Below are 72089 nucleotides of genomic sequence, written 5' to 3' on the forward strand. Positions count from 1 at the left end.
GTGTGTAGGCAGACGGTTGTTGTGGCTATGACCCGGATAACTGAGAATTTGCACAGGCAACTCCACAGGTGTGACTCCATTTAACTCATAGTTGGCGTTTATGTAAATTACATTTAGAGAAAATTAATGCAAAATCAAAAAAAGATAATCCTCTGTCTCAATATTCTGGTATTTAGCAAATAAGTGTTATTTTTTTTCGTGTTATCTGACACGTATCAGTAAAACCTTAGTCAGATTTAATGCCCCCCCTGAAGAAAAGGTGTCGCTTTATACCGAGTAGGTAAATATCTGCTTTTTATTATTTCACAAAAAGCAACGCTGGTGAAACAGAAACTGGCAAAAACAAATTTACTCTCCTGTCACATCCAATTTGACTTATTTTAATTTCTCTCACATACCACCACACAAAAAGAGCTGCATTTCCAGATTAGAAGGGCTATTACAAGGGAAGTAATATAAAAGGGGGGCATGGGAACTATTTTCAGAACCGAAAGATTTATGTAATTGGGTCAAATTAATTTCACCAGCAGAAGGAGGAGTTACCTTTGTGTCAGTGATTTGTTGAGGAGCATGTTCCTGCTCCAGGAGAGGCTTCAAAATGTTGTTAGGAAATGAGTTCTGAACTGCTCTTTATCTCTTGTGAAAAATAAAAAGAGCTTTCATTTGGGTCGGACTATTGAGTGTTTTTTTTTTTTGGACCGCAGCTGCCGCTGCCAGATGAAGACAGATGGACAAGGGTTTTGTCAGGGGTTTGGGCCCGGCTCCAGGAGGCCGCCCTCGGTGCGAACGTTTTCATCTAGTAGTAGATGTCCGATAGCCAGATTCCAGATTCCAGCAGACGGTGGATTAAAAAACGGCTGGGCAAAGGAAGATTATGGGAGCAAAAGTCCTGTATCTGGACGGCCTTGCTGAAAATGCATTATTCATTATTAATGGCACCAGCAGCTCAGTTTGTCGGTGCGGCTGAGGCCGTTAAACAAACTTTGGCTCACCAGAGCTTTCGGCTGGGGCGGTTTTCTGTAATCTGGTCACTACGGGCTCCTCAGATGATACTGAAGCCAGAAAGCGTTTTTAATAAATGAGCACGAAAAATCTGATTAGGACAGAGAGAAATTCGAACGTATTTATTTCTAGTACAAAACGATCAATAAAAGAAATGCAGTATTTGTTATTAATATGTATATCAAACACCATTTTATGAATTGTTACAGTTATAGATTAATAGATAATGTCTTGAATTTGATATCAATGATAAGCCCAGACAAATACATTTGGGCTCAGCGTGCTCTGACATGCGCTATTGGCTTGATACTGTTTAAAAGAGAGATGTTTCTGTTGGTATCCAAGCAGGAGTTTACTGTTACAATCAAATGAGGTCAATAATATGTCATGGGAACAAGTTTTTAAATAGTTGTTCACATTTTTTTAGGGTTTAGCGCAGCGAGTCCTGCATGACTGCAGGGTTTCTGTGTGTTTTCTGTATTGTAACCCTTCTCTCTTTCTGTCGGGCTGCAAACATTCCAACATTTTTTTCTTCTGCATGTCAGAAATTGAAATGGCTTAAAAAATAAGAGATGTTTCTGGAATCCAGTTAGCCTTCTTGTTTGCCGCTGAAGCTCCTAGCCGCTCTTCAGCTTGGTATTTTCAGCCGTGCACCAGAAAATGTCCCGTCTGCCGCCCTGGGGGAGATACAGAACAGAGCGATAACACTTCTGCTGAAGTAATGCCACAAAGGGCTTTTTTTTTTTTTTTTTTTTTTTAAATGTTGCGTTAAGCTTCTGAGTAAAAGAGATGAGATCAAACATTTCATATCATTTACATGTCATCTAATCAGGATGAGCGGAAAACATTATCAAGGTGAAAAAAATCTGGTTGTCATGAAAGAGCAAAGGAGGATTTACACGAATCCACACTACACCATGTTTGTCGTCGGCTCAAATCATTTCACTGCAGGTTGGCCCCTGCCATACCTCCTGAAGAGAAGACTTATTTATTGTTATTTGGGGTCACCTGGTCGGTGCTTGGGCTGCGGCTCGTTGGAAGCCTACTGCCACTACTTTCACAGATGGAAGCTGGCCGTCTCTTTTCAAAAGTCAAACTACTTTAAAATGACGTCTTAGCTCTTGCCACTTGCGTATCATTTTCCAGAAAACTGTGGCCAGTTATTGTCAGTTTTATCTTTACTGGGCGGCCACATGCTTACAGCAATGTAGGCTGCAGACAGCGTGAGGGTTTTTACAAATAGATGTATGTTGAAGCTGCTGACTCATTTCCTACCCAACTAGAATTAAATCAGTTGTGTGAATCACTGACAACATATTCAAGCAATGTTTAAGTTAACTGGCAAATCTGACTAATGCAATTTATATATATAATATATATATATATATATATATATATATATATATAAAGATATATAGCTATATATATGTATATATATATATATATATATATATATATATATATATATGTATATATATATATATATATATATAGATCTATATATATATATATATATATATATATATATATTATATATATATATATATATATATATATATATATTTATATATATATATACACTGCTCAAATAAATAAAGGGATATTGTGTTAAGTGTTCCTTTTTTTTAGCATTATGTGTATGTTTATATACATTTCATGACAGTTAAATGTGTTACTATTTAAAAATGGAACAAGATTTTGTATAAGCTTAAGTATTTCAGACCTGAAACAAAAATAGCTATCAAGCAATTCTTATTTGTCAAAACTGAATGGCACATTTTTTAAAATGTTTTTGGCTGCTTTTGATTAAACCCCCCAAATATTTCAGAAAAATAAAATACAGCTTTTCTCTGTTTTTGTACCACATATGGTACTTTAGGCTTCTGCAATCGTGCAGTTATTCTAACCAAAGAAATAGACTTCACACTTTCTCGTGATTTTGCATTTTAAGAGAGTATGTGTAAAATAAGTTCAATAAGGTATTTATTGGACGTAGCAGGTGTTTTAAAATTAAGTGCCAACTCCTTTAAAGAGGCAGAGGCCTCAGAACAATACTTGTATCAAAAAATGACACATTTGCCATTAAAGTTTTAAACTTAAACCAAAGCACAATAGTCGATATATGGTCCGCAGCAACACAGGAGCATTTATTCTGGATCTGTGGACGGATCAGTGTCCTCAGTACAAGGATGACGTCGGTATCGGTTCTGATACGGTCATTGGATCGGTCCATCCACTGTACAAGTTCAGAATCATATTTAGTTTAGGAAAACATTTCATGGTTGTTGAGTTTTAAATGTTGATTGATAATCCATTCAACAGTATTCTGAGGAAACATTTATTATTAATTATTAATTATTCTCCTTGAAAATGTAGTTCAGTGCTAAATTTTAATTTAAAATGGACCATGAAGAAAAATCTGCGGTTAAAAAAAAAAAACATGGTTTGGGTGCTCTGAGGTTGTTTGAAGTTTAAAAAACAACAACTGTATGAACATTTCTATTATCTGACTATGTAATAACTGGACAGTCAGAGGACAATGCCGACAAAGATTACAGTGCTAAATCCGCTCTGAAACTGTGAGAAGACTAAACAGGATTAAAAATAAGGGGAGCATGCTCTATCTTGTTTTACTCCAGTGGTTGGTAAAATTATTTTCAGCACTTTTTATTCCCCTCACAGGAGTTGAATTAACAGTCCGACAGGAAACCACAGCAGTCCTCGGTAAAGTTTAAAATGTGACACTTTGAATCAGGGAAATCATGTGATCATAAAAGCTCTGGAGCACAGACGTCAAACCAGTCTTTGGGGGTGTGGCGTCTCTTCTTCAGCGAACCTAAATGAAACAAATAAATCATCAGTAGGACTCCGTAAAAAAACAGCCTGCATGCTGAGGAGGACATTTATTTATTTGATTTGGGTGTGTTTAACTGGGGACACTTTGAAAGGCTTCAGGATTCTGGAGTAAACATAAAACCATGAAGTCCGAGTGTGAGCAGGAAACCATGCTTGACAAGAGTTATCTGTCAGTGATGTGGGGTGAGTTTCATGACTGGTGAGGCACTGATGACTTGGATGTACAAATGTATGAAATCAACGTAGACTTTCATATTCAAATATTGAGTTTAATTTAAACATTTAGTTGTTTAAACATTTTTTTAATAATCCATTTATTCATTTAATGCTGTTCAACAACACAGTAGCAAATGTTAAAATGTACGTTTTTTTTTTTTGCTTATATATGATAATTGGAATGAATTCAAAGTACACAATGTAATATAATGCCACTAAAACTACATTTTGTAACAATGGCTGCAAAATGTAATAAAATTCATGGATTTCAGCAGTAAATACACTGGATGCGTAACGTAAGCGGCGCGGCTTACGTGCATGTTTATTTTTAAAAAAAGTGGAAATATACTTCAGCTTCAGCAAAGTACGCTCCACAGCTACGTCTTTCTGCACAGAGAAGAACTGTCGCCACATAAGAAGAGCACCAAGTAGAAGTTGCACTATTGCCTTCGTTCTGCTAGTTGACGAAGTGTTGCGAGAGGAAAGGCTCTGGGACAATGGGTGCATCCCATCAATCAGCAGCGTCAACCATGTGGGGACTTTTACCACTTTGTGGCAGAAACTGAGACTGGACTATTATTTTGGCCAACCCAGTCTCACTGAAAAACATGTTATATCCACGTTGGTCCACAGGGGGAGATGTAGTATTGCCACAATTTGGCTCTCTGATGTAGGGCTGGACGATAATTCAATAAAAATATATATCGATCGATAGACGTATACTGATGATAGAAACAAAAGGTCAATAAAAAGTTCAATAGAAGAACAGTTTTTCTTCCTTTTGCATTCTAGCCATGTAGGTTAATATTATAGTCATTATATCCTCCCAACCAATCACAACGCAGACCCAGAACCGAGCTCCGCCCCCTTCAAAGGATTCAGAGAGTAAGCGTTTTTTTTCTTTTTTAAAAACTTGCAGCTTTGGTAAAAAGGTGGTTGAATAAAGGGTTGAGTTTGAATTCAGTATTTCTGTGTTTTAATCTGATCTAATATGATCTAAAAATCATAAAATGGTCAGGGCTGCACTTAAAATATATGTTTTGAATTTGTTGATAATTATCAATATCGATCAATATGATTTCTATTTTCTCAATATGCTTTTTTTTCTATATCGTCCAGCCCTACTCCGATGCGTGTCAAGCTTATGTTTTATTTGGCCTTTTCATTTACATTGGCTTGCAACCAGGTCACATGACTATCAAGTTTTCTCCAGCAAAAAAAAAAAAGAACATGGCTGCAGTTTCTCGTGGAAAAGTAAACATTTAAGCAGAACAACTGCGTTTATATGCATTTGATTACATTTCTAGCGAGCAATATGGATATTATTTTCATAATCATACGTCATATGACTGCGCATGTCTTTCTGAGATGCAGTGAAATCTTCGGTGAAATTAATAAAGGAGAGGTTGTCTACCATCCCCGAACGAAGCTTATAATGTATACATACTTTTCGCTAGAGATGTCATCAAAATGCATACAACTGCAGATGTTTTGCTTAAATGTTGTTTTCATATGTACCGGAATCTCGCTGACAGTCGGTGACGTAGGTAGTAAACGTCACTTCCTCACGTCTTTCTGAGAAAGTGTTCGGTGAAAATAATAACAAAGATTATGAAAATAATATCCATACTTGTCACTAGAAATGTAATCAAATGCATATAAACGCAGTTGTTCTGCTTAAATGTTTACTTTTCCACGGCAGCCATATTCAGTTTTTTTTTTTTTTTTTTTGCTGAAGAAAACGTGATAGTCACGTGTCCTGGTTGCAAGCCAATGTAACTGAATAGGCCAAATAAATCGTAAGCCTGGCGTGCATTGGAGAGCCAAATTGTGACAATGCTACGTCTCCCCCTGTGGCCCAACGTGGATATTACACGTTTTTCCGTGAGACTGGGTTGTGTTGGGATATTTTTTGGAAGTGAACTTTGACACAAGATGTTGCTTTCCTTTTAGTTCCTTGCCAAACAGGAACATATACACGTCTGAAATTAGAACATCAACCTAATTCAGGTGTCGCCTCGCGTAAATACGTGCATTGATCGCATGTATTATCCATCTAATGTAAATATCTTGACTGATCAAAACGGAAAGCTAACCTACGTACCTGTAGCGACTCTGGTGTGTTTTCTCCTTTAGCAATAGTTTCTGCTGCATTATGTCATCACATTATTACATTTACAGTGGTTATTTTAACATGTGCAGGTTCCTCTCTTTCAAAGCTTATAATTTAATAATGTGATGCATTACGCAATAAACGATCACAAACCTTTGTGTTCATCCTAAGCCACATACATTTAATGACTGTCATGGAAAACTGTTATGGATCCTACAAACCAGGTGCAAACAGGATCATGACCAGAATAGCAGCACAATACATTTAGTGTTTCCTCCATGACTATTCAAAACATATGCTGATGAACTTGCAAAATACCACACATTTTGTGGTGAACACAGTTTTGATGAGCTTTATTACATTTTGATGTTTGAATTTACAACATAATGCGGTGTTACGTGGCTTCTTTTTTTATTATTAAAATAGAGCATTGTGTGTGAACTTACCTTTTGTTTGTTTATAAATAGTCTATGTGCTTCTGCATGAATAGCTCCCTAACTAGGTTGTAAAAATAGTTTGACTTCATTTTCAGAAGCTGTCTTGCTGGACCGCTCCTCTCCCAACTGGATTAAGTCTCTTCAGTGCGGAGAAAATAGATGTAAATGAAATACGAAAGTAATAGGCATGGAAAGCAGAAAAAGACACCCTCTGGTATCACAGCCAGTCTTTTCGGCAGTAGCACTTTGGTTCTAAACAGTGGGTTGCTTTTCTCTCACTTGTTTGAAGCAGGTGTTTTATCTCCAGAGTTGGCTGTCCTCTCTTTGATACTTTCTATTTCTACTGAGAATCCAGTTTAGAAAAGTCCCTTAGTTTAGAGATGTAATCTTTCTTTTTGTCAGTAAATGAGTGTACTGTTAGACTTTTCCACAGCGACCTGCACCTGTTACCCTTTGTTCCTACGGGCCTTAGCGATGCGGCACGGCACTTTAGTGCCACACGGTACTTTCTGCCTCACTCAGCAAAGTTTTATTGCACATTTATGAAGAATTACACATACACGTCATTATGTTTTTCACAGGCCGTGGAATGTCAACACGTGTAATCTAGCACGCATATTGGCGATAGCAAAGAGAGATAGCAATGAGGATGCGCCAACTGCCTGCAACCGTCAGTGGGCGCGGCACGTCGCCATCGGAGAGGGAGGCACAGCTCCTCACCGCCTCACCTCGCCATTCTCTCATGTATTTGAACAGGCAATGCATAGATGCCATTCTGACCATAAAAATGTTGAAATCAGACTGAAAACAAATAAATAAAATTATAGAACAGTCAGTGGACAAACTGACTTTATTTGAGTATTTTATGCTCAATAGAGCCACAGCACTGGCGGCTGGAGACTGTGCTAAAGCCATACCCAGGATGCATTTCCCTCTTCCAGGCATTTCTAGGTCGGTTAAAGACAACACTTTTTGAGTAAAGCCGAGTGAGGCGCTGCAAAGTAGGGAGGGGCAAATCAAGTTTAGAAGGGGCTGCTGAAAGGAAGATTTGTGGCATCCCCAACAAATAGTTGTCCTGTCGAGAGATTCGCCCACCTGAGCTGTGGTTCTCTGCAGCTCCCCCTGAGTAACCATGAGTCTCTTGGCTGCTTCTCTTTAAACCATGTAATCTTTCCCTTGAAACAAATCATTCTGGACTACTTCGTGTTGGTCGAGCACATTAATTCCCAATACAAGACATTGAAATTCGTGGTTTTCTGTAGTAGTTGTGCAAGCCATCTAAAACGGCTGGTTTCTTCAGCCAGATATTGATATGACACAGTCTAGCATATTCTTACTTTAACATGACTTTCCACAGTCTGAAATTTCCCTATCTCATGATTAAAATATTTTCACATTGGCTTTAGCACACGATTGGTTGTATCTTCAAAATTATGACAGTAAATTACTAGTTTGGGGCTCATACAGTCAGCCAGGACATTAAACTGTTCTTTTCATGTTGCACTGGTACTGTTGTCTTATTTTTGGGGTAGAATTGACGTTGATGTATTCACTGTCATGTTTGTTTATTCAAACTGGTCAGTATGTGGCTGTTTTCTCAGTTGTCCCTGTAGTGTCTTTCTCCATAGCGCTCGGACAAAATAAGGGCAGGTTCAGGTTTCAGGTTTGGCTTTCTGCAATCTTGATATTGAGTTGGAACTAGTAACGTTTGGAGTTGTGTTTACGCCAAAATATTTCTTCTCCTGGTGGGCCTTTTTCTCATGACCCCCAAGGAAACCCTAACCTCCTCCGAGGGCTGGAAACACAAGGCCTGTGCCGCACAAAAAGCCACATGAAGCGCAGCACCATCTTCCAGGAGAATAAATGATACTGGTCAGTCAGAGCACACTTTGTTGCATATCGACTCTCATGTTGTTTGCAACAACAAGCCAATTGATACGTTATCTATGGAATCAGTTGCATAGAATGAGGCAGAAATCAGATACTCTGAACTGAAGATCTCTTTTCAGGGCCTACTTCAGCCAAAGACTGCATCAGATGAGTAAACACATTAAAGCAATGATAATTAAATGAGGTGTAGCTTGGGAGAAAGATATTACTCATTCTTTTTTTGATTTTTCTAAGAAAACTGTTAGAAGAGTTGAAGGTTTTTGTTAAACTCCTTAAACAGTGCCTCCTTTTTACTGGATCCAGTTACCTTCCTATTCACCTGGTGACAGGGGGTAAGTGAAAGTAGATGGACCGCGATGGATACAGAGCACCATCACAGGCCGGAAGGTGATGACAGAAGACTGTCAAAGAACTCTTTCACTTAATTTTCTGGGCTTTCATTTTAACAAAAATAAATATAACTTTTCTTTCAACAATTTATGTGGGAATATTGCATAGAAAACACTGACAGAAGACGATTATTAATTAAATTAGAAGTCTTATTTCTATTATAGAACAAATTCATTATGCATAACAAGATTTAAAAATTGATTAACAAAATCTACTTTGGGTGATTCATGTTAAAAAATAGAAAGAAATAAAGGCTCATGCAGTTGCATATACTACTATAAGTATAAATAATAATGATAAGAACAATTTTAGAATGATAGTATGAGTAAATAATACATTTAAAATGTTAAATAAGTAATTACCAATAAAAAACAGTACTACCGTTACCAGTGAATAGGTTGTCATATCCAGAAATCATGCTGCAAGCTATTTATTATACCTGAATCTGCCATATATTTTTTATTTTATTGGGTTTTGGGGAAAAAAATCATATATAGACACATCTAATAAATGATAAAGTTTATCATGAGTTATAATAAAGTTGCTAAACAATAACCACCAATTAAATATTTTGCTCATTTGTTTAACTGTTTTGTTTAACACCTTTGTCAAATCTTTACTTTTTCACTTTCAGTTCTAGCAGTGCTTTGACATTAAAATGTAATCTTCCTGTGTTTAAATTGTTTTTAAAGTATCCAATAGTTAACTCTGCTTTTTTGTACAAGATTTTAACTTACATCTCATTTAATCTCCTTCTCTCTCTGTATTGTTTCTTGAATATATATACTTTTGTTCTTTAATTGTTTACCTTATTGTAGAGCCTTTTGTGGCTTTATGGGCAACCTAAAGTTGATAAAGAAGTCATTTTCTAAATCAAACAAAGCTTGATGAGAGTATTGAGTTGCTAGTGTATGTGCATAAAGGCTGTTTTAAAGTACTACTGAGTGGTACAAACCCACCACTGAGACTTCAACCACATTTTCTTTTTAATTCAGCTGTGTCTGTGTGTGCAAATGAATGTTACCCACTGCTTTCCTCTGCTTTATTTATTTATTAATTAAGTTAGTGTCTGCTTGGCTTTGTTGTGTGTACAAGTAAGAGGGGAGGCGCAGGCGGCGTCCGCCCCATGGGGATTCTTGTCTGGCCTTCTAATTAATCCGCTTTCTGGCCAGAGGGTCTGGGGCCATTAAAAAGAAGCTGTCTGCATCCCACCAACACAATGCAAAGGGCAGGCCTTATGTTCAGGTACAGAACCCCACTGTTCCTCTGTAAAGCAATACGTTAGTTTCAGAAAGAGCAGAAAAAGCAGCTTTTGGGAGGGCCATTTAAGAAGCTCACTGTAAGGTTCCATTAGCTCTTCGAGAGCAAGTTATGACGTGCATTTAGTCTCGCTGTGTCCAGATGTAAATAGCCTCGGGACTAATGCACTAGTACAGGATGTGTCCAGCTCCAGTCTTCGAGAGCCGGTGTCCTGAAACTTTTAGAGGTTTCCCTGGCCCCACACACCTGAATCAAATAGCACAATTAGCTCCTCAGTATGCAGTCATGTTCTTCAGAGTCCTGCTAATTAACTGATTATTTGACTCAGGTGTGTCAGACCACGGACACATCTAAAGGTTGCAGGACACCGGCTCTCGAGGACTGGAGCTGGGACACCTCTGCACTAGTACCACTGGCAGGCATGACGCTCCCACCTCCATGCTTGACAGTTTGCACTGTGTTTTTGTCACATGGACGTTCTTGTGACTGAGATTCAATAGTTCAGTCTGTACTTCATGTGATCACAAATAATTTCTTGACGACAAATGACGTGTTTTAATGAGTCGCTTTATTTTATGTTTCAGACCGGAACAGCAGTACAGGTGTAATACTCAACAGAGTCTCAGGGTGGCAGTATGGTGACTTCTCCATTAATGACCATAGTACAAATTACTGCTTTTGGAGCAGTGGCCTTTTCTTTGATTGTAACCTCTAGGCCCGTGTCAGTGTCAGTGGTGGGCACAGCTAACCAAACATTTTGCTTCGTAAACTCATATTCCGCAAACGGAAATATAAGCTACACCATCGTTAACCTGATGATAAATCAGGAAATTTGAGGAAGCTAAAGTTACTCGATAACCTGCGGCTTTGCTAATTCTGTGTAACACGTCTTCAGACAAAAGTGCTGCACACACATGGCGCATGACAATCGTGCACAGCACTGCATGCTGGAGAAAATGGCTGTTTTAGTTATATACTGCTTACATTTTAACTTTTATATGGCAGGCGAAGCATTTGAGAATAATTTTCCATCCCTCTGTGCCCAGATAGCTGCATTTCAGAAAAACAGTGCAAGTGTGAGCCCGATGTTGCCAGTTCTTGTGAGAGAAACAAGTAACCAGTTCTATTACGTCTACCTTGTAAACAGTACAAGTCACAGATGATAAGCAGACGTGGCAACACTACTGGAAGCCTGGAACACAGTGCTGAGTGTTTCCAGAGCTCCCTTTTCTCCTCTGTCACAAGACTCTTTAACAAACGTACAATAAAGCATGACTTTGTAGTTAATTCATTTTTGTAGGATCAATAGTATCAATATTGTTGTATTTAATTAAAATTGAACACCATAAATAAAGATTAGTTTCATCATTGCTGTGTAGAAACATGTTTTTCCTATCTTATACATGCTGGTTAAATGTCCCTTGATGCCCCTTGATGCCTAAATGCCTACCTTAGGGTAGGCAGTAAGCCAGCTGGTGTTTTGTGCCGACGTGTTGACAAAATAAAAGACTTCCACTGAGCCATGCAGCGACCTAAAATCCCAGCTCCAAGTTCAGTCGTCTTCTACCTCATGCAGTGCCGGTAAACAAACTCAGAAAACATGGTTACACCACCAACTAATGGTCAGGGTCACACAGCAGCGCAACGCTTACAGAACAAAAACTTGTGGATCCTGGCATCTCTGTTTTTGAGCAATGGTAGCTGACAGTGGGAGCTGCCCGCATAATAACAAGAAGAAGAAAGGGAAGAAGGAAAATACACAGCTATTAACAATGTTTTTAGTGGAGCAGTGACTGAAACTGCTTTGGGGGAGTCTGTGTTGATGTGTATTGTGAGCCAGGAGAGTGACGTAAATGGTGGATGAATATCTTGTTGAGAACATTACCATATTTACAGTGACTGAAACTCAATAAAGCAGAAGGTAACTGCTCCACAAACAGTTTCTAAACTTAGTGTGAACAATAATGCGATGAATGAAAAATTTACTCTGCGATTATCTATTTGTGGTTTAGTGCAACTGTGGCCACCACTGGTCAATGTTTAGCTTTCTTCACTGTGGACAGAGCCTTAGTCATTGCTGTTAAAGGAACTCATTCCTTTTACCTAAATGTGAGCATTCAGGGGCCTTATTTATAAAATATTATGTATAATTCATACTAGAAGTGTACATACACCAAAAAACTTCACAGAGAGGAGTTTATTAAATGTAAAAATCAGGGGTAACAGCTAGGGATGCTCTAATCAGTTTTTATCTGCTGATTACAGTACTGATCACCTGTAAAGGCTGATCACTGCCGATCACGATACCAATCACATAGATTGGCAGTACATTTTTATTTATTACTATTATTTACTACAGGCTATGTAACCTGGAAGAATGAGCCATAAAAATCACATTAATTTAGACAAAAATGTTTTTACTTATTGTTTCAAGAGAAAAATATAAATAATTTGCAGGGATAATAAAGTCAAAAAGACAACTAAAAAAAAAACTGCCACCACAAATGCATTCTTTAACAGATTGAAAGCATTAGGGCTCTTAACAAGCCAAATAATCCGTAAATTAAAATAAATATCACTGCAATTTGCAAATCAAATAACACCAAGTAAAAAAGAACACTCAAAAGCACATGTTTGCATTTAAATAAACTAAGTTATTGAATCAAAACTTATCACCTTGTAAAGTTAAGCAGCAACGTCATTGAACAGGAAATCTTTGATCCCTGAAACCATGTTCCCTCCTAATTCTCCAATCTGCAAGCATCACGCATGAGTGTGTTTGACGGTTTATAGCAATTAAAGTGATTGCATCACACCTTGTTACAATTTATTTGTTAATCTGTGGTACATGCCACCCTAGTGATCATCGGGGAGAGGAATGTGAGGGTTGAAAACCCCGATATAATGTTGTATGGACTTTTATTTAAAATTTAAGTTGGCTTATGGGCAATACATTTTATTTGAGTGCCTTTCAGAGCACTCAAGGACACTACAAATTCAACAATAAATCAAGCAAACAATAAATCAAGCAAAAATCGACACACATTGAAAAGTTACAATACACAGGCAATTACAGTGAATAGGTATTTTGGAACAGATGTGTTTTTTGTTGTTGTTTTTTTGTTTGTTTTTAGAAATAGCAACTTTTATATGGAAAGTAGGCTTTGAAAAATGAGACCCATGTTCTTTTCCAGACACTGGCAACGTAGCGACCAGTGTCCTGCTTTGTGTTGTGACTTTTTCTGAAGCACTATACACTGTTTGAGACTCATCAAGATGTCTTTTGCAGATTTGTGATGCACATTTATTTATTTTTTTTATGTATCTGGTCACTTGTCTGTAGTAAATTCTCCAGAACAACAGTTTTTCTGTTTGCTTTCTGTGTATAATACCAAATGACTTCTAATGCATATCTCAGACTCTGCCGAATTTGAAGAAACAGCGAAAGTTTGAAGAACAAACTTGTCATGTTTACAGGCTGCACCACAGGCTGCAACACATGCAATTCTGACTTTTCCTACCTGACTTTTAAACCCTACCCTAGTTCAAAGGGAAGCTCATCTTTAGTTAGAAATTCAACAGATGTCCCTCACAGTAGTTAAAGTATAATTTAAAGAAAACAAACTACACAGTTCACTAATATGAAGGCACACAAACTCATTCTTAATGCAAGAGAGCACAGAGGGAGCAAAGAGACATATACAAGGGAATATACATGTACACTTTCATAGCAGCAGACAGTGTACACAGATACACAAAGTTGGTTTATGAAAGCAGTCACAACATGCACATAGCCTTATCTGCTCTTACACACATTCCCCGTGTCAAAAACAAATTTAGTAGAAGCAGCGTTTGCCCGACATAAACAGAAGTGTGTTAAATCTGACAATAGCCTCACACCTCACAGTGCTGCTTTCGCCTAAACTGTGGGGTGATTTTCCCTTTCTCCTCTGTGGGACATCATCTCCATCCTTGCTCTTTTAGACTGTATGAAAAAGAGAGCGTGAATTCACTCTCTGTCTGGGGGAAGACTGTGCGTGCTCTGTTGTTTGTGGGAATAAAATCTCTCTGTCACTATCAGGGCGCTCTGATCTGATGTGTGCGAGCTAGCGTGTCTGCTGCTTACACTGTTTCCTTCCTGGCCGCAGACAGACAGCGATCAGAAGTGATTGGTCCTTGGTGCGTTAGCGTGTCTGGCATTAAAGATTGACTGGCGTCAAGTAAAAATGTTTTGGAAAAAAAAAAACAACACGGTGTGATCCTGTTAGGCAAGCTTATCATTACGATGAATTAAAATGTCACCAAAAAAGTTTATTTCAGACGCCATATGTAAAAGCAAAGCTCATAAACTACAGATCCCCCCCCTCCCACACACACACACAAATATGGAAGGCCAACTCTGACATATATAAGAGTCCAGCTGGACTCTTCTGTTGAATGTTGCCTGTGTCTGCGTGCTGCACAAGTCTGCCTGTTTCCTCGTCAGTTCCAGCCGCTCGCTCTGCCCGTTATGGTGGTTTCTCGGTCCACATCGCCTGTTCTGGTCTGTCCCTGCCTTCACCACTAGTTCGGATTGTCACTCCCTGCATCTTCTGGTCCCCTGCTCATCCCTGCCTGCCTGCCTGCATTGTCAGCCGTTAATCATCTGTCAAGTCTGGTTCTGCTTGCTGGCATGCAGAACCAGATATGCCATGCTGGCATATTTCCTTCTTAGGCCCTGTTCACACGACAGTGAGCCGTTAAAAAAAGGACTGGGTGTTTACATTTCTGTGAACACATCTACATGATAGCATTTTGACTGTGACCTCCGTACACAATGCGCTCGTTTTTCCCTGCCAAGCAACTAGTAGGTACATTTTTTGAAACTCAACAACATGCATACAAACACTCCGTTGCTTTGATAGGCACTGCCACTAAATAACATCTGAACTAAATAACACTGGCAGTATGACGAGTTTCAACTGCTGCTTCACGTGACTTTGAATTATTAAATAACCACAGTTGTGGTTGTTAAACTGTTCTGCATCTGTTATGCTGTCATACTCTTCATGTGCCAGGGCTTCTCCCTACATGCAGATTCTGGGACATATTTCGGTCCTTTCACTCTGGAACCTGTTTTAAACTTGTGTCAGAGAAAACACTGTTGTGTACACAAACGGTAAAAATGCCGTTTTAACAAACAAAAATGCTATGTGCACAGGGCCCAAGCTGCATCTTTCATCATTTTATGTCACGGGCCTCTGATCCAAACGCTGCGAGACATTTACATACTAATTACCGCTGGCCACCCGGCCTCTGTCCACCCCGGCAGCGTTTGCAACCAGCCGATGAAAGCCAACAGGCTTTTTAAAGCAAGCTTTTTATACGTCTTTCTACAGCTACAAGAAGCCTTTTAATGCACCTCCTTTCTCTCCTATTGTGACAGCATCAGAGCCTAATTGCAGCATGTCGGCCACTCTTTTTGTTCCCCGGCTCTGCTGCAGACAAGATCGAAGCTTTCCATTCGCATATATTTCTTGGAAAGCTTAGGAGGCTGTCAGGGAAAGAAAGAGGGCTCTGCAAAGTGGTCAGACTACAAAACTTACAAAAAATTGAATGTACGTTTAGATACATATACTTACGTGCATCTTCACTGTTTGGCTGGAAAAGAAACAAGGAGGGGTATTTGCACTTGCAATGTAACAACACCAAAAGCAATGTTATGATTTTAGCTGATTTGAACCACGTGGTCATACATATTGTGACCATCAATGAGCCCTGTTTCGCTTCAACGTTATATAAATAAACAGCTGCGCTCTGAAAGCACTCCATGTTCTCTCTTATTGCAGAGACAGAGGTGTGAACAGATGTTTTTAGCTGCATTTTATTACAAACACATTAAACCCAACTGAGCAGACACGTGAGCATAACCCCTCACCAGATAAAGAACAGCAACCATATAATTTAAGCGGAGTTCGTCGTCTTTTGTCTAAATGTTTTTAGTTTCTGTGATGCTGATTAATAAAATTGTTGTTGCCACTTTAGCGGGCCCGCTTAGCAGATATGCTGCTTGTAGTCTGCCAGTTGTAGTTTTAAAACAGTATTCCCTTAATAAGACAGATGGGTTTCCACACCATATCCATCCATCGTCTTCCGCTTATCCGGGGTCGGGTCGCGGGGGCAGCAGCTTCAGTAGGGAGGCCCAGACGTCCCTCTCCCCGGCCACTTGGGCCAGCTCCTCAGGAGGAATCCCAAGGCGTTCCCAGGCCAGCCGGGAGACATAGTCCCTCCAGCGTGTCCTGGGTCTTCCCCTGGGCCTCCTCCCGGTGGGACGTGACCAGAACACCTCACCAGGGAGGCGTCCAGGAGGCATCCTGACCAGATGCCCGAGCCACCTGAACTGGCTCCTCTCGACGTGGAGGAGCAGCGGCTCTACTCTGAGTCCTCCCCGGATGACTGAGCTCCTCACCCTATCTCTAAGGGAGAGCCCAGACACACTACGGAGAAAACTCATTTCAGCCGCTTGTATCCGGGATCTCGTTCTTTCGGTCACGACCCAAAGCTCGTGACTATAGATGAGGGTAGGAACGTAGATCGACCGGTAAATCGAGAGCTTCACCTTTTGGCTCAGCTCTCTCTTCACCACAACGGATCGGTACAGCACCCGCTTCACAGCAGACGCTGCACCAATCCGCCTGTCGATCTCCAGCTCCATCTTCCCACACTATAAGTGTATTAAAAGTATTTAAATGTGAATTAATTATGTTCATCCATCTACCGTCTATATCCGCTTATCTATGCAGGGTTGTTTCGGGGCTGGTGGCTGTCTCCCGTCATCTGTTTTGGGCGAAGGCTGGGGTACACCCTGGACAGGCCGCCAGTCCATCACTGAGAATTCATTACACTTACAATACTTATTATTGACTTCTTGGTTCCTGTTTCACAGTGCGCCACAAACCAATTAAACTGCCACTATTGCTCTTCAAATACACCCTAACATCCGACCAGTTAATTTGAAGCTTTACGGGGACAAATGCAAAAAAAAAAAGAGGCTATAAAAGTCCACTTTTATAGCCTCTAAATACATTTTGTTGTGTACTCCAGGAGTGTAGAAAAGTTGAATTTAGTCTTTAAAGGTGCTGCATAGACATCTTTATATTGTGTTTGGATCATATTTTTCAAGCCGTTCAGTTTTCTCTATCCTCAAATCGTTTTTTTTTTTTGGGGGGGGGGGGGGGGGGTGGATGGGTGAAAGGTGTGAAGCAGATGCACCTTTATATAGTCCACAACTGATTTAAATGTAAAAAGAAAGGATTTAAAAGCACATTATGTCCCTGTTTTAAGTTAATTTTCATCCAATAACTGTTAACAATATGGCTTTTTTTTATCTGTTTTTTTTTCATGAATTTTGGAATCTGATTTGAAGAACCTAGAACTGTAAACAGTATGGTTTAAGCAGTTTTCAAACTATAACTCTATAGTCTTTGTATAAATTCATGCCATCGTAGTGAGTAGGGAAATCACACGTCAGTCTTCAGATTTTGCTGAGGGCAACGTTGTGCTGCTGATGTTTTTTTTCTCTGTACTGGGATTTGGCTCGGGGATATTTGGGAGAACGATATTTATCATTCAACGCGTTCCTTAAAAGGACTGATGTCAGTCCTGCATGTCTGCTTAGCCTCAGGTCCCTTTCATTATGTGCCCCCCCCCCATGGCTCTTTTCTCCTTCTACGTTCACTTCCTGTCTTCTTGTCCCACCCCAGTCTCTTGTATTACGCTACATAAATCACCCCCCCCCCCCCCCACCCCGCTCTCACCTTCTCTACTTACACTCTCTCGGGGGTCGTGCAGGGTGAGACAAAGCCTGTATCTGTGAGTCTATGGGGAGTCTACTCTGAAGGCAAGTAATGATCCGGACACATTGCCAGACACACTCATGCAAAAACGCACAGGCCCCTAAATAGCTCTGACATGCGTATACTTGCAGTTGAAACCAGATTTCTGCACACGTCTTAAAATGTTTGATTCTTTCTGGAAGTCTAACATGAAATGAGATGTTTGAAGCATCTGGAAATTAACACACAGATGAACCAGACTCTTGAAAGGTCCACACTCCTCTTCCTGGTATCTTGTCTGATTTCTTTTAGTTTTCCCATGATGTCACAGAAGTCAGCCCTGTGTTTCCGGGTTTTGCCTTGAAATACACACATGTCCCTCCAAGTTAATTCATTTGTAGCGAATTAACCTCTCAGCAGCTTATAAAGCTTAAACATCATCATCTGCACTTCCCAGATTATTTAAACCTATTGAATGTAAGCAGCAGCACCAGTGAAGAACTGCAACTCGTTTGGTGAACAAAAGGCCCAAAAGCAAGGCACGGTTTGATGGGCTGGGAGGAAGAGTGATGAAGTGACGTGCTGCCCTGTGGAAAGAGAGAGGGGGCATTGAGTTGCAGATTTATGTAACGATGATGGGAAAGAGGGTTTGAGCAAAAAGAGAAACAGTCTTTAAAGACAGAAGCTGTGATCCCCTCTAAGCCTCTAAATGATAAGAAGTGCCAGATTCAGACTCATGTTGAACCACACTGAGCTCCAGCTTTCACATTCAGAAGATCTCGCAGCTAAACGCTGAGGCATCTGCTCCTTATGATTTTGTAAGGGGTTGCCAACAAAGAGTGGAAAATAAAATACATTTAATTACAGAGTACCGTATTTTTCGGACTATAAGGCGCACTTAAAATCCTTAAATCTTCTCAAAAATGTATGGTTTCGCCTTATAATCTGGTGTGCCTTATATATGATTACCGTTGTGCTTACTGACTGATTTTATGTGGTAAAATGTGTACGACTTTGGTAAGCAACAAAGCTCAATGGATATTTGGAGCATTACGGTAACCCTTATAGGACCCCTGAGCTGTCTACAAGACTGCCTGACTGTAATGTCAAAACTAGAAGTGCATTCATGTAAAGGCCCCCACATTCTCGGGTGTAGTTCACTCCTCGGAGCTCAGACCTCAATTTTTACCACTTCTCGGCAGAAAGAAGTCTTTACATTGAACAGTTTTATATGCGACACCAAGCTTGATACGCTGAGCTGCTCCAAGCAGGAGGCCGTAAGAACGGTGGGAGCCTGCTGGAAAAGAAACGGCTCTAGGTGCTCAGCTAGCTAATCACACATTTTACCATCCGTTCTGCCGCTTCGTCCCACTGGCAGAACGTGTGGGAATTGTAGGAATTTGCCACAAGAAATGTAGGCAACAGTACGCTCGACTATGAACGGTAAAAGTTCCGCAGAGAGTCAACGCGGAGTCCGCCAAGCTCACAGTATGCGCACAGTACGCCCGAATATGTGGGAGCCTTTAGGCAGCTCATGCCCGGAGTACGCGCTAGCAACAAACATCTAGTAAGTTAATTCGATAGAAAAGTTCTGTTTATTTTGGCTTCATGTCAGAAACAGGGTGGTGTAGTCCAACTACTCTGTTCTCCCAATAGAGACGAATAGAGAGCTGTGTACGGGAAGGGGCGGAGTGATATTACACACTAGGGAAGAATATTTTGTGCACCTTATAATCCGGTGCACTTTATATGTGGACAAAGACACACATAGACGCGTTAATTCACTGTGTGCCTTGTAATCCGGTGTGTCTTACGGTCTGAAAAATAAGGTAAGGCCGGCGGGTAGTCACAGCTACCCTAAAAAATAATATCAGACCTCATATCTCAGCTCGATAAAGCCTCACACAGCCTCCCTGGAACAGGAGCTGTTGTTTAAAAAGACATTAAGGCTCTTCGGGAGGGTGAATTGCTCAGTCGCTGGGCATGGCGTGTTTCATATTTTTTATTAAATGTCTTAACGTTTTATGGCTGGGCTGTTGGGGTAATTTTTGGAAAAAGAAATAAACAAATTGAAAGCTCTGTTCTCCAGTAGCTGCGGGTGCGTTTCGGCAGCAGTCTTTGCGAGAACATCTTGACTCAACCGGCAGCTGTGGAGTCTTCGCTCCAACAAGCTCATGCAGGGCGCCAACACATGAGCTTTAAGATGTAGGCTCCTTCCTGGTGGTGGTACAAAGCCAAGACAAATGCAGGCCACGCTTTCGTATAAGATTTTAGTTGGAAAGGACTGTATTATTTCCCCTCCAATTCATAATTATCATATTTGTGTTGGTCTGTGTCATAAAATCCTAATGAAAGCCAATCAGGTTTGTAACGTGAAAAAATATGGTGTTGTATATATATATATATATATATATATATATATATATATATATATATATATATATATAGGAGTGATGTAAAACCATAGTAACTCCTGTTTGTCCTTTATATTGCTTACTTTAGCTGTTATATTCATTATCCTCCTGGTTATTAACTTTTGGGGCAAAGAGACCGTTTCAGGAATGGATTTACATTTAAAGCAGCAAAAGAAAATGTGCATACATTAACATTCACTGTGAAACTACCATGAAATAAAGACGTTTTTGCCTTTACCCGATTGTGTGCGGGCGCATTTGTGAGTAATTCAAAGTAAATTGTTACTTGTTAGACAAGAACAACATGTACATGTCATGGTTAAAAGCTTCCAGCAGCTTGGCAGCAGTTCATCAAACTTTAGCTGTGCTGCCAAGTTTTTTTCTTCTTCTTTCAAATGGAGTACTTTTTCTTTCATCAAGCTCACATATGCAGTCTAAAAGGTTTAGTCTTTTACGTTTCCATAACCTTGACATACAAACAAAGTCCTCTATGGCGTGATGTCCCGCGGCTTTAGTAGTTTTTCTGCACATTGCATTTTCTAACCTGCTGGAGTTAAAAACTTTAGGAATCACCTTGGAAGGTTGTTTTTTTCTTTTTCTTTTAATAATTGAAAAAAAAAAAACATTTGAAAATTGACATACCTGTTTGATTTGTTCTCCTCTTTATCCTGACATTGTTATAACTCATACTTAGATCCTCCAACCTCCTGCTTGTATAGAAACACTCACTCTGGCTGAGGATCAGTTAATCATTGAATCTGAGTCAGGGCCAGAAAAAATAAAGGTGGACGTGAGCGTTGTTTTATTTGTCCACTTGTTCACTTTGCATCCATATTGTTGAAAAGGTGTTGTAGTTTGACTCTGTCAGGTTTGCGGATCTAGAGGCTGGAGTTTTTGCCCATTCTTGTTTGTTAAACAGCTCAGGCTCAGTCAGAGTGGTTGTACAATGTCTCCGAACATCAACTTTCAGGTCTTGCCATTGATTTTCAATAAGATCAAGGTTTGGACTTTAACTAGGCCTTTCTACAAATTTGTATTATCTAATCACCTTCTTACCAACTCTGAGGAGCTCCCCTGTCTTGCTTAGCAAAAGTACCCACACAACATGATGTTGCCACTACCGTGTTTCACTGTAGGAGTGTGTTCAGTATAAACAAGCTTGTATCCCTCACCAGTTGGCATTATTGATCCCTTGCCTTCCTGCCATGGCGTTAACACACCCTGACCAGCAACGACTTAAATGTCCGATTTTATAGAAAATACTCTTTTTGTTAACTTGCAGATGATCAGTTAATTAAAGGGTTTGATCCGTCCCAGCTGGATGGAAACAACGAGGCTAGATTTCAGCTGTGTTCATGTATAACCACCTAGTAGACTAGGAATTCAGGTTGGGAAGATAGCATAGTGTGGAAACATACAACAACAAGAAGAAAAGGCTGATGCACTGTGACCAGTTTCCTCCGTGCATGTTAATGTTAATGTTGTTTTTTTTTGCCACTTCTGTGTGTATTTGGTCGAGGCAACAACTACTTTAACAAATATAGGTGCAGGAGTTTCTCAATTCAGTTCAGAAACGAAGCACTGACCCAAAATAGGGACTAAAAACAGCCTCTTCGTACATTTGTTTCCCGTGTGCACCATTATGAAGAACTGGCGCTCAAAGGGCGAGAGGCCGGGTAACTTCCTTGTAGGTTGGCAGGCTATCGCAGTCCGTTGATTCTTTATTTCTCTTTATGTCTCAATGAGGACAACGCCCTTTTAATGAGAGTTTCAGCATTGCACCCGCATTGATGTAAGACAATTAGAGGTCTACGGGCATTCTCAACCTGTAAATGACAGAGCCAAAAACGTGTCGTGTAAACACATTTTGTTAAGGAGCTATACAAAGCATTGCTGTGTAAGCTCCTCGCAGGTCATCACATGACAGGACAAATGATTAGACTGTAGAGTGAAGTCCCTGTTGGTCCCCCTTCACTGTTTTTTCACCACTTATTAGGATGCAGACAGCTGTTTACGCGTAAGACGCGTTGTGAGTAGTGAATACGTGAGATCATGTTGTCTGTAAATAGTGTTCGGGTCAGATTGTTCTGCATGGGTGTAGCTGAGTTTGTTTATTTACGACTCTTGTGGTTTAATATCCCTCTGTAAGAGAGAATTTGGTACCTACCTGTAAAGCTGCTTAGCATGAGATCCTGACATATTGTCAAAGTTAGGAAGAAGAAGAAGTGAAACAAACGAAACAATTCTCGTCTTAGGTTGTGGTTAAAGGACAGCAGAATGTGGAAAGTTTTAATAATAGACTAAGCTGCAAAAAACTTCAAGAAACAAAAAAAAAAAAAAAGTTTTTGAATTACCTAGGGAAAAAGACACAAACGTGCTCACTAATTAACTCTAATATGATGGGTTATATCAGCAAGCAGCAACAGAGCTGCTCAAGTGCTAAAAGCAGAACTTCACATGACACACGTTAGCATAAATGACTCCTGACTGAGTAACATTCATTCAGCCACGTAGGCTTTATTTGAATCTCGCCCTCGTTCCCAGTGTTGCTCCTCAATCTGCAACTCAAGGAACTTTATTCAAAACGGCTTCCTTGAGGAGACAAGTAGCTTTTGATAGGGATTTTAAATTAGATATCCTCCCGTCTAAATTTAAATGGGAATACAGTTTTGGAGGTTAAAAAAACCCTGCATTATATGTCCTGTTCTTTTTTATTATTATTACTTTTTACTAAACTCAAAAGAAAAAGCATCCACCAACATTGTGTTTGTTCATATGGCCAAATGTGCTACAGAGGATGAACAAATGAAAAAGAGAAGTCCAAGAAAAATGTGTTTTTATCCACAGGCGTTATCGTCCTCACCATATTTACCAATACTTATTATTATATTGTATTTATGTATCACTAGTTTGTAGTTTCGATTGCCTCATGCTAACTTCAGGGCTTCACATGACTATAGTTTAGTTCTTAGTTTTAAGAGACTTTACTTTGCTTGTCATAATAAATATGGCACATTAAAGAAAAAAAAAATCCATGTTAATATTTAGAAAATATTCAGTCTGGAAACATTACACCAAGGACACCCTTATGCAAGCATAACAGATTTAAACATTCGTTCATCCCATTGTCCATAAAACGTGTTAATGAGCGCATAGTGTGGGATGAGAAGATTGAAAGGCGAAGTGCTATGAGACGCAGGTAGCCATATTTCTTATGTTCTATAGCAGCAAACTGGGAGGGCAGTAGATTTTGAAATTATTCTATTTATAGGTTGATTTGCATGGTTTTAGTGATCGTTTTAGTCGAACTGTGATTTATGAAGTGTTGTTACTATTTTATATTTATTTATTATTTAGAGTTCTTTTATCAGTGATTGAATATGTAGTGCAATGCAGCGCATCCTTGTATCCAAGGTAAATTTCTCTCATGGGAGAAAAACAAAGATACTTTGACTTTGCTTTTGATTACCTATTCATATTGTTGATTTGACAGAAATTTTCATGGACGTTGCACTATTGTTGAGGTAATATTTTCTACTCAATATTCCACTCAATGAACAACACGGCACTGTTGTTTATTTTATTTTTGTTAGGAATCAGCTCGGTCTTTAATGATGTCCTTTTAAAAACTCTGCACTCATCAGTTCTAGAAAAGCCCTCATTTAATCATCAGATCAATACAGAGACAACACCCCTCTATTTGTTTGTCTCCTTTAAATCAATTGCCTGCCCGCAGAGGGATCAGGTGTCCTCCTCCTTTGCTTTATCGTGTTTGTTGGTGAAACCTAGTCAGACCGGCTTTAATTAAAGAGTCTGGAGTGCCGGAGCAGGGAGAGGACAGCGGCGAGGTGACGGGAGGAGAAGATGGGAGCAAATGAGGGTGATGAGGGAGAAAAGGTCTGCCCGGTGAAAGCCACTTGAATCCCTTTCCTTATTAACTCTCCGACAGACAATCTACCACTGCCAGTGCACATACACACAGGGTTATGAACCAGATCCTCTGAGGACAAGGAGCAGCCCCTGCCTCTCTTCCTCCTGCCGTAATTTTGCTTCCGAACAGGATCAACTGTAGTACAGAGTCATTACCCAGCGGTTCACCATTAACTTTGTTGCTTTTTCCCTCTGATACTTTTTAAAAAAAAAATCAATTGTATTTTCCCCTACTAAATAGCGAAGAGATAAGGACGTGAATCAATCCCATATCTTTTAAGCCACTTAATCCTTTTCAGGCTTGCAGGCGTGGGTAGAACATATCCCAGCGGTGATAAATTGGATTACACCCTGGACTGATGTCCAGTTCATCAGCAAAAGATGTACAGATATGCAAGTTTTTTGGGGTGTTAAAAACTGGAGTGCCCGGAGAAAACCCGCACAGGGACAAGAGCATCTGCACAGCAGCGCCTCAGCTGAGGTTTTAACCCTGAACCTTAATACTGACAGGCAGTAGTGTGAACCCCTGCCCCACTGTGTAGCCACGTTGTTGAAAATCCATTGGTTTGCATTTATTGTAGTTTGTATCAAAGCTTCACCATTTATTAGGTCATAATTTATCCACATGTCCAGTATTACAAACGTCAAGAGCTGCTCTGATGCAATGTTTGGGTGGATATTATATTACAGGTAGAGTGCATTTAAAATTCGCTGGCAAATAATCTAATTGCAACCACTGCAACCATTTGGTTTGATTTTTATTGTCTTTAATAATCCTTGGTATACAGCAGAAACAAGCTATTTGCAATATCTGTAGAGAAACAAACCTTTTCTCTCAGATTAAATCAGACATAACCTTGCATTTTTCACTAAATGCCTTTAATAATTTTTTATTTTATTTTACTTTTTTTCAAATCCTGGTCCCTCCTTTCAGTGTAAACTTGAGTCATCATTCTGGTTTGTCTAAAAAGACACATTTCTTGTTACATCCATTAAGAAATTCCAGATTCTCTTTCATTCACTGACTACATCCTGGTTTTCTCTTTATTTTGTAAAGAAAATCTTACCTCGGGGCATGGTTTGCAGTTGAAGTGCAACAACAAAGGTTTTAAATGGAGATTTAGTAGTACATCGTTTCCTCAGAATACCAAAAATCACCACCTCAGACCAGAGAAAACACAAGCCTCCATGCCCTGCATACCGCACCATTTAGTTAAGGAGTGGACAGTCTGAAGACTGGGAATAAGTGATGCTTTTTATTCTTTGAAGTTAAAGCCCCTTCTTGATTTATTCAGAAGTTAAACAGTGTTATTCTTAACCAATCTCCATCTCATTTACAGAGAACTGAAGATAAATGCATATTTTGTATCTTTAATGGGGGTAAATATCATATATAATATTCAAATTCCACCTGGAGCTTAACCTGCTCAAGACTATGGTGATGACAGTGGACTTCCGGTGAATAGTCCCCTCTCAACACAGGTGGAAGTGATCAGGGGGAAACCGAGGAACAACTGAGATAAATTAAACAAATAAGCTGAGGAGACTAGAGAACTGAAAGGAAACGCAGGGCATATTATATTGAAGGAATGCACAAATAACATAACCCACCAATGTAAGATCTTAAATAAAAGCAAAAAGCTGTGGATAAATAGCACAAGAAAATAACTAGAAATCATAATCTAGGAAACTTAAAGAGCAAGTCAAAATTACATAATTAAAACACAAACACATGTGACAAATATTGATATTGGCAGTTGTTAAATGTTGATGTGATGGGCCAAAAGTCAACAGTGGATGATTTAAATTCATAACCTACATCATTGCACTCTTATGGGCAAATTACATCCACTTAATGCGAAAACTTAGTCATATTCCAAAAAATTTGAATATGCATTTCTAAAAAGCTTTTTTGTTAGATTAAAAGTACCTCTTGAAATTTTTTTAATACTAGATTAACGTTTTCATCAAGTCTCCGTTTCTATATGAAAAAAATTGCTTTTTTTATTGGTCTGACGCAATATTCTAATTTTAAAGGCTGTGTTTTTATTAGCTGGAGGTGGTAAAAAAAATCTGCTTTAAAACATCATCAGTCTGTGTTAGTCTATATAGTGTGTTTCCCTTATTGCACTGCAATTAACTTTTCAAAAATATTCTAATTTATTGGACATGACTGTATATTTCAGTCACTGGAAACTTGGGACTTGACATAGACCTAGAAGAAAACATCTGGGCGTGGTGCTGCAGCAATAAAATCGTACCCAGCAACTACAGGTTAAGACACATTTTGTCTCCTCTGTTATCTTTTTTGCCTAACATCCAACCATCAACTACAGCGGAGATCTCCGCTGACATCTGCCACCACACGCTCTTGCTATGGCGGTTAGGTTTAAGAAAAGGAGCATGAGCTTGGGAATTTTAGTTGGACTCACTCCAAAAATAATGAATGAGGCTGAGCTATTATCAGCTCCTAGAGAAGGAGGAAGGTGAGGTGAGGTGAGGTGAAGGAGGCAAAAAAGACAATAAAATGTTGGGGAGATAACGTCATATGAAGCCAAGCTGGACGCACATGGGTGTTGTTTTTCGGGTTCACAGGGCCACATGTGGGTTTTTAGATTCCTAGATAATGATTATATATTTTAAAATCTCAGTTTACATTTTTGCAGACAACTTGTATAAAAGAACGTACGTAACCACAACACAGAATGAAAGCGAAAGAAGTATCCTGATGCATCTTAATAATTCAGGTTGAAAAATATAAACATTTAGTTGGTCCCCTGGACGCATTTTTCTTTGTTGAAGCGTTTTGTCTTAAAGAGATGTCTTCAGTCTGAAGTGTTAACAATGAACTCGGCGTTTTAAGCAGTACATTTGCTACAAGGTACAAGGGCTCAAAGACTGCATTGCTATAATCGAAACTTGTGCTCACATGCAAATGAGGAACATCAGGCTGGTAACCGATTGTCAGTGAGCCAGAGATTGTTACCAGTGCAAAGAAAATATGACTTCTGCCAAGAATATGACGGTGTACTTCTTCCTAGATAAATAATTTTTTCCTTTGTTCATATATTAGTAACAACTAATCTTTGTTTAGGCCAAAATGAATACGTTTCATTTAACAAACCATTGAGAGAAGAAAAACATCCTCCACCACACCGTTTGATTGTGTTTTGTCATGACATGAGGCGCTCAGTCCACAGTAACTAACACCAGAAGAAGTTTAAAACCTACTTGTTACTATATATTAACGTAACATCCAGCAAATTTGGCTCTTTTCCTGACTTTTTAATTATCTTCCAACCAACCAATTGCTTTTTTTTTTTCAACTTGCTTTTTTTCTGTTTTTATTTTCCTACATTCTAATCATGTAATGTACTTTACATTGTCCTTGTACTGAAATGTGCTAAACAAATAAACTTGCCCGGCCTTACTCCTGCAAAGTCCGTAACTTCCTGTGTAAGGTCACAAGACAACATGGTAACAGGATTTAAATGGGATTTGGCCATTCAACAACCTTCATTTAGTTTTTTCTGCCGTTAAGAAGGGAGTTTAATGGTGTACTCCAGACTATTGTCTTACTACATAAACTCTGGGGACTTGACATTAAGGTCACAAGCTGATAGCAGGACATTCCCCTACTGAAGTTTTCATGGCTCCATTAGTTACAGCAAGTAGACCCAGTCCCAAAGCAGCAAAGTAACCACAGACCATAACACTACCATCGGCAAGTACATTAAACCATGACTGGTGTTGGTTCAATGTACTTTTTCTGACACTTTTGTCTTGTTACTCCAAAGAAAATTAAGTGAAATATAAGATTTTGTTCATGAAATCTTTACTTTACGATTATTATGAAATGCTTTTATAACACTTAATGGCCATCAAGATTTTTTTTCCTGTCAAATGTAAGACACACCTTTGTGCTATATTTGGTCAGCAGAGGTTTTGGCCTTGGAATTTTCCAAAGGAGGCAATATTTTCCCTGTTTCGCTTTCCCGTTTTCAAATCAGGAACACTAAACTGAGGTTAGCGATGCATGCTGTGCTTTAGATGTTGTCCTATGGTTCTTTTGTGACCTCCTGAATGTGATGTTGATGCACTCTTAAGACTGCTACATACTACAAGAGAACCGAGACTATTTTGCTCCCGCAGCGAATGACAGGATTTTTATCTCTCAGACCTGTCTTGGAGGGTCTCCCTGCTTTGTCTCAACAACATCGGAGCAGAACTTTTTTCTCCGGGGTGTCCGACTACTGTACTGCGATTCGACAGGGTTTAGATGGCTGTGTTTGGTTGGAGAGGAGGAAATGTGTCATGCATCTGTCGAACCGCAGTCCCACAGTTTATCTCTGGTGGTTTAAGCGGTCAAGCGTGCCAATTCCGCTCACTTGCGGCATTTACTCTAGAAATTATCCTAGTGGGACAGTCCCGCCCTTACCTGACTCCGCCAGATAGATTTGCTCCGCATATCCATCTGGAAACCTTCCGTTGAAGTAATTTTGGGAAGGGGCGAAAATACTGGTTAGCTGATTGGCCTATGTTGGTGATAGACGGGCCAAATAAACCAATCAGATTCGTCGTCGCTCTGTTACGAGCGACGACGAAAACACAACCACAAGCCAAGCTACTCTTGCTGCTGCAGGTAAAGGCTCGTTAGCTCAGCAGAGAAATACTCTGTAATTCCGATAAAACTTGCTCGATAGCCACGCTAACGCTAGTTTCATCGGCTGAAGCCGCCATGTTCTTTAGACTGAACTGTTGCGCTTCCCGTTGCGTCACACCTCAACCCGCCTCAAAGCCAACGCTGATTGGACGTTCGTTTGGTGAACGGCTCCAAATTTTCTTTAACGGAGAGTATCCAGACTGATCTGCGAGTGAAACCTTGAAACCTCGCGAGATCAGGATGGTCTCACGAGGCTAGTCCCGCCCCAGTAGCACCACATATCCCCGGTGTTCACAGTCTTTCCAAATAGCGCCAGAGCACGGCGTGAGCTTTGTGTCTGCCAGCTCTCTGCCTGCTCCGTGTTCAGCTCTCTGTACCAACTCCCCCACCCGCCCGCCTGACCGATCGCTCTTCAGTCATGTGGGGTTGACTTCTGCAGTCGAGCATCTCATGCAGTATGAATAGACAGAGCCAAAACACACTTTTTTCGTGCTCTTCCCACCTCGACTGGCATACAACTCTTTGTTCTTATGGAGTATATAACAATGCTTTAACCCTGATTCTCCCTCTTCTGGGAGGGTTCGGAACTTTTTCATGTTTATCCATTTATGGATAAAGACATTCAGTGTGGTCTAAATAACTCACATATGGCAGACTGATAATGTCAGCGACTTTTGTTTCTTATCTCTTGGTGAATTCTTTAGATCGGAGCATGTGTTTCTTTTTGTGATCTTTTGGCATACTCGATGTTGTCAAGCTGGGTCTCTTTAAGATATTTCTTAAAGAGACCTGTCTGGCAGTAAACAGGCATAGGTGTGGCCGTTGAAATTGAACCTAAAATGTGATTAATCCCAGTATTTCATTACTAAACAAGAGGCAGAATTGCATTTTTATAGGTTAGACCAGATGTAGTTGCCCTTTCTAAATTTAATAATTTGAAAAGCTTCTAATGCTATGCCCCAATTCCCACTTGAAGGAACATAGCGCAAGTTCCAGAGTTTTTGCAGAGGTCTGCCACCTCTGGCGACAATTTGAAATGACACCAGAGTTATGCATGTGTATGGGAGAAGAGAAAAAGCATCTGCCGCTGTGACTACACAGGTCTCTGTTTGGAAGGGTAATGTCTTCTTAGGCAAGAAAGCTAGAAATATTGAAGTTAGCCCATGTTCTCTTGCTAATAGATCAATTATGGCAGAGACTCAACAAAATATCCCGGTTAAACAAGAGCGCTCAGCATGTCACACCCACGCGCACGCCCAGAAGATTCGTCCCGAGTCAGTCTCTCATAAACTGACTAATGGAGCCTATAGAAGCAACTGCGGTAACAGGGGAAAACTCATATTACATGTCGGGCTATTGTAACGCCATGTATAAGAAAGAAAAAAAAATATCTTGGACAGTGCTCCTTTAAGTTGTAATTTTAAGTGCAAACATTTTTTGATTCACACCATACTGTTATTTTATAACCCAGGATTTCTCCCCTCATAAACCCTATGATGAAAACTACAAAGATAAAGTGCATTTGCACTTCTGACTGTAACTCAGTAAATGCTTTGAATTTTGTGGAAAATTCTGTGCAATTATGGGGAGTGGAAATAGAATCTAGTGGCAGATGCTGCTTATAAATTTTGCTAAAATGACTAATTGCTATTGCCTCTTTATTTAGCTACTTGCTAAAGTTTTTTTTTTAATTGTTGGCCTCAGTGTAGTACATTTACATTTGCAACCAAAATAAAATCCTAAAAGAAAAACAAAGACTTACTGACGTCATTGATGCCAAAAATCATGTTAACAAAGCCAATTTCTGATGATCACGTTTAAATTAGAGAGTAAGAGTAGGACAGCATGTTCAACAGTTTTTTCCCTGGGCTCAGTGATATGTAAAATGTATGCACCCAAGTGGCAAACAAGAAGTAAGGCGAGCTACTGTTCTTATCAGCTGACGATGGGATAGTAGCAAGACAGGGTAATCAAGAACAGAGATGCTGGTCCTTAATATGCACATGAGACGCCGCGGGGAGTGGTTTGGACTTTGAACCTCATGCATTTGACCAAAAACAGCCCAGAGGTTGAGACATTAAATGTGACAATTAATACTTTGGGATGTAATGATTGTATAATTCAGTATATTAATGCTGAGTGACGAAAGTCTATTCACATAATTTTTCTGCTAATGGATCCTGCTAAACAAATGCTAAATTAAGGGTCTATATCTCTCACCTGTTTTTTTTCTCGTCTCATTTCCTCTTTTCTTTTCAGTCCTGTTTTCTTTCTAAGCCTCACTCCTCATTCTTGCCATGTTGTTAGCCTCATTATCGCCTCTACTTATCTAACGTTCACCTCTCCCCTGCACTCCCTTTGCTTTGTATTGTTGCAGATTGTCTGATTGTGCCTCTCTTTCTTCCACAGTCCAAATGAAGTGGCAGAAGAAGACATTTCTGGTCCTCACAGTCATCTGCACTGTTAGTCTTCTGCTGCACCATGGGGGCCACTTCACCTGGTGAGAACTGAAGCAAGCCCACAATTTGTCAAAAAACAAAAAACAAAGCAATGCACACACACACACACTCACACCAACACACATTCTCGTCCTGCTTTATGTAGTGAAGACCATGTGTTGACTCCCAGTGACTTCCATTGATTTTCAGTCATTTTCAACCCTTTCTATGCCCCAAGCCTGACAATAACCCTAAACCTAACAATTGCCAGTGCATACCTAACCCTAACCTTGACTTAACTCAATTCACACCTTGGACCTAAACCTTACCATTAGCTAACTACAAAGTGAGGACCACCAAAATGTCCTCACTTTGGTACAAACGGTCCTCATTTTGATGGTGAAATCAGAAGAAGGGTCCTCACTCTGATGCTTAAACAGGAGCACACACACACACACACACACACACATTTTTGTATATTTTCTGGTATAGAGAAACAAGTGACTATCCTAATTCTTATATTTGTTCTTTATTGTTTTATATAAGTATTTGGTGAAAAGGTGAATGCTGAGTTCCTCAACCTCTAAGCAGTACTTTCTGGCTGAATAGTTCTGTTTATCTTTTTTATTATTAGGCTAGTGTAATCCAAATTTTTGCTTTGGCTTGTCTATTTTTCTATCCGGTTATTGTGAAATTATACCTCCAACCTCATCAGTTTTTTTGGGGAAACTCCCTGTTTTGCAGCTAGAAAAACTTAAAATTAATTGCATTCTCTTCTTCTTTAGGAACATGGAGGCCTTCCACTCTAGCTACTCTCACCAGTCCACAGGCACAAAGCCTAAACACACCAACATTGTCTTCCTGAAGACCCACAAGACAGCCAGCACCACCATGCAGAACATCCTGTTTCGTTTTGCCGAGCGCAACAACTTGACGGTGGCATTGCCAGTGCAAGCGTGTGGCCATCAGTTCTGCTATCCACGTTCCTTCTCCTCTCACTTCGTCCATCTGCACACGCTGCGACCAAACCTGATCACCAACCACATGCGTTTTAATAAGACCGCATTGCAGCGCCTCATGCCAAATGATACAATATATATTACAATCCTGAGAGAGCCAGCCTCCATGTTTGAATCCTTGTTTACGTACTACAGCCGACACTGTATGAGCTTCAGGAGGGTCCCGAATGGCTCTTTGGAAGCTTTTTTGGCAGAGCCCTTACGTTACTACCGGCCAGAAGAGACAGAGTCCATGTATGCTCGTAACACCTTGACGTTTGACTTGGGTGGAGACAAAGATCATCCACTAAAAGACTTGTCTTATGTAAAAAACTTTGTTGCAGAGGTTGAGAAAGTGTTCTCCCTAGTGATGATTTCTGAGTACTTCGATGAATCGCTTATTCTTCTTCGCCATCTTCTTTCTTGGGATTTGGAGGACATCCTGTATGTCAAGCTAAATATGCGAACGGAAAGTTCCAAGAAGAGACTGTCTCCGGGACTTCCTGAAAAGATCCGTGCCTGGAATTCCATAGACGCTTACCTTTATGACTACTTTAATGCTTCATTTTGGGTCAAACTGTCAGAATTGGGTCTAGACTCTGTGGCGAAAGAGGTCCAACTTCTTCGTCAGGCCCAAGAGAGGCTGATGAGAAGTTGTTTTGGTGGGAAAACGCCACTTCCACGTGCAGCTGCAGAGATCAAAAACAAGGATCTCCGTCCATGGCAGCCCAGCGACAAAGTTGACATCGTCGGCTATGACCTCCCTGTTAATTTAAGCCAAGAGGCGCAGGAGCACTGCCTCAAGTACATAATGCCAGAGATCTCATACACTCGCATCCTTCTTCATTCGCAGTCCCTTCGACACCGTCGAAATTATCAGAATCGACCTCCGCAGAAGTCACACACCCTCCAACAGCACATCCGCACAACCCTGCCTCGGCATTCTCAGGTCCATCGCAACCCGCCAGCACCTTCTGTTGTTCAGAGCGCTGCCTCAGGAACAGAGTCCAGATCCACCCCAAAGCAGAGTGAAGGAACTACAAAGCTAGGGCTTTAATCCTCAAGTGAAACGTGAATATCTTATTAGTGCCCATTAGACTGCACCCTTCTACTCATCCTGATTCTAAACAAGTGACACTCAGACAATAAACCGCTTTGGGAACCAAAATTGTACTTTAGAAAGCAAAGTGAATAGGGTCTCCTCTTCTCTCCTTCTCTCTATCCTTCTTATAATGATTAAAGAAGAAAAGGTTAACATCATCTGGACTTTAACCATATTTCCCTCCTCCCTTTGGTGTAAGGAGCAGCAAAAGTGATGGGAAACGGGAAAAAAAACAGGGCGGACTAACCTGGAGCTAGACTCTCTGCTGACAACAGCCGGCTGCAGCAGGTTTTATGTGAAAGTGGCTGTTTGAAGGAAATCAATTGATGTTAGTCCTGAAACCAGTGACAAGCTAGTGATATAATCTCTGTTGTAAGGCACAGAGTGTGCTTTGTGTAAGTTGGACTGTTTCAGTATCATATTACTTAGCGTTATTTTCCCTTTCTGGAGCTCTGGTTTCCTTGCTTTCTAATTAGCATACACGCTACTTTAAGACGTTCAGACACACAATGACACTCATGGATCAGCTGACTGGCCTCCAAAGACCCACGCTGAGTTCTCCTCCCTAACTTTTCTTCTCCTTTGCACAGTCTGAAACCTAAGACAGCAGAGGGAACAGGTCTGATTGGCGTTGCACGAAGGGAGGGTCTAACAATGTTTGGAGATTCTAAATTTTGGCCACCTATTATTTCTACGACTCCCATAGAGAACGAGCTTATATATGGTGTAAAACCTGTTCCTCCCTAGCCTATGACTTCTCTTGTTACCCCGTGGTATGCTCTTGCTCCATGTCATAGCCATCCACTCTTGCTGTTATACTGTCCATCTACACAGAAGCGCCAACATCTTGGTGTTATGCTGCCCATTTCTGCTTCTGCTCTAACTGCTGTTGGCCGTCTTGTCTTCCTAACACGTCCTGTGGAAGACAAGGTTTCATCAGTGGAGACTAACGTTTAAACATGGCTGTTATCGCGATAACATTCATGGTCTTTAGATAGTAAGGGAATGGATTCAATAATCATGCCAGAACTTCTTTGCTCCACATGAAATCTATATGGCAATGGCACAGGACAAAGACGCAAGGACTCTGGGTCGCAGGGTTTGAATATTTAATCATCTCTTCCCACGGCACCTCCTATGGCAAATGCTCTAAGGTTACATACCTGCACATTTTCATTAGGGGCATGCTTGGTCAATGGAGAACTGCTCGTTCCGAACTGAACTTGAAATTTAGACGTGTAAATCTAGAGCGAAAGTAAGCTCAAAGCCCACTAAGGCAGGCTGAACCTGCTGGGATGAGGAACTGTAAACCCTTGTTCATTAGAACTAATTTCTGCTCTTATTTAAACTGTAATTACATTGTGGTATGGTAATTGAATATGTGTCTTGAAAGCTAAGTTATGATGATTTTGTTTTTGAGAAAATGTAAGCGCTGCACATGTGAGTGAGGGAATGACTCACGATGCCTCATGTTGAAAGAGCAGCAACAGCTGTCTGAATAGGGAGTCTGTGTGTGTATGTTTGTGTGTGTGTGTGTGTGTATGTGTGTGTATGTGCATGTCACAATGGCAAACATGATTGTGAAGAAAATAAGGGGTAATATGTACAACCACAAAACCAGCTTTGAGCCATTTTGGTGTTTTTTAATGTGTCTGTGAGTGTTTTCTTTCTAAACAATGTAAGTCAATGATGCAGTCACCAAATCTAGAATGGAAACTAAAGCCAAGCCCAAAATTATTCATACTCCTATGAAGTATGAAAAGTGTTTTTCTGACAATACAGTAGTCAAACCCTTGCTGACCAGCTTTTTACAAGTTTCTGCTGGTATTTTGGCTATTTCTCTTCTGTGATGTTCTCCAAAGTCTTTGAGGTTGGAAGGCCACCTTGCCATCACCCTAATCTTTAGCTTCATCTAAAGAGTTGAATCAGATTCAAGTTGGGACTCTGGTTAGGCCGCTCCAAAACATTTATTTCACTTTCAGTCACAAAAAACTTGTTGGTATGAATAGTTTTGGGCTCAAATGAAGAATGGCATAAGGAAGGGTCACACATTTAAATATGAAGAAATGCAATGCAGCTGGAAAACAAGCTGAAATACATCCGTCACTCAACAAGTATTTTGGCAAACTACCACACTGGTCGGATCCTATGTAAACGTTGCAAAAACATGTTCTGTGCAAGTTTGTTAAAGCTACAATATGTCTTATTTATTATCTGGGATTTAATATCCCTAGTGCTGTGCTGTATTTTCACCTATCATTTGTGGCAAGGAAAGGTTGCATTTCCATCTCATTATCATCATGTCTACTGCAAACCTCAGGCAGTGCAGGAGGAATAAGACATATGGCAGCAATATGAAATATTCATTTTCTACACATTTGACACGGTGTACAGCAACAAAGGTCACTTCTGAAGCGCCAGTGTGCTCGATCACCCAATATTGCTTTTTGTTTGAGTCTATTGTACCATAGCATACAAAAAGAAAAGCACACACACAGTTACATGGACATGAATGAAGCATTGTAAATTAAATCTCGAAGAGGGTGTGGGTATTTCAAACCGAGCTTCAATATACTAGAAGACCTCAGCTTTAAAGTCTTTAAAATACACTGAAAATATATTTGTTTTCCTGTTTTTATTCAAAGTCATTTTACATTTGAGAAAGAAATGTGTTGTAATTCTTGGAGGTGCATAACACTGTAATAACAGGATGAGGCTGGGTCGGCTTTATTTGAACAAATCCCACCAAAGATGCATTTTAGGATCAGCTCATTTTCACATAGGTACTGAAATGATATTTGTTTGAAAATGCATAAATTATTAATTATCTTTGAAAGCGGCTTGCAGCTAATGGTGATTTCCTGTTCTTGAAACATGTTCAAATCACTCAGTTGTGGGCTATGTAAAGTGGAAGTGCATTGCCTTGGTCTGCATTTGTCGTTATTGTAGCTCCACAGCTCCTCTTTTACCCCAGTTCTGCGGTTTGTCTGAAAGCAACTTGTTTTGGTGCCGTCTCTTTAAATCCAAAGGCGGCGCTTCACCCCCCTCCAGGTTGCAGAGTGTTCCTCTTCACCCCATTTGGCTATTTTTGTAGGGCGACGGTGTAATGGATTGTTTGGGTTAATACACACAACGACCAAACCTTTTTAACTTAACCACTTGTAGTTTTGGCATCCTTGAGCTTGAACTACAAAATTGCAGCAAAAAATAAAATGTGTGGCTACCCAAAATTAGTTAGCCGGAAGTTAATGACCTTGTTTGGCAGCTCAACATCAAATACTCTGACGTTATTGTTCAAAAAACGTAACAGAGAATAGAGAAAACCGAACAGATTAGATCATTATGATAATTATAACAATCAAATACGACCCGATCAGAATATGAAGATATCTACGAAGCACCTGGAGAGACTATATTAAACTTTTTCGCATTCCTAGAGACTCCAAGTACACAACAAGATGTATTTATATATGTTATATACTTGAATCTGTTGTAGAACAACCTTAAACTGAGACCTAAAGAAAAACACGTAATAAATTATGTGCGTATAACACACACACTCTCCCCTTTATTCCATGCTTTAATTTTAGACAAGAAAATTAAAAAAAAACAATTGTGAGCTTAAAGCCCGAACAGATCTGAGATGTGAAAGTTGTCAATTTACAAAAGGATTAGTGTGAAGCCAGCTATGTCATTTAATGTGTACTGGCTCTGGGAAAGGTACAGTTACCATTTGAAAAACTATTTTTGCAGTTTTATTTTGGTTTTCCTGGTAGATTTTTTTATTGCATATTGTGTAATAAAAGTAGTTTTGATCATTGTGGGTGCTTCCCGTTTTGTACAAAAAGGTGAAGTTTTGGTACTTTTATTTTGTGTTTATTTAAGGGTTTACTGCTGAAACTACTGAATCAGATTTGCTGTCATCTGTATAATTTATATAGTGATGAATTTAACCAAACCGGACCAAAGCAGATATGTGGAAATATTTCTTCTTATTCTGTCTAACTGCGATATAGATTAATAACGTATCTGCTTCTTTTCCATCTCACCTATTCCTTAATGCAATATTTCTCCCAGACAGTGATTTGCTGTGAGTGCTCTTTTGATTATAAGAGGCATTTGCTGCCCTGCTTTTTTGTGGGTGAATTTCAGTAATGGTCAGGCCGCCGTGTCTAAAGTGCCCTCTGTTATTTAAAGATGTGAAAGGCACTATAAAAAAAATTTGCTACACCAAAACCTTATATTCACATCAGCTGCTCCAATTCCCATCAAGTTCATTTTTATTTTTATTTTATTTTTTTTTAGTTCTTACTTTTTTTTTTTTTTTTTAACATGAATTGTCTACACCAGAAAATGTTTGTTTGGTAATATAAGAAATGCATATGAAGGTGGATAAAAGTTTAGAACTGAAGGGTTTTAGAAAACATCTCAGTTTGCGGACCGTGCCCTTCATTTTCACTTTAACCTGAGCACTGTTTTTCTCCATTTACTGTTTTTTTTTAGGATTTATCTGTAAATTAAGTTATTTTTTTTTTCTGCTTGGGTCAAAAATTGTGGATGAATAAAGGGGCTCGGAAAAGGAAGGATGAAAAAAAAAATCAGGAGACAATCAGAACGTTGGGCCTCAAAGCTCTGTGATGATGGATTGTGAATGTAATGAATAAAGTTTGAACGATTTCACCTCATTTGTGGAGAGAATTTCTTTCGACTGAAAAACGTCCTTTCCCATGCAGATTTATTCCGAAACGCGGCGACTTGAATCATTCCGCATATCAAACCTCGGCACACACACACACACACACACACACACCCTTCAACAGCGGCAGTCCAAACCACATAATAACAATTGCCACTTAACAGCCGCTTTCAAAACGCTTTCTGTTTCCCCGAAGCCTCGGTGCAATTCGGCCCATAATTTCTCTCTTTGAAATTACCTCCATTCTGCATGGCACTGACTAAGATCTTGGAACAAATTACTTCACGGGAAGTAAAAAAAAAAAAAGAAAACAAAAACCCAGCAGTCTGTTTGATTTGAATGAGGCTGAAGCAGTCATGACCCTGGGTTGCCATTTAACAGCATGTTGTAGGTCAGCTGTTGCCATGGCTGTGCCTGTTCTTAGGAGGTCCTTCAGACTCCTTTCTTCATCACTCTTCTGCCGCATTTCTGCTGCCGTGACGTTTGAAGAGAAATTACCGTGATCGTATTAGTGACATAATTACAGTGTAGAAACAGACAGAAGAGGAAGAATAGCAAACCAGATAAAAGCACGATTAAATTCCATTTGCCAATTTTCACTTAAAGTTTTACCCTTTTTTTTAGAGGATCCCAGTTTTTGATAAAAAGTCTCAGTTGCCGATAAAAAGAACGAAAACATACTTATCTGTAGCACCTTAGGTTGAATTCAGTGCTCCCACTTGGCTTTACCATTCGTTCAACTATGAAGGCTGTGTGATCTAAATTTCCTGACCTGTTATGGCCGCCCATGGGCTTTTGGCAAATATTCGCACACAGACCAGATTTTTGTGAGTATGCTGAGAGTGGCATTAAAAATCACATTGAAACGATGGTGGAAAACACACGGCAGAAAAAGCACCACATCCCCTATCCCTGAGTCTGATCAGCAGAAAACTAACAATAATGCTTGTTTTTAACAAAAATAAGAGCAGCTGTTTTCCTCCTTTTTGGGTGATTTATTTCTCGGGAAAAACAAGGACGAAGACTGACATTGGTGAATTGCTGAGAAACACTTTATTCTTTCTTTTTGGTTATTTTCCTCTCCTCTGAGCAGACTCAAACCCGCACATTATCAACCCTCATGAGGCTCCAATGAAAACTGCACAACTGTTCAGCAATTATTATTGTTGGTTATTATGCTTGTTTGTTTGTTTTGGAGATATTGCTCATTTTTCCTCTAAGGAATGACCGTCATTAGTATTAAATTAACATGAACAGTAGAAACCATATGTTCGCAAACAGTGCGTGAAAAGGCACCTAATTCTTTTCAGATTTATTCTATTCCAGTGTGTAGAGATAAGAGGGTAAGAAGTTCAGCAGGGTTATGTGCTTAAAGAATGAGTTCAGCTGACTACCTGAATACTCCGAATCACCATGTTATGGCATCAGCAACCTTCTTCCATGAAGGCACAAGGATATTCTAAGATGACAATACCGAGATGCATCAGGGTTGAATCGTACAAGAGTGTTTCAAGGAACATTAGGCATTTTCACGTGTGGATTGGCCATCAGAGAGACTTTGGGATGTGCTGGTGAATAGTTTCCCATCATCCTTACAAGATCTTGGCAAATATTAATGAAACTCTCAACAGAAATAAATGTAGTATAACATGCAAGTTTCCTTGGTTCTATTTCTGGATGGGTGATTTTTGAGTGTACTGTCACTTTAAGACAAAAATGATAAATACATTTCAAAAACTCCTCAGAATATTGCTTTTAATCACATGGTATTTTTGGGTCATAGTTAATTTTCTTCCTCCTCATGACCAACTACTCTGACAAGTTTTTGCAGCTCTGGGCACGTTGCCAACCGGGTTTATTAAAGAGGGAGTTGCTGGGAAATTTACCAGGAGTGTTCTTTTGTGAATAAGTATGCATTCACAGGTAAGTATTCAATTGAATCTTTGTTCAGTTAAGCCATTGACACCATTTCAAGTAATCATTTCAAGTGAAGCTCGCTGCTACAAAGACAAAATTGTAATTAACTTCTGTTTACAAATGGCCGTAGCAAAACGGTCTCGCAAACAGAGGAGGCTGTCACTGTAAAAATACATAAAGCAGAAAGTAAAATAACACAAGTTTCACTGGGTGGGTTTTTATATTTATTTTGTGTAAATGTAAGGTTTTGTGCTCTTAGAAGGTGCAATAATCAGAATCATCTCTGTTGCATTTCAGGAAAAACTAAGGCAACTGAACAAGAAAAAAGAAGCTACCTCAAGTTGCCTAGATGTCTGAGTATTGTTGTACGAACATGTGCGTGTTTTTGAGCGCGGCTGGGTGAGTGTGGCTATAGTATAAAGCGCTTTGAGTGGTCACTCAGAATGGCTATGTTTTTAAGTATGTGAGTGTGAAAGGGTTTGTTGGGAGGGATGAGATGGATTTAAAAGGTACCAAAATAGATATTTTGTACTTTTTAAATCCATCTCATCCCTCCCAACAAAAATAGTGAAGGAGTGAATTGACCAAAATGGCCATAACAAAAAAACAAAAAAAAAAAACAAAGGAATACACAAGGACCACAAAAACAATGACTGATGATCAAAATCTACTGAACTACAAAACAGACATAAAATGAATAAGCTGTTTGGGATCTAAAAGAGGCGATTCATTTTGTGTCCCAGTCTGATTTGGGCAATACGGCAGTTTTCCAGGGTGACATTAGTAATGGGGCGCTCCCAATCATCAGCCAAAAATATAACTTTGCTTGTCAGTTTCTGTATGTTTTCTATGCCTTTTATACATATGCAGTTGAATCAATGCCACTTGCTGCAGAGAATAGGAAGACTAGTTGACGTGCTTTGTGCCAGACTGCTTTTATCCCAGCCCAAAATTTAATGGTTTACTGCATTTCGATTACTATCACCAGAACAATAAAGGTTCCTCTCCGAGCTGTCCTCTGTCTTTTCAAGTCTACTTAAAAAAAACTGAAACCCTGTGGGAAAATAACAGCAACAAAACTGTTTTGGTAATGGATGTTGTGAATGCTTTGCTGAGATTACATTTTTATTATAAAAATATTTTTTCATAACCTCCCATGCTCCCATGCACATCTATCACAATTTAATATCAAACACTGTTCCTTTTTTATGCCAAGAAATACAGAATTACGAATTAGTATTAGGAATGTTGTAGGGTGGGTTAAGATCCCTGAAAATAGACCAATTACTGTCAACAGTAAGATTAACTGTTTGTTTTGCTCTTGGTGGTGAAGAGATGAGGTAAAAGCAAAGCATACCTCTAACCACCAGAGTTTCAGACATTTCCTCAGATCTGAGCCAATCTGTCATCTATCCTAGTCTGCCTGCTTTTCTTTTATTACCCTGGGGGCGCGTCGTTCTATGGGGATATCACTGGGTGGATCTGACAACCAGAAAATGATGCAATCTTATTAAAATCCAGGAAAATATCTCAGATTGCGGGGCAAGATAAATGCAGTGCCGTCCATAACAAAGCATGTAATTCGATATCAGGCTGTTATGTGCAGAAATAGTCTTTAGGGTCTGCTAAGGCTCGTACCGAGTTCTGAAAGTCTGTCCTTTTTTAAACGATATGACTCACTGCGTTGCATGAATTAATCACTCAACGCTTCTTTGATGAGACATTCATGCCTGCAGTAAATTCTGCAGGTAGTAAATTCAGTATTTGTAAACCTTCATATACAGAACTGTGCAATGAAGCATTGCTAATAAGTTAAGACTGTGCTAATATCCTGTATTTAGCACTGTCCAACCTTAACTCGACTCAGACATGTTTCCCAGTCACTGCTGCTGGAAAAACATCCCCACAGCATGATGCTGCCACCACCATGTTTCACTGTGGGCATAGTGCTCTGGAGGTGATGGGGTGTGTTGGGTTTGTGAGACTAAAAGTTCTGTTTAGTCTCCTCTGACCAGAGCACCTTCCTCCACAAATACAGGGAGTCACCCAAGTGGCTTTTGAGCTTTGGTGAGCGCCCTCTCTTGGCAGGTTTTTTTTTGTTGTACCATTCGCTTTTGTTTGAAGATGATGTATTTGATGGTGCTCTGGGGGAACATCAAAGTTTTGGATAGTTTTTTATAAAACCACCCTCATGGGCATTTTGGGGCCAACAGGGGCCGGTGCCCCTGTGGAACTACTCCTGGCCGCTGTTTCTCATTTCCCTGTTCCGACTTGTATTTTGTACAGATCCAGCACATAAAATGACATGAAAAACATTAAAATAACTGGTTGGAATGTAACAAAAGAACACGTCTCAAAGGCACCGTATTCGTAGATTATTTTCTGGACATGTCTGTGACTGACGGGGATTCAGAAGAACGGTGTTTCTGTTTTTCCTGCTCTGCTGTGTGGTTGCGTCTCACAAATGGCCATGTTGTCATGGGCTCTCTTGCTCTCAAAGTTTTAATAACATGACAAATAAATGTTAGGATATAATTGTCTTCAAAAACCTTTTGCAAATACCACCAAAGCTAATTTCTGTGGATGATGCATCAGTGTAAAAATCCTATTTATCTGCAGTGCTTCTGGTTACACCGAAAGTATGGCCTATTTCAAACCACAAATATCTATAAATCTCACACACATGAAAAAATATAACAATATTTACGTTTTGTATACATATAGGGTTCTGATTTTCTCTTTAGCATCCATCAAAACAGTTTCACAATCACACGTTATTCTTTGTTTTTCAGAAATATGCCAAAACCTTATGCTGCCAAGTTTTGTGGGTACACACCAATGGTGTAAGTTCACACATACCAAGCATTACCTCTTGCAAATCGAAACACTAGCATTTAACTTCCCGTGCGGACCACAAATCCATGTTCCATATTCATGCTGCGATCGTACTCGCAGGCATAAATCTCTCGGGTCTACCTCAGCTCTGGCAGTAAAAAGCAGGGCTGTGGTTGTTCTGTGCTCTAAGCAGCACCCTGGTGGCCGTGTGTTTAAGGTAACTCCGTTCTGTCTTATTGCTCAGTTCAAAGCAACTAAACCACACACACGCACCACCACCACACCACCGAAAAGGTTTTAGTAAATTAAATGTAAATAAATGTAAATGATCTGTTAACATTATTATTATTAAGTCCAAAGTCATAAGACTATCATAAAAAAATCTCTCTTTCTGCTCAATATCTGCAAAACATTTATTTCATCTTACATAATAATCAAAATGGAAACTAATGACATCACATAAGAATCTCTGTCTCCCAAATTAATGTTGATGTCTTTAGTAGAACGGGTTTCTCAGGTTCAGCATGGGCATTGGGATGTCAGTGCACAGAGCATCGTCATCCCAAGAAGTGACTTAGTTCACTTTGATCGCACCTGGGTTTCAAACAAGAGCCTGTTATCATGTGAGTTTCTGTCTTTATTTTTGAAAATAAAAATATATTTTCCTATGATGGTGAATTTTTTAATTTATGATTATTTTAGACAGCTTAATTATGCACAATACTACAGTATAGTGTGTTGTCTGTATAATAGATGTTTTAAATTTGTTTTTTTTTTATAGCATTTCTTTCCCGCCTTTGTCTTGTACCTCTAAAGTTTCATGTATTTTTATTTATTTTATTTTATTTATTTTTTTACATTTGAAACACAATACCGTACTCTTTATTGGCTCATTCTCAAAAACATATTTTAACCTAAATATAAAATTGCTTTCTGGGCTTGGTCCACCGTGATAGTTGTTTTTGTGATGTAAATAATCTAAAGTATTTCTGAGTGATAGTATTAAAAAATATTGCTACTCTTGAGTAAAATTTCTGGCTACTCGACCCACCGTCTGCAATGTCACTCAATAAAGATCAGACCTGTTTGAACTAAACATACACCAGAGAGACACACCTTCAGTTTATGTTGTAGTGAGACTTTTTGTTTGTGCACAAACTTTAATATTTTAATGTTATTTCCTGTCTGCTGAGCTCATTGAGCCATTTGGTCATTAAGTAAACATGAAGTAAACAATAGATATTGCCACCGGAAGATTTTTGCACTGTTCAACCATACACATTTATATTACCTTCTGTAGGTATTGGTTTGTTATTTTTGTAATTGTTTTTGTATATTTTTATTTTAGTCTTTAATATAACAGAATTTTTACAAAACGTATTTTTGTCTGTCCTATTTCATCATTTTTAAATATTATATCAGATGCTATGATTACCACATACTTTTTTACTCAAGCAATTTCATGGTTGGCAGCTTTTTACTTTTACTTGAGTAAAAACACGTTGAAGTAGTGCTACTCCTACCTGAGAACATTTTTTGGCAGCTCAACCACCTGTATTAGTGGCACAGCTATGTTGCGAATGACTTGTGTTTCTAAATTTGCTTATCAGGAGCTCATCACGTTCTACCAGGGGTGTTTTTCCTTGCTGCAGACCATGTGCTATCAGATTTATCTCCTGCAGTTCTCACGGCATGATTACACGCAACCACTGATTCTTTGATCAGTGGATGACAACAACAAATAGTTGTTTTTTTTGTGGGTAATGTATTATAGCTATCAGTTTTAGTTTTTTATTTAGTACACATCATGCAAAAAATAACGTCCAATCTCCATGCTCCAAATTGAGCAGCAAAACATTTTTATTTCCTCCTGAAATAACTAGGCACAAAATAAATGAAGAGTTTGTGAAAACAGGTCACTTCAAGACTATGGAGTTTTTGCAATAATTCATTCTGATTTTCATTACACTTTGGATCAGTAAAACGATCACTAACTCTTTGTTTAGCAGTTTTCTTTTTGCAGGTTTTATTGGCCACAGTTATTTTAACCTTGGTGCACAAGTCTGACAGCATTTCATTGTTCTCTCATTTTTCCTTATTGTTTTTTGGAATCCTGTCTGGCAGTGTAGCATTAAGAACCGTTGTCTTAATGCCAAAGAGAACCCAACAGATTTTACTTTCACAATTGGAGCTTTACTGCTTTCGCCATAGTGCTCCGCTTGATTTTTATATGCAAGAAGCTTTATTCGATTTTATGCTGGGACCATTTAAATTTTTTTCTTTCCATTTGCAGTCCCCTCCACTTTGATTTAGGGATTTTGGCAAAGTTCATGTAACCTATCCTGGTGAAATGGTTGTTTCTATCAGAATGTGGTAGAATACTATGTCGAATGAGGACAGAGTAAAATACACTCCAAATTGTGGGTGTAATAACACACCTGGAACCCCCTAACCTGACAAACAAATGCACACACAACACACACACGCTTGTTTATTGTAGTGAGGACCAGGGGCCTGTTCTTCGTACGTCGCTAACTCAGTTAGCTGGATTTCATTGTTGACGATTTGGCATGATCTTGGATTGTTTGGTTCTTCGAAAGACTTCCAGCACTTGTTGTCATAGCAACATGTGCGCCAGCTTAAACCTGCTCGAGAGCAGGCTTCTTTCATGTAAACTGGATTAGATCGCAGCTTTATAAGCGGAGGAGATGGAGAAGTCTGTCGTAGCCATGTCCATTTTTACGACAGCAACCTGTTGCGAAAGGTGCAAGTATAATTTGCTGAGTTTTTCGAATTAATTATTGAATAGATCCTGTCTATTGTGTATTGTGCAATAGACAGGATCCTTCAGCGCAGTGCGGCAGTGTAATTGTAGAGAGATTTTTCTTGGTGGCTGTTATAAACAGACAAACACATAATTTAACATTGGCTTTTAAAGAGAAAAAAGTGCTGTTAGAGCCATAAATAGAAAATATTTAAGTTATTTGTATGATGGTTTGCTTTTTATTTTTATCATATTCAGTAAGAAGATTTGTTCAGGCCATTTTATTGTGAAGTTTAGTTTTACTTTGAAAGGTTTGCTTCCTGTCGAGCCGTATATTGTATTAGAAAAAACTATGGATGGATTATCTAGACACGGAGCAATACAGTTTTACCGTGTAAACTGTGGATGACTTGGAAAAGGAAAAACTTCATTTTTTATAGATAAAGAATTTTTTTGTTAAAAGTCCCAGTTTGCACGCGTCCTTTACTTCCAGTGTCTAAGGAATCACACCAAAAGTTGGATCTCTTGACATAACGAGTGCCTTTTTAAAATCAAATATAATAATTAAAGGCTATCGTTTTGTAGAATATTCTTGTATTTCACTTTTACTTGTCCCCATGTTCTAGTGGGTCCCATGGAGGCTCTGATATAAAAGAACAAAGTAAATATGAAATTATTAAAATGCAAAAATTCATACTGTAGAAAGTGATAGAAACATCTACCATGGACAGTATTTACGCATTAATTTGTCTGCTGTTTTTTGCCAGCCCTCTCTCCTGGCTTTAACAGATTTTGAGGTGTTTTAATTAATGACTCAAATTTGGCATAACCTTCCATTAAAAGCTCTTGTTCTGCTTGGGTGAAAAACTGTGCACTTTCGTTGGCCATGCTGAACAGCCAATAGCAGCGTTGCTGATCATTGTTTCTACTATCGATACATTTCCCCTTTTAAACAAACGCATGAACGTGCATTTATCTCAGATAACTCAATCCAGCCATACTAATCATAAACAACAGGTTTGTTGGAAGAACCCAATTAGCCGGATCTTGATTGATGAAATCATCTTGAAATCATCTTGGATATGTCATTTGATCTCAGATGTTTTAAGCAACGTACGAAGAACGGGCCCCAGGCCTTGACCATTCATTTTCCAGCCTTTCTATGGCCGAACCCTGACATTTCTGCTCATCCCAAACTACTTTGATATATTTTGATATTTTCCTGCAGAGTGCTTCCCTGAGTTTTGAACGGAATTGTCTCACAGCTCAGCCAATCCCCTGGGCTTGCTTTCCACATGCTCTCTGTAATACTTGTAATTTAACCCTTATTTACTTACTTCACAACATTTTGGCTCCATATAAAAAAGGATTTCTCCAATTTTGTCACCATTTGCTTGAACTTTGTACTTCATCCTTTTTAGGAGTCCAGCCCAGGTCTGAGATTATCATCTCTATCCACTCAGCAATTGTTGACTGTAGCTGACTGCACTTGGTACTTCCCTCGTTGTGTTACTATGAAACACACTAATTACCTACTTAATCTCCTTTTTGCAGTACTTAAGGTCACATGTTTTCTCTCTTCAGTCATCATACTCCTCCTTTGTCTGCCCCCCCACAGACAAAATGAGGCCCGTGACAAAACTACAGAAGATAGCAGTTCTGCTCCTCTTTGTGATTTTTGCCGTCACTTTCCTGTTGCACTATGGAGGCCCTTTCAACTGGTGAGTGACTAGTATACACCTACAGTAAACTTCTACACACCTACTTCTAGAACGCATCTTGCTACCTGTCAATATTCAGCTCATCCCCGAGAACCACTTTGAATTAGAGCTAGTCTTGTTCTTGTTTATATCAATGTAGTGGAGAAAACCATTTCAGCATGAGAAACTAATACTACAATCACTAGAACCAACTAGATCACCCGCTATTACCATCTAATGTATAACAGATTACTAGATCAATGTGTGCTTCTGTGCTTGTTTGTTTCTCTTGTTGTGTCTCTGCTCTGTCTTCCGTAACCCCCAGTCGGTCGAGGCAGATGACCGTTCATACTGAGCCCGGTTCTGCCGGAGGTTTTCCTTCCCGTTAATGGGGAGTTTTTCTTCCCACTGTCGCTTCATGCTTGCTCAGTATGAGGGATTGCAGCAAAGCCATGTACAATGCAGACGACTCTCCCTGTGGCTCTACGGTTCCCCAGGAGTGAATGCTGCTTGTCGGGACTTTGATGCAATCAACTGGTTTCCTTATATAGGACATTTTTGACCAATCTGTATAATCTGACCCAATCTGTATAATATGATTGAACTTGATTTTGTAAAGTGCCTTGAGATGACATGTTTCATGATTTGGCGCAATATAAATAAAATTGAATTGAATTGAACCATATATATATATATATATATATATATATATATATATATATATATATATATATATATATATATATATATATATATATATATATATATATATATTCCGTGACCCCATGAGGGATTAAGCGGGTCAGACAAGGGATGGATCTACAGTATACAGGACTGTCTCAGAAAATTAGAATATTGTGATAAAGTTCTTTATTTTCTGTAATGCAATTAAAAAACATGAAATGTCATACATTCTGGATTCATTACAAATCAACTGAAATATCGCAAGCCTTTTATTGTTTTAATATCGCTGATTATGGGCTTACAGCTTAAGAAACCCAAATATCCTATCTCAAAATATTAGAATATCGTGAAAAAGTATACTAGTAGGCTATTCAACTAATCACTTGAAACGTCTAATTAACTCGAAACACTGCAGGGTTTCCTGAGCCTTGAAAAACACTCAGCTTGGTTCAGTAAACTAAATCACAAGTATGGTAGTGGTTAAGAGACGACATCAGATTCTCACAGTAACTGGTGTACTGACCATGGCATTACTGTCCTTGATTGGCCTGCCAATTCCCCTGACCTGAACCCCATAGAGAATTTGTGGGGTATTGTGAAGAAGAAGCTGAAAGACACCAGACCCAACAATGCAAATGAGCTAAAGGCCGCTATTGAAGCATCCTGGGCATCCATAACACCTCAGCAATGCCACAGGCTGATTGCCTCCATGCCACGCCGCATTTATGCAGTAATCTGTGAAAAAGGATTCCCAACCAAGTACTGAGTGCATTAATGGACATTTTCAAATGTTTGATTTTGTTTTGCTGTTTTTTTTTTTTACTTGGTCTGAGGAAATATTCTAATATTTTGAGATAGGATTTTTGAGTTTCCTTTAGCTGTACGCCATAATCAGCGATATTAAAACAATAAAAGGCTTGCAATATTTCAGTTGATTTGTAATGAATCCAGAATGTATGACATTTCATGTTTTTTAATTGCATTACAGAAAATAAAGAACTTTATCACAATATTCTAATTTTCTGAGATAGTCCTGTATATATATATATATATATATATATATATATATATATATATATATATATATATATATATATATATATATATATATGTCAAACCTTGATGAGTGAGCTTAGCCAAATCACAAAGGGCCTCCTCTGTAAAATGCAATATTGTGGTTGAGGAGAAGGTTGCCTAGCCAGATCTTAATGATGGAGACTGAGCCACTATTGGTCAAAGACAAAGAGGGAACGTGGGTTAAGAAGCTGAAAGTAAACAGGAAAGTCTGAAATCCCGGGTCATCACAACAGCAAATCAGAGCCTAAATTGGAGGCAATTAGACTTAGACGGTGGGCACCGTGGGCCCCTTCAAAACCATGGGGCCCAGGGCAGCCGCACCCATTGCCCCCCAGCTGCGCTGCAGTGTATGACTGAAAGAGGGCGAGCAAAGCCAGAAGCTTTGAAAGCGGACTCAGGTTGTTCTACCTTGGTGTTAGTGGTAAGAAAAATGGAGAGGGAGGTAGAATGGGTGTCTCAAAATCCAGTCCCTGAGTGATTAGCCATGTAGATGTGTCATTGGTCCAGGTCAACTGCATATGAATCAATGAATTACCCTTTCTGAGTGTGATCATGTTCTACAGAGTCCTGCTTGGTGACGAAATGACAAATCTAAAATGTTCAGGATTATTGGCTCTCGGGGAGTTTGAGAGTTCTCGATTCAATGTTTTCTTCATTTTCCCTTCTTGTTAAACTAACTTTCTGTTCTACTCAAAAAAGTGTTTTTGAAAATGGATTTCTTCCCTTGTAGATTTTGGCTACGATCACACTGCAGACCTTGATGCTCAATTCCGATTTTTTTGCGAAAAAACACACATCTTCGGTGGCCATAGCAGCGAGTAAACGCGTTGCCGTGGGGCTGTATGGACTTGCAACAGGTGCTTATTACCGCACAATAGCCAAGCTCTTTTTTTTTTTTTTAGCCAACCTCTTTGGCATAGCCAGGTCCACCGTTAGTGACGTTTGTCAAGTATCAATGACGTGTAGGTCGGATGAATGCGACCTGGCCGTACAGACACAGGTCGCATTTGAACGGATCAGATAAGTATCGGATTCAGGACCACATATCCAAGCGACCTGGGTCGCATTTGAAAAAATCTGATCTGTGTTCAAACTGTCATGAAAAGATCAGACCCAGCTCGCATATGGGCAAAAAAAATCGGAATTGGGTCACTTCAGGCTGCATTGTGAACGTAGCCTTTCTTGGATTCCCATTTCCAGAGAAAGCGTATCCTGAAATAAATTGTTTTCTCTCTTCTTTAAGGAACATCGCCTTCTTCTTGCTTGGGTGTCCGATGCCTGGTTTGACAACTAAGCACACTAACGTTGTCTTCCTCAAGACCCACAAAACGGCTAGCTCCACCATGCAGAGCCTTCTGTTTAGATTTGTGGAGCGCCACAACCTGACAATGGCATTTCCGAAGCGGAGTTGTGGTCTACAGTTTTGCTACTCAAGTTTCTTCTCCCCTGACTTTGTCCATCCAGATACACTGCCGGCCAACATGATCACCAGTCACATGCGCTTCAGGAAGACTGCTCTGCAAAAAGTCATGCCGGAGGATTCAAAATACATCACAATCCTTAGAGAACCAGCTTCCATGTTTGAGTCCCTGTTCTCGTATTACAGTTCCTATGTTCAGAGTTTTAAGGAAGTCCCAGATGGCTCCCTGAAGACCTTCTTGGACGATCCCTTACGATACTATGGGCCAAACAAAGGATACTCTAGCTATGCACACAACACTTTGACTTTTGACTTGGGTGGAGAAAACGATCGACCAGCTGCAGATGTAGCTTATGCCCATGACTTTGTTAAAGAGGTTGAAAAAGTGTTCTCCTTAGTGATGATCTCTGAGTACTTTGATGAGTCTCTAGTTCTTCTCCGACATCTTCTTTCTTGGGATTTGGAAGACATTGTGTATCTCAAGATAAATGCTCGGACAGAAAGTTCCAAGAAGAAACTCTCTCCAGATCTCGTTGCAAAGATCCGTTCCTGGAACTCCATAGATGCATACCTTTATGACTACTTTAATGCCACACTGTGGGTCAAATTGTCAGATCTAGGTTTAGACTGTGTGGCCGAGGAAGTCAAGCTTCTCCATCAGGCCCAAGAGAGGCTAATGACAACCTGTTTCGGGAGGGAGAGTCCAATGGAACGTCCAGGTTCCCAGATTAAGGACTCGGATCTCCGTCCATGGCAGCCCAGTAATAAAGTCGGCATTGTAGGTTACGTCCTCCCGGAAAATATTGACCAAGAGACACGGGCGCTCTGCTTAAGATTTATCATGCCCGAGGTCTCGTACACACCAAAGCTTCTTCGTTCCCAGTTACAGCGACGGCGGCAAAGTCTTCAGAACCAGACCACCGTGAAGCCTCTCTCTAGTGGCACACTGTCAGTCTAGGAGTTGGTCCAGTGCAGCTAGCCACCCTACCCCCATGGCTCCAAGCCCTGCCTCAACAACAAAATCTAAATGTATTAGAAAAGGATGCTGCATAAATTACAAGGGTAGGGTCCAAACCTGCAAGCAACAATGCTTTTTAAATTCCCTTCCTCCTTACAATTTCTGCCTTATAGACTACATAAACCAATTTATTCTGCCTCCCGAGACATAATAACTGGTTTGACACCATCTTGTTATTGGGGAGAATAAAGAACTGTAAATATGCACAATTTCATAGATAGATGTATACTGTACTGGTCACCCCATGGGAAAATAAGCTTGTTATAAAGGTGATTGAAGAGAAATGGTTAAGCTACATTTCTCATACCTGCATTGAACTAAAACCTCCTCGAACAACAATATTTTACTTCCTAAAAGGAAGTCTTTTTGTCTTACCAAGAATAACGCTTCATTAATACACTAATGAATGCAAATACAACCAAAGCAGGTATTTTACAAAGGTGGGTTTTTTTTCAGTCTGACTGTGGTTTAAATTAAGATTTTGTTTTTATTTTTTTTTTTGTTTTAGGCTGCTTCTTTACAATAGATTTCTCACAGATAGTAAAAATACTCTATACATGTGCTTTCTTCAGTATAGGAGACATTTACTGCTCTGTTTATTTTTATACATTGTTTTTATGGGGGGGGGGGGGGGGTCACTAATAATCTTGCTTTTATGTCTGGAGGGCTCCCTGTTCTTTGAAAGGTCTGCAATACACTTTGATCAAATTCAAATCAGCTTCTCAATGCAGATGAGAAAAGTTTGTACTTTTTAAGTTACGAAATACATTTTTTAATGTTTTCTTTTGTTCTCCTATAAAATGTAACATATGACTGCACATGTTGGAGTTCTTTTTAACCAAAAATAGGTTTCTCTGTTTTTTTGGGTTTTACCTCTAAATGATGGTTTAAAAGCATGTTGGAAAAGAAAAAGTCAAACTCAAAGCACTGTGATGATGGATGGTTGATGTGATGAATAAAGCCTCAATGATCGAGAAAAGGCTTCAAACTGTTCTTTTTCCAGAGTGTAAGGATCATATAAAATGCGACTACAATAACTCTTAAACACAAGACTTGTATAAAAAAATACACATACAGGTTCAAGTACACATACAGGTACATAATTGCACAATGGTTTTTCAGCAAATGGCACCTTGACCACACGGTTTTTGTAGCCATTAACAATTTTCTGGTTTGAATCTGAAGGTTTATTTAAACCTCTCAGTAAAAGAAGATGGTAGTAGAAGAAAATATGAAAATGTACTGGCATTGGCCACTTTATTAGACACACCTTGTTAGTACAGGGCTGGACTCAGTTTGCCTTCACAACAACCTTGCATGAATTCAACAAAGTGCCTGAAACATTCCTCGAGCATTTTGGTCCGTGTTGAAATAATGGCAACACATTTGTTGGCTGCACTTCCATGAGGCAAATCTCCTGTTACGCCTTGTCTCATGTTGTGTTATCTATTTGGAAGCCCATACCTATTTCTGCAAATAATTATCTCTATGACTCACACACCCTCTTCAGTCAGCTCTGCCTCTGCTCATGTTTCCATAGTGTAACCCGCAGCCTGAACTGCTGCAGTTTGTAGTATAAAACAGGCGTTCCCAACAGGGTTGGGAACCCTGCTTGTTTTAGACAAGCAGGACATGCTTGTTTTAGACATGTTTCTGTTCCAGCCCACCAGCAGCCATCATGGGCCACAGAACCCTTTTACTCGTCCACTTATTTAGGTCAGGTGTGTGGCAGCAAGGAGACACACACCTGACTCAGTAAGTTTATCTTTTAAACCCGACTTTCACATTAATCAATACATTCAGCGTATTTCTGACATACATTGGGTTCAGACTGCCACATATGGAAGTGAGGAACTGATGTTTTTGCACTTATGAATATCGATGGTATCTGTTAGAGATCATGAGTTGACTTTCATGTTATCTTGGTTGTACCAAACTATTTCTACTCTTGTGCTTTCTGATTATGCCAACTTCCCATGTATTTGGCCTTCTGTCGTTCAATATTGCTGAAACAATAATTGAGGATCTGGGCTGCATGTTATTAGGCCTGAAATGGTGATACTACTGTGAAATATTGAGATGGTGTTCTTTGAGACACATCCACATCACTCTTCTCTTTGTCGTGCTTTCTTACAATGCTTACAATACTCCCTAGACCTGGTTCATCTTCAGAAATATCACTGGCCAAACTGAATCAGACTTTTAGTTAGCTTTTCTATCTGGTTAACAAATCCTGGATTTATTTATGTTATGGTAAATTATTCAAACTAAAATCCGAAGGTAGTAATAATTTTCCCACGGCTAAGAGCTGTGTATCATGTATCTGATACACAGAGACAGTCTAGAAGATACTAATCCAACCAACCTTTAAAACAAACTTTATTTTTCTTAGTCATATCCCAAAGTGTGTCAGCTGTGATATGTTAATTTCTGCCTCGGTTCCTCTTCACTCCCCATTTTAGCCCAGCACTCTCTCCGGCTCCTCTATCAGGTTGAGTTGGCGAGGGATGTGTGCGGAGCTAAATGCAGTCCAGCTCCGTGAGTCACAGAGCTAGAGGAGGCACCGCTGCACAAAGGTTTCAGTGTATTTTCGTGAGTCACAGCGTCCTGGAACAATGCAGGATCACAGAAGGCTGGAAGGGTCAGCGACTAGAGCAGCTTATGTGCAATACTGTGAGTTCACCCAGCTCTGCATAAGAGCTCCGCTGGGCTCAGAGGTCTCGCTGACATCAAATCTACATTCTCCTCTCGCTCCCTGTCTCTGTTGGAAAGACAGAATTTACAGTTTTACACTCAGTTTGCTCAGGCAGAAATCATGTAAATGTTCACTGTTAATGACGCAGACCTGCGGTTTTTAAAGTTAAGCAAGTTTTAAAAGTACAGCCACGCTTTTTGACTCGCTAGCTCCAACAAACCGGACAAATATAGCTGTCGACTCCTGGAAGAGCTATGGCTTCGGACTCACAGGAAAGGGCCTTTGTTATTCAAATTACCAATGTAAATGAAAAGATTTTGGTCCTGTTTGTTAACAGCTCTCTCTCTCTCTCTCTCTCTCTCTCTCTCTTTTTATATGTATGTCTAGATAGGTAGGTAGGTAGGTAGGTAGGTAGGTAGGTAGGTAGGTAGATAGATAGATAGATAGATAGATAGATAGATAGATAGATAGATAGATAGATAGATAGATAGATAGATAGATAGATAGATAGATAGATAGATAGATAGATAGATAGATAGAAAATTGTGTGTGTGTGTTTGTTTGTCTGAACTACATATTACAGATTCTGGATCCAGATTATTAAAAACTCACTCACTGCTAAATGCACACTCAATGGCAATTTAACAAAATGCAGTTGTTCAGAATAATTTTTATGAAGCGAAAAAAATTAACAAAGCCAATGAAAATGCTTTATTTTTTAAAAACGAGAACAGCACTTTCAGTCATCGTAGGCTAACCCTAGGAAAAGTATTTGGCAATTAAACCAAAACCCAACAGCAAACGAGTTCAGCATTCCAGGCATCCATCCCTTAATTGCTAGAAGTCCTGTGAGCACCTGGTTCACGTTGTCACTTTGTGAAAATGAAATTGGCGCTGAGGCAGTGGCTTTACCCTGCACTTCAAAATGTGATGAACAGTCACAACAAGAACATTGTTGTAAAAGGCTTTGCTGCGTAAGATGTTGCGCACAGCAGCATTGCCCTTATCAAACATTGCACAGACATCTATCATAGTTTTAAAAGTAAAAACTTCCAGCTAAAGCTTTTTTTTTTAATCCATACTCAGTTTATATTTTGCAGATTTTATAACAAAAAAAAAAAGTACATGGAAAAATCATCAGAATTATTGGTTTGGTAAAATATTCAATTCATTGAATATGTTTTGTTTTGATTTTGTTTTTTTAGGATCATGCCGTCTTTAACTAATGATTTTCTCTGTACATTGAGTATTTAGTCAGTAAATGCTGTTCGTCCCTTCATATTCTTCCCTGTCTGGCCCAGTTAATTATTCTCCCTCAGATTAAGCCTCAGGTTTGTTAATTAGTAGATCCCATTCACCGGTGTCTCCTTGTTTAATCTATAGCCTGCACCCGTCTTCTGCTCCGTTTAAGCCCTCTGTTTTCATTTGACACTAGATTCTTTCATCGGCTACCTGTTTCCACGCATTGTTTGTCTCTTCCTGGCTTTGTAAATTGGCTGTTGTTGTTAAAGTTTTCAAGTTCAGCATGCTGCTTCCAAGCTCCTGCTTGCATTTTGGTGCTGAAGAACAACTCTTGACAGCATGAGGACATTTTAGATGCTAGTTGCCAAAGCAGCTGTTATCTCTTAACATTATTACATAATAATTGTAACTTATTATTGTGCCATGATATTTAGGTATTGAAGAGCTTTTGTGATTTAAGACAAACAAAGCAAAATAATAAAAAACAGGCGTAAGATACGTAATGAAGTTACCTGTGTAAAGTTTTGTTTTATGAGAGAAAAACACAGTCATAGAAAGCAAACTGCACTTTTATTTTGAACATCTGTCCATACTGTGTAGTCTTACACAAATGTTTTTTTTTTCTCATGGTTGAAGTGAAGAATACAAAGGAGACTGATGGTTGTAGATGATGAGGTATAGGAAGAAGATGAGAAGAGGAAAGAAATAACATGCTATTAAGTGATTGATGTGCCTAAATGCCTGATCTGATTAGTCATCACTTCCAATAAAGATAAAGATTCCTGCACAGGCATAAAATGCACATTAAAAATACCTGCTGCCCTTACCCTGCTTCCGGCAGCTGAATCCACTGCAGATCTGAAAGCCTCCACCATCAGCCCCGTTGTTTACAAAGATTAAGAGATGCATCCGCCCCCCTGCAGTGCACCGCGCTCTGACCCTGTGCCCACACAGGCCAGAGCTCTGATCTAAAATAAAACTAACGGTTCATTATCATTCAAATGGATCCCGCTCGGTGTCCAAGAGTGAGAGAAACCTGGAAGGGAAATGTACGTTTCATTTGTGGGCTTGAGATCCCAAGGTTTAAAGGATGTGTTTGTGTGCTGAAAGTAGGTCTGAAAGTAGTGCAGTGAATTGAATATTGATTTTCTTTTTATAGTCAAAATATAAAGCTGCTGGGCATATTTTTACATATATTTCTCCTGTGCCATCAGGGCTAACTGGTGGGGTTAATTCTCTGCCTTCAACCCTTAGACTGAGAAAGCAGAGAAATGGGGTTTTATCAGAAACGAAGAGCATGAGAAATTAAAAGACCCACATTACCTTTGAAGTTTCTGGATGTTGGTGTTTTAAACAGCTTCGGGTCAATTCTGCTAATCATTGGCTGCCCCCTGAAAACATATGAAAGCCTTAAAATCAATTTACTGAGATGTCTTGTCTGATTGTGAGGGAACCTTTAACTGGAGGACCATATAATAATAAGATGCACAGTCCCATATTACTGAGACGCTCCTCAAAATGAGAAAGACAAGAGAGCATTTTTATGCCTGGTAAGAAAACAAATGACATTGATCCCAAATGTAATATATCACAATACAAAACTAGTTTTAATACTCCACTAATTATGGTGACACTTAAAAAAATAAACAAATAAATAATCAAACTACTTTCAGGGGTTTATGTCAATTTGGAATAAAAATCTCTGTTACCAGTGTCAAATAGCACTTTGCCATGCCCGACATCACAGCAAGAACCTGTAGTGTGGCTAGTGGGTGGTTGGGGGCTGTCAGTCAGCTCTGCCTCTATAGAAGCAGAGCTAAAGATTAATGCTTCATCTTGCACAAATAATGCTTAGAGGTTTTTAAAAGAAATGGGAAGAAATCAAAGTAACAGATGCTCACAAACTAACCGGACAGTATCTGAATGGGAAGTCTGCTGATCAGGGCTCCTAACAGTTGTCATGTCAAAAAGAAATATTTTTCTGGACTGTATTTTTCAGAGTTCTCAACTGGGTTTGAGTTAATGATATGGTGCTAAAAGTAAACTTAATTATGAAATTGCAGCGGATATTTTTCAATGATGAGGCTTTAAAGACAGAACTTGCATAAACCAAAACGTGCACATTTCCAGACCTGGAAAATACATAAACCAAATTACATACATTGGCAGATTGTGTTGAAACCCTGGATAATGAATTGTTTTTAAAGTTGTATGACGTGTTTTCTGACACCAACTTAACTTACTTTTCTGAGAAAGGATGCACCACTGCCTCAATGTTTTTGTCTTTCAAAAAACATTGGGCTATATGTTTTTCTAAAATGTGTGTGTATATTTTTTTCCTTTGACTGGTATTACTGAAAGAAGATATAAAAACGACACTTGTAAAGAAATGCAGTAAAGGGTGGCTTCTTGGGGTCACAAGTTTCCATAGAAACCATTTATTTGAAGGCTTTTTTGTCCAAATGTTTATGTATATATATATTTTTTTTTTTCCAGTGTCCTGTCTAGAAATGTGGCAATAAGAATTGATGTCTTAATGCCAAATAGAGCTCGACAGATTTTGCTTTCACAAGTGGAGCAAACAGCTTTCGCCATAGTGCTCCGCTTGATTTGTGCATGTAAATAGCTTTATTGTGATTCCTGCAGGGAGAATTTAAAATTATATGGACTCTACAATGGGAGAGTAAAGGAAGAACAAGAAGAGAAAAAAAAGAAAGAGAAGAGGTGAAAGAAAGAAGAGATAAAAGGAAGAGAATGATAAAACATCCTCTGTCTGCTCCATCACCTGGAAAGAGACGCAAAAAGAACAGCACAACCAACAGACATAAAGTAGCAGATACAATTGAGTAACACCTAGATGCCATTGCTAAATCATATGTATTATTATTTAAGCTGACATGTGTAATGTGAAACCTGAAAAAAGAAAGTGAAAGAACATAAATAAATAAATAAATTATAGGCTTTCTGTATATAAGTGAACATTAAATACCTGGGACCCAGCACCTGTGGGGAGTTTGTGAGAGTGCACTAGTTTAGGTGAAAATTATCCAGAAGGAAATGGCTCGATAGTGGTTGTGGAGAACCAAAGACCCGCCTTCCCCAAGCACAGAGGCAGGGGTCAGGGGACCCATAACCCCCGGACTCCCAAAGGGGCCCCCAAAGCAGTGCGCCTGAGAGGGGCCTTCACAGGAAATCTGCAACCCCCCCCACCCCCCAAGGAAAGAGGAGAGACGACCCCGAGGAAATCCCCCAGCCACCGCAATGCCGACGCCCCCAAGAGCCGCGGGGACGAGCCCGTGGGCTCCGCCGCCAGCCAGCCCCGCTGAAGTGGTCCCGGCCATGGGCCCCGGGGGCCCCGGCTGCCCCCCGGGGGGCGGCCAGGCCGCGCGAAGACGCCCCTGGGAATGGGCCGGCGCCCACCCAGGAACCCGCCCCAAACCCGAGGACCGTCAATGCGCCAGAGGGCCAAGGCGCCTGCCAACGCAGCGAAAGAGGGCAGGACGTGGGGTGATGGGCTCCGCACCTAGCGGAGACTTGAGATGTTCTTGGGAGAGGGAGCAGACCGGACCCGAACCTGAAAAAAATAAAAAATAAAAACACATTCCCACATAACATTCACATCCAAAAATCCCAAGTGGGGGTTCACCACAATTCAACTATACGACTGCCTGTGTCCGACCCCCGGCCCCGCCCCCGGACCAGACGCCCCCCGGGTCAGGCCCCCCAAAGAGGGGGGGGCAACATGACCTGTATGTGCCACCCGACCAGAACCCCCCCTCACCCACTATATACCTAATAAACCCCCTCCCACCCCGACCTTACCCTAGTCACCCCTGCCCCCCATCCCTTCCTGGGGAGAGCAGAGGCGTCAGCCCCAGACCCGGCAAGCCGCTGGCTACCCGCAGCAGCCCCCCGGCAAGACCCCGGACCCAGTGGCCCGCACCTCCTCCAGGCCCCAGACTCCGTTCCGCGATCGGAGATCGGGGGTGTGCAAAAGACCCCCGATCCTCCCCTACGCCCGCTCAGATGTTGTGTTGTTGCATGTTGAACTCAGGTGTGTTTAAAACTGGGAGCACCGATGGGGGTGCTCGGCACAGCCCACCCCCCCTCCGGAAGGAAGCTGGTGCCAGCGCCCCCCCTCCAAGCAACTACCCAGGGGGTGAAGGGAGCCGTCTGAAGAGAGGCTCACACAACATATGTATATATTTTTGATATAAGAAGATTCTGATGCGTGGCCTATTTTACAAAAAAAATATGTATATAATTTGTACATAAAGACGGTAACCTATTGTTCACACAACATCTCCCTGAATTCTATATAAAAACCTTCAAAAAAGTGCCTCTCCGCTATAATCCATCTATCCATACATCGTCTCTACCTGCTTATGCTAGCAGGGTGAGGGGGGGGGGGGGGGGGGGGCCTATCTCCAGTGATCACTGGGCAAAAGGCGGTGTACATCCTGGACAGATCACCATTTCAATTCAATTTTATTTATATAGTGCCAATTCACAACACATATCCTCTCAAGACGCGTTACAAAATAAAATTCAATCAAATCATACAAATAGATTGGTAAAAACCTTTCCTATTTTAGGAAACCCAGTAGGTTGCATCAAGTCTTGACAAGCAGCATTCACATCTCATGAAAGAGCGTAGAGCCACAGTGGACAGTTGTCTGCATTGTTGATGGCTTTGCAGCAATCCCTCAAACTGAGCAAGCATGAAGCGAAGGTGGAGAGGAAAACTCCCCTTTCACGGGTAGGAAAAACCTCCAGCAGAACCAGGCTCAGTGTGAACGGTCATCTGATTTGACCAACTGGGGGTTAGAGAAGACAGAGAAGAGATACAAAAAAGCACTGAACCACACATTGATCCGAGAATCCTTTCTATGTTATATGGTAATGGTAGATTATCTAGTTTATTAACTAACACTTACCAAGTCAAATATTTTTCATTTAGGACATCTAAAATATATAATTGAACATCCATAATTATGTGCCTTTTTTTTGGATGAATAGGAGTGTCTTGATTCAAACAGTAGGGAGGGTAGTAAGTTCTGGTACATTTCTTGAGGCGATGAGGTGAAGACTCCAGCAACATTTGAAATACTGAAGAACCAACTTTATTACCAGACCGGCACATTTTGGGCTGTGGCATTCATCAGGGTCATTACAAAGCACCAAACAGGTTGTGTCTGAAGGCTTCTTGATGCCCAACTAACGGCAGAAGTTGCCCAAGAAATCGAATACCTTGGTCAGAAATGTGATTCCATAGCAAACTACTGGCGTACTGACTGAAGGACAGCAGTGGAGTCTTTCTATTCCTTCCATTGATTTGGTTTGACCACAGATATGTGCCACAGCATCAGGATACAGGTTTCCAAGCAGTCCAACTGCTTTGTTGTCTGAATTTAAGCTTGTTAGCTGCCAGCCTGGTACTATGTCCAGAAGGACTGAAAGATGTTGCAAGGGAGATGGTCAAAAACAAACCCCCAAATACACCAACTGTAGTTTTTCTTTCCGATGACGTTCTGCATGGGCACTTGAAATTGTAAATAATGACTTTGATTAAGCGTCGTGCAGATGCATTTAACAGCAAGGACCCCAGGATAATTGGAACGACAGTGGATGCTAATGTTTAGCGAGTATATAGTGTAGAGAATGCTGGTGCCGCTGCGCTCCTCTGTGTCTAGGTTTTCATGTAATGTTCAATTTTGATGGTTCTCTCGAGCGGCTGACATCTCTCAGTGACTCAGTGGTCATTTGGGGGAGTGGAACATCTCCAGTTTCCCAGACTGTCAAAGAAAATACCAGCCGCTCTATTGCAGAGCTCTGAGAGGTCTGCTGGGACCTGGCTGGGTTTTAACGGGAATCCCTCTCCCTGCTCATTATCAGCTACCCTGCTTCATTTTTACTCTTCGTTCCTATCTGTGCAACATTCATCTGCTGTCTCTCCCAGGCACCACATGTCTGTCTTCAGAAGACACAGCTTTTGCTTCTGCAGCAAAACAAAATGAACAACCACTGGGGGTCTTTAAAAGGGATCTCCAGACTTTAAAGTGTTAAAAAGCAATACTTTTCTTTTCTCTATTATTATATCCCCTAACCTGCAACTTCACATAGGATAAGATGTGCCAAAAGGGTCCATATCTTTCATCGAGGAGAGTCTGTCCGTCTCTGCCACCTTGTTTCAATAATGCAGCAGCGCTAAGCTTCCTTCCATACATCATTCAAAAGACTCAAGTCTGCTTTTCACCCAGCTGCTCTCTGACCTCTCCACAGCAAACACTGCTATCAATACTCTGTCTGTCTTCTACAACCCAGAAAAACAAGAAACTAATATTTCTATTTTTTTTTTCAGTGGAAAAAGTTCTGTGAATTGATTTCACTTGGTGGAAAGATCATCTGTGGAGATTCGCAGACAAAAAGCCTGTGTTACACTATATGGAGCAACAGGGTTGGTACTTTTATCGGCTGATATGCCTTTTAGGCATTCAGAGGACCGGTTATTGTACTGCAATGCCTGGCAAAAGTATTCTTTCACTCTTTTTCACAATTTTTCACATCATGACCACAAACTAGAATTATTTATAATCTCCCAAATCCACTCTAATCATGAACGTGGTTTGCTTTTTACAACTCTCAGCCGTGTTCAAAGTTTACTGTGACAGCATCGGAGCTACAATGAACGGCTAACACCGAAGCTAACCGCTAAGCTAACCGCTAAACTAACCGCTAAGCTAACCAGATACATAAACACTAGAACAAAAACAAAGAAAAGTCCCCTGATGAAGTCTTGTTTCCACCAGAGGATTGTGCACAAGCTTGAGGCAAATGTTTAGTCTCGTGCATGTTGACTGGGAGGAGACCAGGAGAGAGAAAATGATGGTTTCTTATTGGGAAAAATAACAGTTAGGGGCGGGGCTTACAATTCCAACTAGACTGTTCCCCTCACCCATGGTTTGAATTTGTGCAGAATGAGGGATAGTTCCTGTGCAGTCAGCCAAATATCACACTAAGCTGGTTGGGACTGGATTGGGACATCCTTGTATATCAAGCATTTCAACCAACAAAGACTGTACATTATTAACTGTGCAAGTATTTAGAGAAGAGACACACCTACAGATGATAAGATAAACAGTTATGACTGTTTATGTGTTTTATGTGTTGCTGGAAGAGTCCTTAAAGTTGTAGCTCCAGGGAGGGGAATTGGACGGTTCGCACCTGGTCACTAATTCATGTCTTTAGAGACCTGGTTCTGTGCACTGCTTTGCCGTTCTGTTGGAACATGAAGTTTTTTACCCCAAACTATTGCCTCAAAGTTGGGAGAATGAAATTGTCCAAAATGTCTTGGCTTCCTGAAGCATTCAGAGCTCCTCTCAGGTGTTGGCAGATCCCAGCACCCAAAAAAACAGCCCCACACACCATGATCCTATAGCTACACCGAACTTTGCCCCTGCACTGCGTCAGTGCCTGCAGCACATGTCTGACTACATGTGCTGCTTAAGTCCACTTTTTAAATGGAGAGACATGATTTGTCACCCCAGGGCACGCATCTCCACTGTTCGAGGGTCAAGTGACACAGTCGCTTTACATCAGTGCATCCGTTGCTTTACATTGCATTTGGTGATGTAAAGCTTGGAGGCAGCTGCTTAGGGAAACCCATTGCATGAAGTTATCTGCACGCTGTGCTTGAGCTAATCTGAGCAACACGTGAAGTTTGGCGGTCTGTAGCTTCTGACCCTGAAGAAACTTGGCAGCCTATGTTCTGCGCACAGCATCCACTGACCCTGCCCTGTGATTTCACATGGCCTACCACATTGTGGCTGAGTTACTATCATTCCCAATGGCTTGTCCATGGATACTATAGGTTGAGATAACATGGAGCCACACAGGCATTACCTGAGTATCTTAGAGTGACCCGTTCTTTCACAAATACTATAGAAGCAGTCTGCATTTCAGGTGCTGGATTCTAAACTCCTGTAGCAATATCACTAATAGGAACACTTGGATTCAATGATTTTAATACATGAGGGAATATTGTTGGCAATAGGAGGCATTTCGAGCCCACCTCATAGGTTTTCTAATGGAACATAAGTGGGCTATATGTTTAAAACCTATTTTAAACATATCAGCTGTCAACTCACCAAGGTTTGACAGTAACGTGTACCTGCGCTATAGAAGTGTTTTTAAGTAATGTAATGGTTGGCCACACCGCCAGTCTGTCACATTATTTAATTCTATTTTTCTTCTGAGGCGTTTGTCTTTCATGTTCAGGACCCAGAAGAGCTAAAGTGAGAAACCTGAGACTCGAATTAAAGGACTCGGTTATTGGTTTATCGAACAAAGGACCTCAGAGCTCCTTGTGGGGGTGGTAAAATGAAGCAGCGATCCCAACTGTCTGCAGAGCCAAACACACACACACACACACACACACCCACACACACACACACACACACACACACCATCCCACCCCACCTCCAGAGATCTGCAGTCATGGGTCTAAAAAGCAGACGAACATTACGGGAGGAGAGCTGAGGGACGTAACCTGACCTCTCCCCCGCTTTGCTTTCACATTAAAGATCCACTCTCGGCTGCTTCTTGTACCCCACTCTGTCTGGTAAACACACACACACACACTACTTCATTTCTGAAAGACAGCCTTCAGAATTGGATTACCAACTCTGAATGAACTCGGTTCCCCTCCGCTGGGCTTCGTCTCCGTCCCCTGCTGGGACTAATGGTCCACAGAAACACACACACACACACACACACACACACACACACACACACACACACACACACACACACACACACACACACACACACACACACACACTAGCCCTCCTAATTGGTGGCCTGTGCCCTGATTACATGTCCAAATATATTCATGTGCTGCCTTTGTGTCTCCCTGAAGATCCCCTGCTTGAATGTGTATGGAAAGAGTACACCGTGCTAAGTGTCTGCAAGGGAACCCAGAATGTGCTCCTGATGACAGGAAACTTGAATCTCCATCTGACCCTGTTCTTCAGCGAGGGGGACCCCAGACAAAGCTCTGTAGATTTTCACACAGATGGACACGGGGACGGACATGGTGGTGAGCTTGGTGAATGTCTAGAAAGGAAGAAAAAAAAAAAACAGATCTGCTACAGGTCATTGCAGTTCCTTCACCTTGCAGATGAAAAACAAATAAGATCAGTAACGCTTTCCCAAGCTAGCATTTCTGGGTCAACGTGTCTTCAGAACATGTTAAGCTCTGCATGCAACAATCTGGCTACATTTGGTCAAGAACATGTTCATGGACTAAATCTGAATAAATCATGGCTATAAAATGTCACGTTCTGTTCTGGTTTATGTTTATTATTTGGTTAAAGTAGCTCTTTTCGCCCTTGGATTTATTTCCGTTTTTGGATTCTAGTTTAGCCCTTTATTGTGTTAGTTATCTGGTCCCGGTTTTAGCTCTACTTTTAGTTATGTGCTTGGTTTGTTTGGTTTTGTCTTAGGGTTATTTTCTAGTGTCCTGTCTGCTCCCTTAATCACTCCCACCTGTCCTTGATTAGTTTCCCTCCACTCACCTGTTCTATCAGCCTATTTAAACCTGCCTTAGTTCTCTGCTCCCCGTCGGTTCATCACACTTCATGCCAACGTGTTTGTGCCTCCTCGTTTGTTTTGGTAAGAGCCCAGCACCTTGATCCTGTTTTTGGTTAACCTGCTTCTGTTTATTCTGCCCAGTTCTGTTCCTGTCAGTGTATTGGATGTCTGCCTTACCCACTTTTTTGGATGTGGTTTTTGTTCATTTTGCACTTCAATAAATCCAGCAAAAGGAAACATTGTTTTGGCTGAATTCTGGGTTCTGCTCCACACCATTCATGACAGATGAACCGAACAAGAAATAAGAACCCATCGCCAATTCATTTTTCTTTCGCTGGAAGAGCAGCGCTCTGCGAAGCCGGCACTTTGCCCAGCTCACCGGCTCGCATTATTCGCTCACCGGATCTCTTCCTGGGGGCGGATGAAGGATCGACAATGGGATCTTCTTTCAAGGGAACCAGATTAGCGTTCTGTCCTCCCGGTGTAGGTCCCAGACGTCTCCCCCGCAGCAGCAGCAACGTTAACCAGCTTCCTGCTCGGAGCTTACGCTCGGGAAGGCTCATATTGGGTGATATGGTGTCCGCTCAGAAAATGGGGGAGAACTCACCAGAGTCCTCCGGTGATGAGTCCACTCGGAGATTTTTCTCTGATCCGGATTTATTTGAGGAGGTTGAGGCAGACGTAATCGCTGACCTCCGTCCGGATCTTTTCCTCAACCCAGGTCTTTTTCCTGATTGTGTGGAGGAGGCGTGCCCGCCAGCGCGAGCCCGCGCTCTTCCTGTCCCTCCGGCAGATGCAGGCCTGCAGCGTGCCCGCGCAGGACGACGCCGTAGGCTCCGACACGGACCTGACCGGGTAATCCAAACTACTGTTCCCTCACTGCCACCCGCTTCCGACGTCCTGCTAACCGATGGATCACCCGCTTCATCCATGATCGCGTGTCCGCCTTCCAGTGCGGCGGAACCAGGAGCTGAGCAGCCCATTGCGCCTCCTGGTGGCGTCCGTGACGCCGAGGATGAAACACTGGAGAATAAGATAAGAACTTTTGCCCCTTTAATTAAATGCCTCAGAGAGGACCTTTTCAGCCATTATTCTGTGGAGCTGGAGGTTAAATTAAAGGAGGTAGAGGGGTACTATAGATCAGCCCTCCAGGCTTTCTATAGTCGACCGGCCCCTATCCCCGGGGGGGCCCTGGAGGGTCCACTTCTGCCCAGTTCTCCAGAGGGGGCCCTGGAGGGTCCACTTCTGCCCAGTTCTCCAGAGGGGGCCCTGGAGGGTCCACTTCTGCCCAAGTCTCACGAAGAGACCCAGGAGGGTTCGCCGCCAGCGGGCGTCGAGGAGACCCAAGAGGGTTTGCCGCCAGCAGGCGACGAGGGGGTCCAGGAGGAACCGTTTCCGTCCAAGCCCCACCAGGAGGTCCAGGAGGACCCGCCCCCGCTCAAGCCCCCGGAGGAGACCCAGGAGGGTCCGCTGCCAGCGGGCGACGAGGGGGTCCTGGAGGACCTGCCTCCGCCCAAGGCTCATGAGGGGGTCCTGGAGGACTTGCCGCTGCCCAAGGCTCATGAGGGGGTCCAAGAGGAACCGTTTCCGCCCAAGCCCCAAGAAGGGGTCCTGGAGGACCCGCCCTTGATTTCAGCTCCAGTGCCTGCTCCCCGCAGTTTAAAGACTCAGCCTCCAGTGCCTGCTCCCCGCAGTTTAAAGACTCAGCCTCCAGTGCCTGCTCCCCGCAGTTTAAAGACTCAGCCTCCAGTGCCTGCTCCCCGCAGTTTAAAGACTCAGCCTCCAGTGCCTGCTCCCCGCAGTTTAAAGACTCAGCCTCCAGTGCCTGCTCCCCGCAGTTTAAAGACTCAGCCTCCAGTGCCTGCTCCCCGCAGTTTAAAGACTCAGCCTCCAGTGCCTGCTCCCCGCAGTTTTAAAGCACTGTCATCCACAGCCTGTAGCCAGGCCTCATCTTCAGCCGCCTGTAGCCAGGCCTCATCTTCAGCCGCCTGTAGCCAGGCCTCATCTTCAGCCGCCTGTAGCCAGGCCTCATCTTCAGCCGCCTGTAGCCAGGCCTCATCTTCAGCCGCCTGTAGCCAGGCCTCATCTTCAGCCGCCTGTAGTCAGGCCCTGCCCGAAGCCTGTAGTCAGGCCCCGCCGCCCATAGCCATTAGCCAGGCTCCCCCTGTAGCAGCTTGTAGCAAGGTGCCAGGTTCTGCTCTCTCCTTATCCAGGCGTCAAGCACCGAGGGCGCTGGTCCGCCGACGGTCTCCGAGGGCGCTGGCCCGTCGACAGCCTCCTGAGGTCCTGACACGCCGGGGCCGTGCTCCGGGACGTCCGCCGGAGAACCTGACACGCCGGGGCCGTGCTCCGGGACGTCCGCCGGAGAACCTGACACGCCGGGGCCGTGCTCCGGGACGTCCGCCAGACTTTTTGTTCTAAAACTCTGTTTTTTGAGACTTTTGTGTTAGTTCACCCTGTCTGGGTTGTTTTTGGTTCAGGTTTTGATTGGTCATTTTTGGATTTTGTTTCATCTGTTTGTCGGGTTGTTTTGGATGGACTATTTCCCTCCGTCCTGTAACCCCCTCCACCCACCCGGTCTAATCTGTTTTATTTTCGGTTCAAAGGACGTCTGGAATCCGTCCTTGAGGGAGGGGCTCTGTCACGTTCTGTTCTGGTTTATGTTTATTATTTGGTTAAAGTAGCTCTTTTCGCCCTTGGATTTATTTCCGTTTTTGGATTCTAGTTTAGCCCTTTATTGTGTTAGTTATCTGGTCCCGGTTTTAGCTCTACTTTTAGTTATGTGCTTGGTTTGTTTGGTTTTGTCTTAGGGTTATTTTCTAGTGTCCTGTCTGCTCCCTTAATCACTCCCACCTGTCCTTGATTAGTTTCCCTCCACTCACCTGTTCTATCAGCCTATTTAAACCTGCCTTAGTTCTCTGCTCCCCGTCGGTTCATCACACTTCATGCCAACGTGTTTGTGCCTCCTCGTTTGTTTTGGTAAGAGCCCAGCACCTTGATCCTGTTTTTGGTTAACCTGCTTCTGTTTATTCTGCCCAGTTCTGTTCCTGTCAGTGTATTGGATGTCTGCCTTACCCACTTTTTTGGATGTGGTTTTTGTTCATTTTGCACTTCAATAAATCCAGCAAAAGGAAACATTGTTTTGGCTGAATTCTGGGTTCTGCTCCACACCATTCATGACATAAAACCAAACTGAAACATGGAATCCAATATATTGGACCTGAACGTTCTGCACAAAATGTGTATTTCTACTTTTTATTTATTTATTTGCTTCATTAAACTGGAAATATTTGGCTTTCCATCAATCTTGCGATGACTCCTGTACACTCTGCTCAAGTTGTAGCGTAGTACGATAGATGGCTCAGTACATTCATCACCTTGATGAGGTCAGACATTTACTTGAAAGACTGATTGCATAAACCATCTGTCTCACACCAGAAAACGTTAACAAAGCCAGCTGAGAGAGGCGTCTAATTGGGATATTACGGATGCTAAAGTCTGCCTAATGATCTCTTTACCCAGTCTTCTCTTTGTCGCGGCAGGTAAACCCATTTGTTGCTGTGACTGGAACTCTGGGAATAAATTTACGCTTTGCTACTTAGGAAGATAGATGCTGCTGTGCCCTCATAAGTCACCCATGAATCACTGTGTGCATAAATCAAATGATCAGTCATCCTAAATGCGATGAAAGCTGACACATTATGCTCCCCGTTGGTGAAAGGTTTTCGGGGGGGGGAAAGCCCAAGCAATTGCATCATGTCTGATTTTGCAGAAATCCCTCCTCCTGGGTGAGCATGTGGTGACAGGAGAGAGAGGAAAGACTCAGTCCTACAAGGGCACCTCAGGCCTAAAAGTGAGAGAGAACATGGAGAGGAAAAGGGGTTCATTCAAAATGAAGACTATAATTTAATGGAGGTGAAAGAGGAGGTGGATCATGTAGTGTAGTGGTGTATTACTGGGAGTGGATCAGCTAAAAATAAGTAAATAAGTAAAATTTTCTTGAAATGAATGTAATTGCCCTTGATTTGAGCAGGTAAATGAGATTATTTGCCAATGGAATGAGTATTTCTAGCCCTAGAATAAGATAATTAGATATATTGCACTTGAAATAAGATGATGGAGATGAATTTTTACCCATTTTAAGTGCAAAAATCTCATTCCAGTTGGCAAATAATCTAATTAACCTGCTCAAATCAAGGGCAAATACATTCATTTCAAGAAAATTTTACTAATTTTTAGTTCTATTTATGCAGTGTATGGTCTGTTTTCCAGAATTTCAAATATTTCAGTATTTCACATAAAAATGCTGGTTTGTAATTCAGTACAGTGAGATCTTATTGTCCTACATATTAGGTTTTCATGTTTTAATTAATTTCTCCCATCTAAACATATTAAAATGGATTGTATCCAGTCCATCAGTTCATAGCAGATGGGCCACATGTTAATCTGTCACCTACAGCTGCTATGGGCCGCACTGCTTGCAAGGTCAGATCCTTAATGTACTACAAAAGCAGACCGACCCACTGTACTGTATGTACAAATCTGCCTCATCCACACAGAAGCAAAAACGCTACAGTTGGATTTTATTTATAAGAATTGTTCCCAGCAAGTTTGGCCCTGGTGATTTTATTAAAAACCCTGAAAGAAAAGGAAGCTTTGGAGCACAAGGTGTTTTTTTTATTTTATTTTTATTTCCAAAAGTATGTTGCTCCTTCCCAAATTCACCCAAGTGTAATTTCTTTTGCACAAACCAAACGGATCATTTCCACTAGTTAGAACAAATCGTTTTCCATGCTGTTCTGCATTTATGAAAACCTTACTCCTGAAAACATTCGGGATGCTATTGTTGTCAAAAACACTGTGCAGATTTTCCTGCATCGCTTTTCTTCCACCAGTCGAAATACTGCTGTTCCTCTAACAATCAAAAGGAGGAGTTTGAATCCTTATATTGGCCTTATTTAACCCCGCCTACTTTTTTCAACAGCGGCACTTCCGTTTTGTCTAAGCACTTCTGGCGAGCCATCAATCCACTGTTGTCCTTGTCAGAAAGTGAAGAAAATAACATCAGAAGAAACGAATATGATGTTAAAAAGCTCTAAGGGAACGTGTCTACCTCATCCAAGGGCGGGGCATTTCCCTGACCTCACACGCACATACATTGCATTCCTCACGTAGAAATTTAAAGCCCAGAATGATAAACGGATGATCCTTTCAGAGCTCAGTTAAAGCCTGTTTTCTGCGGAGCTGTTGCGGCGTCTTTCACAGCTTGTGTGCATCTGTAAATTCCTGCTGGAAAAGTGCTGAGCCGTTCAATAAAACTGTTAAAGGGGCCATGACAACAAATGTCATTTTCCTGACCTTTATGGGGGTATAATATGATCTGTTGTGCACTGTTGAGGCGGTGTGAATGTCAAAAGTGAATACTAAAGGACCCGTTCAGCTTTGTTAATTTCCTCAAAATTGATCTTTCTACGTAGGTTGTCTTTCTATGTAATTCAGATCCTCCAATCAGGGCGCACCATCAAGCAAACCGCCTCCTCCCCTCCTCCTCTCAGCTGATGCACCGGCCATGAGTCGCACTAGCATGTCTGACTTTAGAGGAGGAAGGCGGAGCAGCGAGCAGACGGCAGCCGCAGATCAGCCTCCCTGTATCGGCTTGACCAGGAGGCAGACGCCGTGGAGCGTGAATATCCCATATTCAACCTCAGGACTCTTTTTAATCTTCATGACCAACACCCAGAGCTCCATGAGACGTTCAAGGTGTTGTTTTGCCCACAAACTCTGCTTTGAACTTCTGCGCAGCTTTATCCCTGACCTGACTGTTGTGTTCCTCATCATTCACCATGCTGCGCTACTGTCTCTGAAATAAGATTCCAATAAAAAAATACAATAAAGTTTTCATTTCGAAGTGGGAAAAAAAATATTGGATAAGCATTAAAACTTTTGTTTTAATGTGCACGCTATGTGTTGCTGCTCTGCATTTGTTCTTTTGTTAAATCCCACTTCCTTCATGCTGCATCCATCTGTCAATTATCTCTGAATCATCATATCACAGATTAATTAGCCAAGGCTCAGAACAAGACTTAATCATCGAGAGGTGCGATCGTTGCGCTGTCGTCGCTCGTTTCACACTTCCCTCGCGTCACGTTGACCCTCTCAATCCAAAGGAGGAGGCTTTTCAGCAATCCCCTGCCAAGCCAACAAGCATCCATGCATCTATCTGACGTCTCCATCCTCTCCGTCTGTCTGTGTCTCAGTCTGCGAGATGACCGGATGGATGCTGGCACAGGCTTGCTTTATGTAATATGTGTTAGAGCTTCTGGTGACACATACAAGTCTGGGAGGACGCAGTTGGGGTGTGCTGATGTGGATGTACCGGGGGCAGGTGTAGGCCTTTCATTTCTGCACTGTGTAAGTGTGGAAAAGGACAGCTGTGCTGTTGTTTTTTGAATCAGGAGTCAGATATGACCAACATTTTCTCTTCCATTGTGTTAATAATAATTAACTATAATAACATGTCTGTTATTATACTTCAAATTGGGCTGAATCTACATTCTATAGTTACTTTTTAGCTGTTTAAGTGTAAATCATGATAATTAACTGTCACATGATGAATGCATGTAATGTATGAGTTTGTGAAGTTGCATATATCGTCATCTCAAAGAAAAATAAAACAAGCTCATCAAAATGGCTGCGGCAACACCTACTAAAAGTGCCCCAAGCAACAAAATGTGTGTTCAGTCATAATAACACAGTATAATCATCACATGCAGTATGGAAATAGGCCTTTGCAGCAATAAATCCCCAGTTATCACAAAGCTTTGCAGCTTTATGGACTAATCCAGCGCTATTCAGCTCAAGTGCTTTGACCTAATGACTTGCAGTGTAGATAATGTTGCTTATTCTTGTCACTATCATTACTGCTTT

At 40.8% G+C, this 72089-nt stretch overlaps 2 protein-coding genes across 2 annotated transcripts; both read left to right on the plus strand.

Moving 5' to 3' along the window:
* Positions 1-31194: 31194 nt before the first annotated feature.
* gal3st3 (galactose-3-O-sulfotransferase 3) lies at positions 31195-38203 on the plus strand. The gene is made up of 2 exons (XM_036130349.1): positions 31195-31485; positions 32209-38203. Exons 1-2 carry the CDS (start codon positions 31400-31402, stop codon positions 33476-33478), a joined length of 1356 nt encoding a protein of 451 aa, XP_035986242.1. The 5' UTR covers positions 31195-31399; the 3' UTR covers positions 33479-38203.
* A 9002-nt stretch (positions 38204-47205) lies between these two features.
* LOC105933465 (galactose-3-O-sulfotransferase 3-like) lies at positions 47206-52016 on the plus strand. Its single transcript, XM_036130350.1, has 4 exons — positions 47206-47227; positions 47354-47456; positions 50440-51596; positions 51805-52016. The coding sequence occupies exons 2-3, from the start codon at positions 47359-47361 to the stop codon at positions 51572-51574; spliced, it is 1233 nt and encodes a 410-aa protein (XP_035986243.1). The 5' UTR covers positions 47206-47227; positions 47354-47358; the 3' UTR covers positions 51575-51596; positions 51805-52016.
* The last annotated feature ends 20073 nt before the right edge of the window (positions 52017-72089 follow it).

The sequence above is a fragment of the Fundulus heteroclitus genome, unplaced genomic scaffold (genome assembly GCF_011125445.2).
Source record: "Fundulus heteroclitus isolate FHET01 unplaced genomic scaffold, MU-UCD_Fhet_4.1 scaffold_345, whole genome shotgun sequence".
NCBI lineage: Eukaryota > Metazoa > Chordata > Actinopteri > Cyprinodontiformes > Fundulidae > Fundulus > Fundulus heteroclitus.

Bases quoted from the DNA above. Each gene is read 5' to 3' on its own strand.
- gal3st3 (XM_036130349.1), top strand. From the start codon at position 31,400: ATGAAGTGGCAGAAGAAGACATTTCTGGTCCTCACAGTCATCTGCACT. The intron at 31,486-32,208 runs GTGAGAACTGAA...CTTCTTCTTTAG, and splicing joins CATGGGGGCCACTTCACCTG to GAACATGGAGGCCTTCCACT.
- LOC105933465 (XM_036130350.1), top strand. From the start codon at position 47,359: ATGAGGCCCGTGACAAAACTACAGAAGATAGCAGTTCTGCTCCTCTTT. The intron at 47,457-50,439 runs GTGAGTGACTAG...CTCTTCTTTAAG, and splicing joins TATGGAGGCCCTTTCAACTG to GAACATCGCCTTCTTCTTGC.